The sequence below is a fragment of the Rutidosis leptorrhynchoides genome, chromosome 2 (assembly GCF_046630445.1).
Source record: "Rutidosis leptorrhynchoides isolate AG116_Rl617_1_P2 chromosome 2, CSIRO_AGI_Rlap_v1, whole genome shotgun sequence".
Classification (NCBI taxonomy): domain Eukaryota; kingdom Viridiplantae; phylum Streptophyta; class Magnoliopsida; order Asterales; family Asteraceae; genus Rutidosis; species Rutidosis leptorrhynchoides.
In genome coordinates this window covers 507414018-507486106 of record NC_092334.1, presented here as the reverse complement: position 1 = coordinate 507486106, position 72089 = coordinate 507414018, and the positions used below count along the sequence as shown (strand labels likewise).

General features: G+C 32.1%; 3 protein-coding genes across 3 annotated transcripts; 1 reads left to right on the top strand and 2 right to left on the bottom strand.

Annotated features, from left to right (window-relative positions):
* Positions 1-41434: 41434 nt before the first annotated feature.
* LOC139889525 (GDSL esterase/lipase At5g33370-like) lies at positions 41435-45422 on the bottom strand. The gene is made up of 5 exons (XM_071872472.1): positions 45101-45422; positions 44887-45014; positions 42575-42817; positions 41799-42051; positions 41435-41664 (listed from the first exon to the last, which is right to left on the bottom strand). The coding sequence occupies exons 1-5, from the start codon at positions 45420-45422 to the stop codon at positions 41435-41437; spliced, it is 1176 nt and encodes a 391-aa protein (XP_071728573.1).
* Positions 45423-46863: 1441 nt separating this feature from the next.
* On the top strand, positions 46864-49770 carry LOC139892796 (probable folate-biopterin transporter 7). Its single transcript, XM_071875923.1, has 2 exons — positions 46864-47299; positions 48150-49770. Exons 1-2 carry the CDS (start codon positions 46966-46968, stop codon positions 49181-49183), a joined length of 1368 nt encoding a protein of 455 aa, XP_071732024.1. The 5' UTR covers positions 46864-46965; the 3' UTR covers positions 49184-49770.
* Positions 49771-54732: 4962 nt separating this feature from the next.
* On the bottom strand, positions 54733-55742 carry LOC139892795 (uncharacterized). The gene is made up of 2 exons (XM_071875922.1): positions 55466-55742; positions 54733-55100 (listed from the first exon to the last, which is right to left on the bottom strand). The coding sequence occupies exons 1-2, from the start codon at positions 55635-55637 to the stop codon at positions 54904-54906; spliced, it is 369 nt and encodes a 122-aa protein (XP_071732023.1). The 5' UTR covers positions 55638-55742; the 3' UTR covers positions 54733-54903.
* Between the last annotated feature and the right edge of the window lie 16347 nt (positions 55743-72089).

The following is a 72089-nucleotide window of genomic DNA, read 5'->3' as shown; positions in this document are numbered from 1 at the left end:
TTCCCATTCATATTTTAAGCTTAGTAATTTCTCCAATATGGTAGTAGTGATACAAGTATACAACAGTTACAGTCTTACAATTTACAATTTTATCGATGCTTTACCATTCAGTATTGAATTGTTTAACATTTACCGCGTTTATTTGTACTCTCCGAAAAAGAAATATTGTTAAACGACAAACATTATTCATACTATTTTAACCATTGAGCGCCTAAATTTTAGGTTAATATTATCCATAAATTGTATCCATATATCAGACAATTATATTATTTTATTTATTAATGTAAAAGGTTAATATGATAGTTTTATATCTTTCAAATTGTTATTTTAGAAATAGGTTATTGCCATCTAAATTCAAGCTCAATCAGAATCAATTTTAATAAGATTTTAATTAAGTCGTTCATATTTAAAGCAGACGCTTGATTAATATATTTTATCAAGCTTATTTGGGTTAGAGTTTTGTACTATAATCTAACTTATATTCAGATTTATGAAATACCAAAGAATTATAACTTATATTCAGATTTATGTAGTATTGTGTGTCATAAAGTAAAACTTCCAACATACTTATAGTCAAGGTTGCAAAAATCGTAAAAATCGTCCGAGTTCTCGCCGAGAAATCGTTTTGGAGTTGTTGCCGAGTTCTCGTTTTGAAATCGCCAAAAAATCGGTCAACAGGCGATTTAATCGGTCAACGAACTATAAATTGAGTTTCTCGGCCAAAAATCGGTAAAATCTCGGTCAAAGTGGTCAAATCTCGGCCAAATCGGTCAAATCTCGGTTAAATTTCAGGTATCATAAAAGTTATCCCAAAAGTCAACGAAAATCAACCGCCGAGAACTCTCCGAGTTCTCCGAGAACTCCCAGAAATGAGCCTGCCGAGAACTCCCCGAGTTTCGATTTCTTCAACCTTGCTTATAGTTACAGATTTTATAATTGATTTGCTAAAAAGCAAGGCACACTACGAACTATTGTTATCTCGATATACACGGCTTTCATCTAAATATGTAAATGCTACCTATTTCCTAACTTTAGTATTGTAATAAAAAATGACTTTTATTTAGTCCACGGAATTCAATTTTTACACCGGTTTTCGAACAAATGAGATAGGCCAAGCGGTCTCGATTAACATATTTAACATTTGTGATAAATTCACCGACAAAATAAGTAATGACGCTTCGTTCATTTTAACCAACTATTTCCTTAGTATTTTAAATGCAATGTCATACTAACAAAACAAACACAAACAAGTAACTTGATAAGTATGTGAAGGGAAACTACATTGTAACCTACTATAGTTCTAACAACTCACTAAAATGCCAATAATGATACTCGGGATCACGTCCAACATATAACGTATTTGATTATCTTTCGACTTCTATGACGTGAAGGTTGTATTGATACGATCGTCAAATCGACTACAAGAGATGCACGAGCTGCGTGCCCGTCACAACCCGAGAGACAATCGCTCCTCACAAGTTAAAACAGTTGACTATCCATGTATCTTCAGATTTCAACTAAAAATCATGGTGGGAGATATTGTTTGCTATTACTTTAAGCTTATAAGAGACCATTCTTTTCTTTCACTAGCCTACGTGGGATGGAGTATTAAAAACTCTCCACTTCAATTCCTGACGTCCTCGTCAGGCCAAAACATGATAAATACCTGGGATCCATACCCCATGAGATGCACGAGCATTGTCCACGTCACACCTCGTGAGGATACCCCATGATATGCACGAATCGAGTGTCCGTCACACCCCGAGAGGCCTATGGCTCTGATACCAACTGAAACGACAGTCAAATCTGCCCCAAGAGATGCACGAGCCGCGCCATATGTAACATCCCGCCTTACCACGACCAAAATATAGTCCGCTTTGCCCACTGGTTCATGAGACGACCCGTCCTAATCCATAAGGACGAATACAATAACATATGATTACATTGCGAGATATTTGACCTCTATATGATACATTTTACAAATATTGAAATCATTTTAAAAGACAAACTTTCATTACATCGAAAGTTGATAGGCATGCATACCATTTCATAATATCCAACTATAAATGACCTAATCTGTCATTTACTTAATTATAATCTTTAATGAACTTAACTACTTGAATGTAACGTCTTTGAAATATGTCATGAATGACTCCAAGTAATATCTTTAAAATGAGCAAATGCACAGCGAAAAATTTCTTTCAATCCTGAGAATAAACATGCTTTAAAGTGTCAACCAAAAGGTTGGTGAGTTCATTAGTTTATCATCAATATTCATTTCCATCATTTTTAATAGACCACAAGATTTCATATTTTCATTTCTTATAAACATCATGCATGCATATAGCCATCTGCATAAAAATCATTCATATGGATTGAACACCTGGTAACCGACATTAACCATAATGCATAGAATATCCCTACAGACATCGACGTCTGTATAATAATAATCTCGAACTACTAAAGCCATCCATAGACATGAATGGGGGGTTGTTAGGCCCAATAGATCTATCTATAGGATTCGCGTCAATTAGGGGCCATTTCCCTAATTCTTAGGTTACCAGACTTGAAGGGAGATATTCGATTTCGATAATTCAACCATAGAATGTAATTACGATTACTTGTGTCTATTTCGTAAAACATTTATAAAAGCAGCGCATGTATTCTCAGTCCCAAAAATATATATTGCAAAAGCATTTAAAAAGTGAGCAAATAAAACTCACAATACTGTATTTCGTAGTAAAAATACTTATGACGTCATTGAACAAGTGCAAGGTTGGCCTCGGATTCACGAACCTATATTAATTATATATATTTTTATGTTGGTCAATAACTGTCTAACAATTTAGGTCAAACCGTAGTGTATCACAATCCTAATGCTCGAGACTAAAATGCAAAAGTCAACACAAGTTAACTTGACCAAAATGAATTCCAAAATCTATACATGATTATTACAGTATATAACTTAAATATAGTCGTTTTATATATTTAAAATTATTTAACAGATTTTATTAGAGTAAATAATACAAGTCATTTATTAATAAATAAAAATTTATATTAAAATCTATATATGATAGAAATATACTTTTATGTATCTTAAGTAGTAAAATTTATAAAGTTCACTTAATATCATATAATATAGTGGTATGTATTATTAATGTAATTATATTACGTGTGGTAAAAATATCTTTGTATCACATATTTATTTGATAAAATAATATTGATAATAATAATAATAATAATGAACAAAAGTTGCATTATTTTGTAATAATAATAATATTAATTATTTTAATAATAGTAATGATAATAATAATAACAATAATAATAATAACATTATTTATGTTTATTAATGATAATAATAATTTTTAATAATAAATAATATTATTATAAGCATATTAATGATAGTAATAGTGATAATAATATTATTGTTATTAATAATACTAATATTATTCATAAAACTATAATTTTAATTAATATATTTTCTAACAATGATAATCTTAATAATAACAACACTTTTTAATATTATCGATAATAATAATAATAATTATTTTATTAATAATACTAAAATGATAATAATAATAATAATAATGAAATTTTATAATAACAATTGATATTTCTATTAAAAATGATAATTTTAGTAAAAGTGATAGTTTTAATATAAGTGATACCTATAATCATAATGCTAATGATAAAAATAAAGAAAACGATATTTTTCTCTTAAATCAATATCTTACAATATTTTAAATTTCATCATGATACTCATACTCATTATTTCTTAATCGATTTATTTAATAGCTTTTAGTCATCTTTTATATTGCATTTATAATAATAATAACAATCATAAAAATTAGATGATATTAATATTATTATTTTTAATGATAATGATATTATTAATAATAAATATTATAATAATATTAATGATACTACTAATAGTTATTGTAATAATGATATAATAATAAAAATAATAATAATGATAATATTAAGAATAATAATAATTATTAAGTAGTAATAATAACGGTGATAATAACGACGATAGTACTAATAATAATCATTTTCAATAATAATACGAAAATTAGTGATAATTCAGTTGATGATATCTTTTAATCCGTTCATCGAAACCATACGCTTTCTAAATGAGAAGTTATTAATTTTTTGCCACCTTTCCAATGACATGCATATCATATACCTTATCCCAGTAGCATATGTATTAAATTCATGTTTCATCATAAACTATCTAACGACAATATTAAGCGTACAAGCATGCATAATCCTATATACTCGAGCACTAGTCAGGGATACACTATTAATATATAAAAGATAAGATATGAATGCTCACATATCAATATTGTGATACAATATTGCAGGAAAAGTACGTAGACGCAACGGAGATGATAAACACTAGTTTGACCTCACGAGCACACCCCCGAACCATACCCATAATTTCCTTAGCTCTGGCCCGCTCGTAAAAACCGTTTTGAAATAACTCACTCATGACCTCGCTGTAGTATTTTATGTATATTAATACTAATAATTATAATACTAATACTAAAAGTAATAATAATAATAATAAGATTGATAATAATAATAATCTTAATAATAATAATAATAATAATAATATATATATATATATATATATATATATATATATATATATATATATATATATATATATATATATATATATGTAGTGAGATCAAGAGATGGATAAAAAATGAATCAGAAATCGAAATTCGTTCGACCTTTAAAGGATGTAACCTCACCTAACCCCTCATGCGATTGCATGAGAAAGTGAGGGAGGACTCATGCGATCGCATGAGTTCCCTCTCCAGCGCATTATTCTTTAATCATACAGCCGACACAATTTTATGTATATATATATATATATATATATATATATATATATATATATATATTATTTAATATATAATATATTTAATCTTTAGAATTAATTAAATATTATTTTATATTCTCGTGCATAGTTGATTTGTAATTTTTACACCGATGTGTTGTATGTTGACCCTCGACTTAAGTACCGGTTCCGGTTTTTCGAACGCATTTTCGTATGCTTAGAAAACTGGTACTTTACGTTTCGTGTAATGTACATTTATCAATAACAAGACTCAAATCAATGAAAAATAATCCCACTCAAAGTGTAACTTATTCATTTGAGTGTTTTGGTCATTTGCTTCTATAAATCGACGTCTCGTTATTTACCAATATATATTATAATAATACTATTTTAAATCCAAAATGTTTTACGACCAAGTTAATATTATATTTTATCACTTTGTAAAATAATGATATTATCATTTAAAAATATAAACTTATATATTTTAGAAATATTTATTTGCTAATATAATATTTAGTTTTTTTCAAAAACTAATTATATTTCAAAGTTTAATATATTTAAAATCGTTTAAATGTTAGATATTATTATATCACCTTACGTTTTACGCTCTAGTACATAATTTGATATGATTCATTTATGCGCCAACGTTTAATTTAATTTCTCAAACGTTCTAATTAACATATCTATAAATCAATCGAATCAATAAACAAGTGTTACTATCGATTACTTAACTTATCGATATTCATTTTCTAAGTTATCTATATTCCCCAATTTTACTTTTACATTAAATAATATGAAAGTTAAGTAGTTTATCTTATCAAAAGTCACGAGGCAATTATTGTAAGGCATGTATTGGAAATCAACAGGAATTTCCACCAATCTGTCTAGCTCTCGCTACTTGACACTTTGTCCTTACTCGAAGATCACTTTACCATTTATTCCGAATACCGTTAAAAAGGAAAGGTTTCCTAAATCAAAGTGGACCTCTTAACAGAGACTCGTAATCATATCACAATGTATATGATAATTCAATCATTTGATATTATCTTTTAATTTCGTCGATAGATATATTAAACATATATTGAAACAAATACTTTCATGTAAAGTATTATACATCCAATACTTTGTTAACATTTTCAAGTTATAATATATACATATATATATACATATATATAATCATATCCATTTATATAATGGTTCGTGAATCGTCAGAATTTGGTCGAAGTTAAATGAATGTATGAACATAGTTTAAAATTTTTGAGATTTTAACATTACAGACTTTGCTTAGCGTGTCGGAAACATATAAAGATCAAGTTTAAATTTGGTCGGAAATTTCTGGGTTGTCACAGTACCTACCCGTTAAAGAAATTTCGTCCCGAAATTTGATTAGGATGGTCGTGGCTAACAATAAGTATGTTTTCATGACTCATACAAATTGAAAATTAGAGTTTTATCATTATTGAGTAATATGGATAAAACATTTCGTTTATATGAAGAGTACGAGTGAAGCTATCGCAAAAGAGTGAAATAAAATATAAAGTTTCGTCATATATTTTGACGTAGGTAGGGTTGATTTCCGGAGTTCAAGGGATTTAAAGAAAATCTTCGTAATAAGATTTGCTTCTTCGGTAATTAAGGAAGTTAAGATCTCTTTGAATTAAATGCGGTAATCTGTCTCGATTTCTATGTCTGATATTCCTCTATAAATCCACTCCCTTTGTTTCCTTAATTCCACAGCTCACACCTTCTATTCTTTCTTCCTCAGTTCATATTTCCAAAAGATTATGGAAATGCTTCATCCAGTTCTGATTCTTGATATACTCATAACTTTCATATCTGCCATTCTTCTTTTTCATCTACCACCGGAGGATTTTATTTAATTTTACTATTACCTTGGGGTTATAGTGTTTTTAATTCTCCCGTGTCTTTACGTTGCAATACGTATTGATATACACGGTTTGTAATTTATGTGTTGTTATCGGCTTTATATTTTCCTTTTAAGAGTTCCATGCTTTTGTCTCCTCTTCCCGACTTCGAGTCAAGCGAATAATGGTTCAGAATTCATAGATATGAAATTTGAAATGAACATAGCTAATGTTCTAAGAAAGAAATTGTGATAGCTCGATCTGACTTGTCAAATTACCAGAAGTCACGAGAAAAAGAAAGAACTATCAAGAAATTATATTCTTGATATGTTTGGAGATTAAGTAGAATGTAAGGGTCGTGTAACATGCCACATGATGATGTTATGGTCTGTGAATCATCACATTTCATTAGCAACTCAGCATGACTTACTGTAATATAATCACGTTGATCAAGTGTCATTATATTATACTAACTCATGCTTCAGTTCCCAACACTACTTCAAAAACATTCATACTTTAAACTTGAAAGTTTCAGGATTTAGAAACTATACAGTTTCTTTTATGATGTAATACAGATAACGTGAAGAGATAAATGATTTCAGATAAGAATAGTTATGAAAATATCTTCAGAAATATCGAAGATATTTATAATGAAAGATATGATGATATCTTAGAATTTCTAATATCGAAGAATGATGAAGAAGATTTGTCCGTAAAGGTTTAAAGTCGGGAGCAAGGTATTCGTTAATGACTTCAGCAGACACTGAATCATTTGGATTCTTTGAAGTCAGATTTAGTCTTTGTGATTTGTCCACAGCCTTCTTCATAGTTTGCTCAATCCGTTTTCCAGTTCCAAACCTTCTCTTTTTCTGAGCTTTGCCAACACACTATTCTTTATCATCAAACTTTTGGCTGTTAAGGTCGTTTATAGTTTTTGCTGCTTCATCAACATTTTCCATAATTCGGAGAACTAGTTCGCAGTTTAGGGTGTTTTTCAGAAACTTCACATTCGAACTATGTAAGTCTAGGAGATGGACGTTATATGTATATATATAACTGTTGATGTAGACATGCTGCGAGATTTCAAAATACTGATTGCTGATTCTCGATAATTGGTATGACAATTATTGTTACAAGATGTAGATGAGTAATTGATAGGGTTTCAATGAATGTAATGATTTTTCGGAAAGTCAAAGATCAATGAAGTTGTTGGTAAGTTTACTGCTATTGTGGTGGAACATAAACGGTTCCTCGGTAACAACGACGAAAAGGGCAATTGTATATATCAAGGTTGCAATGAGGTTAATCCGAATGAAAAGTCAAAGTTGCTTTGCTGGAGGTGTGACAAAATTGACTAATTTGGAGAGTGATTGTAAAGTTATTTTTGGTAATAAATGCCAAAGGATTTGACACGGATATGTGTTAAGCTATGGCTTTGGTTTCAAGAGTTTTTCAGGTGCATAACTGTGGGTAACATGTGGTTGGATCATCATCTCGATTGTTCATTATTTGAAGTGTCTTCAGGAATTTCGAAGGGTTTGAACGCAAATTATAATTGTCAATACACATATGTTGTTCTAGAATTTTGAATGATAAGAATATTTTCTGAATGTTATGAATAGAAGTGATGTTCTAACACAGTTTTGAAGTCAAAGTATAGTTTCGAAAGCTGTAGGGATCTAAGAGTGATGATATAAGTTATATCTCGAATTAAATTCTGAGATTTCAAAATCAGAATATGTATTCGAATTTGGATGAAAAATGGTTGTTCTGTTTTCTATGAAATAATGTATAACGTTGTGAAAGTAGTGAGTATAGTTGATAATTTGTTGAATCAGAATCGAAGAATGTACAGTGTAACATGTTAATTGTGAATTTATATATCTCTCGGTTATTACCTACCCGTTAAAAAAAATTTCACAAGTAATGTTTTCTACTAGAGAAATTTTTTTATTACAGTCTTCATGAAAATATATTTATATTTCCTTCAGGTGTAATACAGATTTAATGAGTTAATATTTAATTAAACTCATTTGATTTTCGGCTGGAACTAGAAATGAATAATCTCTAACATTAGAGATTACATAATCTTCACAGAGTATTTCACTATTGTGATCAATATTTCATTATTTATTCTTATTGATATTTCCTTAGTGAATCATGTTGATGCTCATAGAACTCTTGCTAACTTTACAAGGCACGAATGATGTTCTTTAGAAAGTTTCAAGTATATCGAAAGTGTAAAATCAAACATGTAATTGAATAATACCCTTAGTTTATTATGAAACGGAATTCATTGAGTTGAAATAGAGATCGTAGTTAACGATGGTTAAGTTGTTAAGGAAGGATGTACATCATAGCATATTAGAAATATGAATTAACCGAGTAGTACCTACCAGTTAAGATTCACACGTAATAGCTTTGTACAAAAAGATTTATTATGATCTCAAAAAAAAAAAAATATATATATATATATATATATATATATATATATATATATATATATATATATATATATGTATATGTATATATATATATATATATATATATATATATATATACACACATATAAATTCTTCAGAGGGAATGAGTTAATACTTCATAACTCGTTGATACAATATACTCGTTGTTGATTAGTAATGATGTTCTTGGTGATTATGGATCTGGCGGAGCTGGTGATGTTGTAGGTGCTGCTGGTGCTGACGATGCTGACGGCACTGGCGGTGCTGGTAATGCTGACGGTACCGTTGATGCTGCTTGTATAGCAAATCTAGCTTGTAAATCATACATCATTCCGGTCAGGGTTTCTACTCTTCCTTCTATCATTTCGGTCCACTCATCTGATTTGTGGTTAAGGCTAGAATGGATAATCTCTAAGACTTTAGAGATTACATAATCGCCGCAGATTGTTTCTCCAATAAAGTTATGAATTAATTCTTCATCAGTTATTGTTGTTGATACTCCTTAGTATCTATGGTGCGTATGACGTTGATGCTCGAGGTACAGATTATGATGTTGAAGTGTGGGATGCGGATGTTGGTGGTGGTAATGGTACCGTTGGTTTTGACGATGGTGGAACTACTGATGCCGGTGATGCTGCCGATGTTCGTGGTATTGAGGCTTGCGATGTAGATGTTATTGGTGGTGCTGCTGATGGTGATGGTGCTGATGTTGGTGGTGCTTGTGGTGCTTGTGATGCTTGCAAGTTGTGCATCATTTTCTATAAAGTCACCACTCTAGCACGAAGCTCGTTAACTTCTTCTATTACACCGGAATGATCGGTGATTTGGACGAGTGGATGAATAAGATCTAGAATTTGAAATAGTATATAATCGTGACGAGATACTCTGGAAATGAGAGAGAAAATGGTGCTTCGGACAGGTTCGCCGGTAAGTGCTTCAGGTTCTTCGCCAAGAGGGCAATGTGGTGGATGGAAGGGATCACCTTCTTCTTGCATCTAATGATTAAGTATGCTACAAACCCATCCCCAATTCATCCAGAATAGATGATGGCTAATTGGTTGATCCATTTCGGTTACACTGCTTTCGGAGCTCGAGTGGAAATCCATATCGGAATAGTTGTCGGAATTTAAGGAATTTGAACTAGATACGTGATCCATCTAGTATAATCAGGGAATGATTTTTGATATGAAATAGATTATAGAATTTAGATTGGTACTCTTCAATACATAATTTACATATGTATATATAATACCAAAATTTCATAAATCATGGAGGAATTTACGGAATATGTCAGACAAAGTTTACAGTAACAGATACGCTAAGATATGAATTAGCAGATACGCTAAGATATGAATTTTTGTCTATACACTATTCATGCAATCAATGCAGTAAGATGTGTCTAGACTAAGAATGATAAGCAGGTAATTTCCGACAAGAAATGTTAAGCAAAACTTTTTGATAAGCAGCTAAGGTCGAAGTCCAGACTTACTAATGCATTTTAATAACTATCCGTTAGACATACTAATGCAAGACCTAGTTCGCTAAGACCACTGCTCTGATACCACATGAGACAACCCGTCCTAATCCATAAGGACGAATACAATAACATATGATTACATTGCGAGGTATTTGACCTCTATATGATACATTTTACAAACATTGCATTCATTTTAAAAGACAAACTTTTATTACATCGAAAGTTGATAGGCATGCATACCATTTCATAATATCCAACTATAAATGACCTAATCTGTCATTTACTTAATCATAATCTTTAATGAACTTAACGACTTGAATGCAAAGTCTTTGAAATATGCCATGAATGACTCCTAGTAATATCTTTAAAATGAGCAAATGCACAGCGAAAGATTTCTTTCAATCCTGAGAATAAACATGCTTTAAAGTGTCAACCAAAAGGTTGGTGAGTTAATTAGTTTATCATCAATATTCATTTCCATCATTTTTAATAGACCACAAGATTTCATATTTTCATTTCTCATAAACATCATGCATGCATATAGCCATCTGCATAAAAATCATTCATATGGATTGAACACCTGGTAACCGACATTAACCATAATGCATAGAATATCCCCACAGACATCGACGTCTGTATAATAATAATCTCGAAGTACTAAAGTCATCCATAGACATGAATGGGGGTTGTTAGGCCCAAAAGATCTATCTTTAGGATTCACGTCAATTAGGGGCCATTTCCCTAATTCTTAGGTTACCAGACTTAAAGGGAGATATTCGATTTCGATAATCCAACCATAGAATGTAATTTCGATTACTTGTGTCTATTTCATAAATCCTTTATAAAAACAGCGCATGTATTCTCAGTGCCAAAAATATATATTGCAAAAGCATTTAAAAAGAGAGCAAATGAAACTCATAATACTGTATTTCGTAGTAAAAATACTTATGACCTCATTGAACAAGTGCAAGGTTGGCCTCGGATTCACGAACCTATATTAATTATATATATTTTTATGTTGGTCAATAAATGTCTAACAATTTAGGTCAAACCGTAGTGTATCATAATCCTAATGCTCGAGACTAAAATGCAAAAATCAACACAAGTTAACTTGACCCAAAATGACTTCCAAAATCTATACATGATTATTACAGTATATAACTTAAATATAGTCGTTTTATATATTTAAAATTATTTAACAGATTTTATTAGAGTAAATAATACAAGTTATTTATTAATAAATAAAAATTTATATTAAAATCTATATATGATAGAAATATACTTTTATGTATCTTAAGTAGTAAAATTTATAAAGTTCACTTAATATCATATAATATAGTGGTATGTATTATTAATGTAATTATATTACGTGTGGTAAAAATATCTTTGTATCACATATTTATTTGATAAAATAATATTGATAATAATAATAATAATAATGAACAAAAGTTGCATTATTTTGTAATAATAATAATATTAATTATTTTAATAATAGTAATGATAATAATAATAACAATAATAATAATAACATTATTTATGTTTATTAATGATAATTATAATTTTTAATAATAAATAATATTATTATAAGCATATTAACGATAATAATAGTGATAATAATATTATTGTTATTAATAATACTAATATTATTCATAAAACGATAATTTTAATTAATATATTTTCTAACCATGATAATCTTAATAATAACAACACTTTTAATATTATCGATAATAATAATTATTATTATTTTATTAATAATACTAAAATGATAATAATAATAAAATTTTATAATAACAATTGATATTTCTATTAAAATGATAATTTTATTAAAAGTGATAGTTTTAATATAAGTGATACTTTTAATCATAATGCTAATGATAAAAATAATGAAAACGATATTTTTCTCTTAAATCAATATCTTACAATATTTTAAATTTCATCATGATACTCATACTCATTATTTCTTAATCGATTTGTTTAATAGCTTTTAGTCCTCTTTTATATTGCATTTATAATAATAATAACAATCATAAAAATTAGATGATACTAATTTTTTTTAATGATAATGATATTATTAATAATAAATATTATAATAATATTAATGATACTACTGATAGTTATTATAATGATATAATAATAAAAATAATAATAATAATAATATTAAGAATGATAATAATAATAATTATTAAGTAGTAATAATAACGGTGATAATAACGACGATAGTACTAATAATAATCATTTTCAATAATAATACGAAAATTAGTGATAATTCAGTTGATGATATCTTTTAATCCGTTCATCGAAACCATACGCTTTCTAAATGAAAAGTTATTAATTTTTCGCCACCTTTCCAACGACATGCATATTATATACCTTATCCCAGTAGCATATGTATTAAATTCATGTTTCATCATAAACTATCTAACGACAATATTAAGCGTACAAGCATGCATAATCCTATATACTCGAGCACTAGTCAAGGATACACTATTAATATATAAAAGATAAGATATGAATGCTCACGTATCAATATTGTGATTCAATATTGCAGGAAAAGTACGTAGATGCAACGGAGATGATAAACACTAGTTTGACCTCACGAGCACACCCCGAACCATACCCATAATTTTCTTAGCTCTGGCCCGCTCGTAAAACCCGTTTTGAAATAACTCGCTCATGACCTCGTCGTAGTATTTTATGTATATTAATACTAATAATTATAATACTAATACTAATAATAATAATAATAATAAGATTGATAATAATAATAATAATAATCTTAATAATAATAATAATAATAATAATAATAATAATAATAATAATAATAATAATAATAATAATAATAATATATATATGTGTGTAGTGAGATCAAGAGATGGATAAAAAAATGCATCAGAAATCGAAATTCGTTCGACCTCTGAAGGATGTAACCTCACCTAACCCCTCATGCGATCGCATGAGAAAGTGAGGGAGGACTCATGCTGTGACGATCGCTCCAAATCCATATGGACGAACACGTCATTCATCGATTTCATTGCGAGGTATTTGACCTCTATATGATACGTTTTATAAACATTGCATTCTTTTGAAAAGGCAAACCATATATGAATATTTAAATCAAAGGTTTTCGACATCTGATGATTTCTACATATATACAATCACCGTAAATAATAGTTTACAACAGTACTTCCGTTGACAATGCAGTCAAAATAAGATACATGGTGATGATTTGGTGAATGCAACGTTTTCTTGAAAAATATGCCATGTAAGACTCCATGCACATAGCTTGTCTATCATATAAGCAAACAGCGGAAGACTTCTAGGAAACCTGAGAATAAACATGCTAACAAGTGTCAACACAAAGGTTGGTGAGTTCATAGTTTTAATGTTGCGCATAATCTGTATATAAAGGTGGATCACAAAATTTCAGTTGTTTCATCCAGAAACGTTTATCAAAATATTCTACGAAATTGAGCACCCTGGTAACTAAACTTAACGTATATATAATTTGTACCCTTTGTATAATCATCTTAATAATACACGCAAACCAACGTGTACGCTTCTCAAATAGCATACGTCCGTTAAAAGGCTAGTGCTCTAGCTCGGACGGGGATATCAAGCCCTATGGATCCATATATAACTACTCGCGCCCACCAGTTCTTATAAACGGCAGTTACTAGTTACCAAAGCTAAGGGATTTTCGGTTCAAACTCAGTGTAGAATTTAGTATGTACTTGTGTCCTTTGCGTTTAAAATAAAGTGCATGTATTCTCAGCCCAAAAATATATATTGCAAAAGCAATTAAAAAGGGAGCAAATGAAACTCACCTTAGCAGCACATAAAGTTGTTCATCATAATGTGACCGAAACTCGGATTACCAAATAATCGTAGATCTCAACCTAGAGAACATATGTTGGTCAATAAATGTCCATCAAGCTAGGTTAGGTCATAGTGTATCACAATCCTAATGCTCGAGATCGACATACAAAAGTTATCCAAAGTCGTTTCAAAAAGTCAATTTTGACAATAGTTTAACAAAACGAGACGTGCCTTATATAAGGATTCATTTACTCGGTTGGTAATATTCAAAAATCCAATTTATCAATCTTACAAACAAGTTATTTAAATATTAATTGCAGATTCGAAAGCAATTCCAATTAACGTTAATCATAATTCAGTTGACCATATCTTTTAATTCGTTCATCGAAATTACGCGATTTCTAAATGAAAAGTTATTGATTTTTCGCCAGCTTTCCAAAAACATGTATATCATATACCTTTTACCAGTAATATATGTATTTAATTCGTGATTCATTATAAACTGTTTAACGATGAAATTTAGCATACAAGCATGCATAAACATATATACTCGAGCACTAGACATGGATACATTATTAATATATAAAAGATAAGATATAAGTGCTTACGTATCAATATTGAGATTCAATATTGTAGGAAAGTACGTAGACGCAACATAGATGATAAACACTAGTTTGACTCACGAGCAAAACTCTCGAACAATACCCATATTTTCCTTAGCTCTATCCCGCTTGAAAACCCATTTTGAAAGTGACACGCTCATGACTTCGTCGTAGTATTTTATGTATAATACTACTAATAAAAATAATAAAACTAATAATAATAATATTAATCTTAATAATAATAATAATAATAATAATAATAATAATAATAATAATAATAATAATAATAATAATATAAATAATAATTATAAACGAAGTATAGATAAATATATGTGTGTGATTGAAATGAATTCGTTTGAATTTATAGAACTTTTTCTGAAAAAGTACCCCATGCGATCGCATGGGATTTGTGCTTCAAGGCCATAAGATCGCATGGCACCCTGGGACAGCTCACAATTTTTTAACTTCTTGTTTGTCGACATAATTTTATATTATATATATAATATATTTAATTTATATAATTAATTATATATTATATTAAATTCACATGCATAGTTGACTTGTAACTTTTGTTCTGATAAGTCGTACGTCATCACTCGACTTATGTCCCGGTTTCGGTTTTTCAAATGTCCTTTCGTACGCAGAGAAAACTTACATTTTACGTTTCGTGTCACGTACCTTTGTCAAAATATAGCCTTAAATTATCCCTAAACTATACCACTCAAAGTATATCTTAAACTTTCGAGTATTTTGGTCATTTACTTCTATAAATCATCGTCTCGCTATTTGTTAATATATATATAATAACAATTCGTTTTTATGACCAAGTTAATATTATATTTTATCGTATATATATATTTTCAATATTAATAAACACGTTTTAAAATACATATCGCAAGGTATTCATATATCTAATTCCAACAGTTAATATTCCTTATTATTGTATGTGTCCAAATTACGTTATTTAAACAAACACTTTACCATTTATTCCGAATACCGTTAAGAATGAATGATTTCCCAAATCAACGTGGACCTCACAACAGAGACTCGTAATAATATTATAATTCTTAAGGGATTCAATAAATATCTTTTAATTCAATCGTTTGGCATAATCTTTTAACTCCGTAGTTGAATATATCAATCAAATAATCAAACCAATAAGTTTAATGCACAGTATCGTTTGTAACGACCCTAACTTTTCCATCTTTGATTAATAATGATTATTATTAATGCTTGTGATTAAACGAATGTATGTGATTACATTTACTTGTTACCATGGTACACCATACCTGACTTTAAATGCCCGAAACGTCTTTGTGACACACGAAACTTTCACGAATAATATTTTTAGATATTATTTACATTCATGATTAAGTTTTTTTAATCATTTTAATTAACTATGATTATTAGTTAATTACTTGGGCTTTGTTGGATTAAATTACCACAAACTTGGAACTTGGACTTTATATTTGTACATGGACTTAAAGAGCCCATCCTACTTCTTAAATGGACTTATTAGCCCATAAGACTTGTAAGTATTACCTTAGGATTTAACTAAATGGATTAAGTTACTTAAAGGAATCTAGTTACCATAATCCCCATGCAAACACATATTTTATCCAACTTTTGAAGGCTTTTACATGCTCAAACTTGTGGTCACTCCCCTCCCCCCTTATTCCTTACAAACCGTCACTTTGGGTAGTAAAGGAGGGGTTTTGTTTTCAATTTTTCCTTACTACTCTTTCACTAGTTCATTCACTTTCTCACACACACAAATTACTTCTCATTTTCCTCTCAACTTTTACTCTCTTTTTCTCTCAAGTTTGTAAGTAACAAGCCTTGTTTTCTCTTCTTCTTTTCTCATTAAAACCATGACCAAGCACCCATATCATCATCATTCCTTGTTGTTTGTTGTTACTTGTTCTTTGAGTAATAGTTACTTACTTGTTGTTAGTTGTTCTTTACTAGTTACAAGAATCAACTCTCTAGTTTATTCTTCATTTTATCTTGTTATAACAAGAACAACAAGAACATAAACTTTCTAGTTATGTTCTACACTTGTTAATTTTAAAAGATTAAGGTTCATGTGTTGATAAACACATACTTGTAACTCATGTTAGTAAACTTTAAAGTTTACTTTCTTAAAGATCAAACTTTGGTTTGAATCTTTAAAGTATGAACAAACCATGAACTAATTACTTGTTTACTTAGTTTACTTCTTCATTCTTACACTTTAATTTCATGTAATTAGTTTAAATGGTCAAGTACTACAAGTTAGTCTTGATCTCATTAATCTTGAACTAAAAGTTAACTTTGAAAGTTCAAGAACACACAAATAAGTTTTCTTTAAATATAACTTTGTATACTTATGCTTGATCTAGACTTTTGAGTCTTGGATCTTCAAGATCTAACTAAGAACCATGTTCTACACCTTAAGATCTTGATTAGTTAGCTTACTTTCAAGTTTATAGTTCAATATTACCTTTTATATTTCATGTATGTGTTAAACCTAAGACTTTGATGTAACTTTGGTTCATCAAAACACTTACAACTCTTAAGTGAAGTTGTGCTACATGTCTTAGACTTGCACAAGGGTTATGATGGCCAAAACTTGGTAAAGATGATGTAAACACATTAACGAGTTGTACACTTGAAGCTATATGCATCAAGGATGAGAACCATGATGAACATCAAGCACCAAGACCACCGAAACTCACTTTTAACTTCCTGTTTTCTGTTTACAGCCCTCTGTCCTACTGTTTCTGTAACAGACCAGTAGACCTGGGCTACTGAGACCTTGATTTTCAAATAGATCTTATCTAGTAGATAACTTTTCATATAAGACTCGTCTTAATCCGAGTTACGGTTTAGAATCTATGGTCCTCCGAGCGTCACTATGTCCATTTATTTTTCTGTTTTCTGTTTATAGTTTCAGTTTTTCTGGTTTCTGTAACAGACCAGTACACCTGGGCTACTGTAACCGTGATTTTCAGATAGCTCAGTTCGTGTATATAACTTTTCATATAGGACTCGTCTTAATCCGAGTTACGGTTTAGGATTTATGGCCCTCCGATCGTCACTATGTCCTTTTAACGTTGTGCAGAAATTTCTGACCTACTCTCACTTAGACCGTCGCCACGGTCAAAAAAAGACGAGTTTGCTTCTGTAAATTTTACCACACTTAAAGGACTCGTATACGGAGCCATGGCCACTGGTCTCACCTTATTTCAGTAGGTGTAGAGGCCGTGGTGACTGACCGAACTCAGCCTTTGTTTTAAACTACTTTCATGAACGAAACTTACTTTACGCCTTTTGTTTGATGATGAATGATGATGACCCTTAAGACCTTATTTACATACTTTTAAACCTATTCGGACGATTTACTGACTTAGTACTATTTGACTTAGGTTGAGGACCTTCGTACCGATTACTTGCACACCTTTTCCGAACCGACTTTACGACTACATTATCATTGTGAGTTATAGCATTCCCTTTTTACTTTAACTTATTTTGGGAACTGAGAATACATGCGGATTTTATGTTTTACATACTAGGCATGAGTACTTAAACTTATATATGTGTGGGTTATACAACGACAGAAACATTCCCTTTAGCTCGGTAACGTTTAGTCATTGGTTTTTGAACCGGTGAACGCGAATCTTAGATATGGATCCATAGGGTTTGACATCCCCACTCGGGCTAGTAGCGCTAGCATTTAACGAGTGTTTAATACTTCGTAAACATACGCACTTGCCAAGTGTACTTTCAGGGGGTGATATATTATTAAACGTTAAGTTAGTTACCGAGTGCCCACGGTTGAGCATATACTTAAACATACTGATTTGGATTACTGTTTGAAACGCTCTTTGTAGCACTGAAATCTCGTGGCCTACTTACATTACTGTTATACTTAAACTATAGCTCACCAACCTTTGTGTTGACATTTTTAAGCATGTTTTTCTCAGGTGCTTAAGGTTAGCTTCCGCTGTGTACTAGTCTTGCTGTAGACACCCGCTGCTCTAGAGTTATCTCGTCATGAATTACTTTATATTGCATTCAAACTTAATTACTTTTGAACTATGAATTGTAACGACCTAAGGGTCACGTGCTATTACCTTTGCTTTTGTTCATTGAAGCATACTTTTGATGTAAAACAATTGACGTTAGTTATGACGTCACCTTTTGATACGAATGCAAACTTGTTTTGAAAACGCATATAGTGTTTGACCTTGTAATGATCTTGTTGTTGATGGTCCATACATGATGATTTAGTACGGGGCGTCACATCCTTTACTTAACACTTTGTTACGTTTTCAAGTTATAGTATATGTATCTATTTACATATAATTGTTCGCAAATCGTTGAGAACAATCGAAGGGTAACAGAATAGTTCAAGAATTTTAGGATTCAACTTCATAGACTTTGCTTATCGTGTCGGAAACATTAAAGATTAAGTTTAAATTTGGTCAGAAATTTTCGGGTCATCACAGTACCTCCCCGTTAAAGAAATTTCGTCCCGAAATTTGAGTGAGGTCATCATGGCTAACAATAAAAATGTTTTCATGATGAATATGAGTTGATAAATAGAATTTTTATCCCCGTTGAATAATATGGATAAAACAATTCGATTACTCGAATCGTATGAGGGAAGTTATCGTAAAATAGTGAATTGAAGGAATAGAGATTCGCCTTAACTGTTGACGTAGTAACGATTGATTTCCGGAATTTAAGGAATAGAAAATCTTCATTATCTAAATAAGATTTGATTCTTTAGAATTTGCGGAAATTAGGATTTTCTTTGATTAAATGCGTAATCTGCCTCGATTTCTATGTCTGATATTTCGCTATAAATTGACCTCTTCCGTTTCATTTGTTTTCATCACTCCTATAATCTTCTTCCTTATTTAATACTTCTTAATAGATTGTGAAAATGCTTCATCCAGTTCTGATTCTTGATATACTCCTAACTTTCATATCTATCATTCTTCTTTTTCATCTGCCACCAGAGGATGTTATTTTCTTCTACTATTACCTTGGGGTTATATTGTTTTTCATTCTCCCGTGCCTTTATATTGCTATACGCATTGATATACATGGTTTGTAATTTCGGAGTTGTTTTCGGGCTTTATATTTTCCATTATATTTCGGAGCTTCATGCTTTCGTTTTCTCTTCCCGACTTTAAGTCAAGTGAATAATAGTCCAGAATTCGTAGGTATGAATTTCGGAATGAACATAATTAATATTCTAAGAAAGAAACGGTAATGGTACAATCTGACTTGTCAAATTACCAGAATACCTCGAAAAAAACCGAATCATCAAGAAAAATATTTTCTTGATATGTTTAGAGGTTAAATAGAATGAAAGAGTTATGTAACATGGTTCATGATGAGGGTATGATTTGTGAACCTTTATCACGTTCCATTAAAAACTCAGCATGACTTACTGTAATATAATCACGTTGATCAAGTGTCATTATATTATACTAACTCATGCTTCAGCTCCCAACACCACTTCAAAAATATTCATATTTTAAACTCGAAGGTTTCAGAATTTAGAAACTAAAATAGTTTCTTTTATGGTGTTACACAGATATCGCAAGGAGAAAATTGATTTCCGATAAGAATGATTATGGAATTATCTCCAGAAATATGGAGGATATTTATAATGAAAGATACGATGATATCTTAGAATTTCTAATATCAGATGATGATGAAGAATATTGTCCGCAAGGGTTTAGATTCGGAAGCAAGGTATTCGTTAATGGCTTCAGCAGATACTGAATAATTTGGATTCTTTGAAGGCAGGTTTAGTCTTTGTGATTTATCCACAGCCTCCTTCATACTTTGCTCAATCCGTTTTCCAGTTCCAAACCTTCTCTTTTTCTTAGCTTTGCCAACACACTATTCTTTATCATCAAAAGTTTTAGCTGTTAAGGTCGTTTACAGTTTTTGTTGCTTCATCAGCATTCAAAGTTATCATAACCGAATCGTTGGTTATCAATTCGAGGTGTTTTCAAAAGTTTGAAGGGTTTGCATGAAGATTGTAATTGTCAAGATACATATGATGTTCTAGAATTTTGAACGATACAAATTTTTTTTTCTGGGTTTATAAATAGAAGTGATGTTCTAGCACAGTTTTGAAGTCAAAGTATAGCATTTGAAAGATGTAAGAATCTAAGAGTGATGTTTTCTGTTAAATCTTGGCTTGGATTCTGATTTTTCAAAATCAGAATATGTAATTGAATTTGTATGGAAACGATTGTATATCGCTGTGAGCATAGTTAATAATTTTTGAATCAAAGTTGAAGAATGTACAGTATAACATATTAATTGTGAACTTATATATTTCCCGAGTATTACCTACCCATTAAAGATTTCACAATTAATACTTTGTACAAAAGAATTTTTTTTTATTACTGTCTTTATGAAAATATATGTATGTATATTTTCTTCAGATGTAATACAGATTTGATGAGTTAATATCATATTAAGCTCATTTGATTTTTGAATTGAATGAATAATCTCTAAAACATTAAGGATTACATAATCTTCGCGAAGTATTTCACTAATGAAATCAATACTTCATTATTTATTCTTATTCCTCGGTGAAGGATGTTGATGCTCGTGGAATTTTTATGAACTTCATAAGATATAAATGATGTTTTCTAGAAAGTTTCGAGTACATCGAAGATAAAAGGGTAAAATCAAACATGTAATTGATTAATACACTAAGTTCATTATGAAATGGAATTCATTGAGTTGAAACGGATATTTGTAGTTAACGATGGTTAAGTTGTTAACGAAGGATGTACATCATAGCATATTAGTAATATGAATTAACCGAGTAGTATCTACCCCTTAAAATTCACACGTAATAGCTTAGTATGAAAAGATTCATGATGGTTTTAAAATTTATATATATAAGATATACATAGAAATTCTTTAGATGAATTGAGTTATTACTTCATAACTCATTGATACAATATACTAGTTGTTGACTCGTAATGATGTCAACAGTGCTTTCTTGAACTGACGGAGCTTGTGATGTTAGAGGTGCTGTTGATTCTGACGATGTTGACAGCACTGACTGTGCTGGTGAGGCTAAGGGTACTGTTGATGCTGTTGGTAAAACAAGTCTAGCTTATATCTTACACCATTCGGATAAGGGTTTCTACTCTATCTGATTTAGGGTTAAGGCTAGAATAGATAATCTCTAAACTTTAGAAATTACATAATTGCCGTAGAATGTTTCTCCGATGAAGTTATGAATCCATACTTCATCGTTTGTCGTTGCTGGTACTTCTTGGTACCTATGGTGCGTATGATGTTGATATTCGAGGTACAGATTGTGATGTTGAGGTGTGTGATGCGGATGTGGTTGTTGGTGGTGGTAATGATCATGTTGGTGTGGATGATGGTGGTACCGGTTATGCTGCGGGTGCTGTTGCTGGTGTTTGTAACCCTTGCACCATATTCTCCAAAGCCACTACCCGAGCACGAAGCTCGTTGACTTCTTCTATTATACCGGGATGATCGGTGGTTCGGACGATCGAATAAATAAGATTTATAATATGGGATAGTATATAATCATGATGAGATACTCTAGAAATGAGAGAGAAAATAGTATTACGAATAGGTTCGCCGGTAAATGCTTCAGGTTCTTCGCCAAGAGGTGAATGTGGTGGATGGAAGGGATCACCTTCTTCTTGTCTCCAATGATTAAGTAGGTTACGAACCCATCCCCAATTCATCCAGAATAGGTGATGGTTGATTGGTTGATCCATTCCGGTTACACTTTCTTCAGATTTCAGGTGAATATCCATATCGGAATAGCTGTCGGAATTTAAGGAATTTGAACTAGATACGGGATCCATCTTGTATAATTAGAGAGATAATTTTTTATATGAAATAGATTATAGAATTTAGATTGGTACTCTTCAATACATAATTTACATATGTATATATAATACCAAAATCCCGTAAATTACGGAGAAATTTTCAGAAGATGGCAGTCAAAGTTTACTGTAATAGATATGCCAAGATATAAATTTTGTCTATACAATATCTATGCAATCAATGCAATAAGACACGTTTAGACTTAAGATGATAGACACGTAATTTCTGACAAGAAATGATAAGCAAAACTTTTGACATGCAGACACAGTCGAAGTCCAGACTTACTAATGCATCCTAACAACTATCAGTTAGACACACTTATGCAAGACCTGGTTCACTAGGACCAATGCTCTGATACCAACTGTGACGATCGCTCCAAATCCATATGGACGAACACGTCATTCATCGATTTCATTGCGAGGTATTTGACCTCTATATGATACGTTTTATAAATATTGCATTCTTTTGAAAAGGCAAACCATATATGAATATTTAAATCAAAGGTTTTCGACATCTGATGATTTCTACATATAGACAATCACCGTAAATAATAGTTTATAACAGTACTTCCGTTGATAATGCAGTCAAAATAAGATACATGGTGATGATTTGGTGAATGCAACGTTTTCTTGAAAAATATGTCATGTAAGACTCCATGCACATAGCTTGTCTATCATATAAGCAAACAGAGGAAGACTTCTAGGGAACCTGAGAATAAACATGCTAACAAGTGTCAACACAAAGGTTGGTGAGTTCATAGTTTTAATGTTGCGCATAATCTGTATATAAAGGTGGATCACAAAATTTCAGTTGTTTCATCCAGAAACGTTTATCAAAATATTCTACGAAATTGAGCACCCTGGTAACTAAACTTAACGTATATATAATTTGTACCCTTTGTATAATCATCTTAATAATACACGCAAACTAACGTGTACGCTTCTCAAATAGCATATGTCCGTTATTTAAACAAACACTTTACCATTTATTCCGAATACCGTTAAGAATGAATGATTTCCCAAATCAACGTGGACCTCACAACAGAGACTCGTAATAATATTATAATTCTTAAGGGATTCAATAAATATCTTTTAATTCAATCGTTTGGCATAATCTTTTAACTCCGTAGTTGAATATATCAATCAAATAATCAAACCAATAAGTTTAATGCACAGTATCGTTTGTAACGACCCTAACTTTTCCATCTTTGATTAATAATGATTATTATTAATGCTTGTGATTAAACGAATGTATGTGATTACATTTACTTGTTACCATGGTACACCATACCTGACTTTAAATGCCCGAAACGTCTTTGTGACACACGAAACTTTCACGAATAATATTTTTAGATATTATTTACATTCATGATTAAGTTTTTTTAATCATTTTAATTAACTATGATTATTAGTTAATTACTTGGGCTTTGTTGGATTAAATTACCACAAACTTAGAACTTGGACTTTATATTTGTACATGGACTTAAAGAGCCCATCCTACTTCTTAAATGGACTTATTAGCCCATAAGACTTGTAAGTATTACCTTAGGATTTAACTAAATGGATTAAGTTACTTAAAGGAATCTAGTTACCATAATCCCCATGCAAACACATATTTTATCCAACTTTTGAAGGCTTTTACATGCTCAAACTTATGGTCACTCCCCTCCCCCCTTATTCCTTACAAACCGTCACTTTGGGTAGTAAAGGAGGGGTTTTGTTTTCAATTTTTCCTTACTACTCTTTCACTAGTTCATTCACTTTCTCACACACACAAATTACTTCTCATTTTCCTCTCAACTTTTACTCTCTTTTTCTCTCAAGTTTGTAAGTAACAAGCCTTGTTTTCTCTTCTTCTTTTCTCATTAAAACCATGACCAAGCACCCATATCATCATCATTCCTTGTTGTTTGTTGTTACTTGTTCTTTGAGTAATAGTTACTTACTTGTTGTTAGTTGTTCTTTACTAGTTACAAGAATCAACTCTCTAGTTTATTCTTCATTTTATCTTGTTATAACAAGAACAACAAGAACATAAACTTTCTAGTTATGTTCTACACTTGTTAATTTTAAAAGATTAAGGTTCATGTGTTGATAAACACATACTTGTAACTCATGTTAGTAAACTTTAAAGTTTACTTTCTTAAAGATCAAACTTTGGTTTGAATCTTTAAAGTATGAACAAACCATGAACTAATTACTTGTTTACTTAGTTTACTTCTTCATTCTTACACTTTAATTTCATGTAATTAGTTTAAATGGTCAAGTACTACAAGTTAGTCTTGATCTCATTAATCTTGAACTAAAAGTTAACTTTGAAAGTTCAAGAACACACAAATAAGTTTTCTTTAAATATAACTTTGTATACTTATGCTTGATCTAGACTTTTGAGTCTTGGATCTTCAAGATCTAACTAAGAACCATGTTCTACACCTTAAGATCTTGATTAGTTAGCTTACTTTCAAGTTTATAGTTCAATATTACCTTTTATATTTCATGTATGTGTTAAACCTAAGACTTTGATGTAACTTTGGTTCATCAAAACACTTACAACTCTTAAGTGAAGTTGTGCTACATGTCTTAGACTTGCACAAGGGTTATGATGGCCAAAACTTGGTAAAGATGATGTAAACACATTAACGAGTTGTACACTTGAAGCTATATGCATCAAGGATGAGAACCATGATGAACCTCAAGCACCAAGACCACCGGAACTCACTTTTAACTTCCTGTTTTCTGTTTACAGCCCTCTGTCCTACTGTTTCTGTAACAGACCAGTAGACCTGGGCTACTGAGACCTTGATTTTCAAATAGATCTTATCTAGTAGATAACTTTTCATATAAGACTCGTCTTAATCCGAGTTACGGTTTAGAATCTATGGTCCTCCGAGCGTCACTATGTCCATTTATTTTTCTGTTTTCTGTTTATAGTTTCAGTTTTTCTGGTTTCTGTAACAGACCAGTACACCTGGGCTACTGTAACCGTGATTTTCAGATAGCTCAGTTCGTGTATATAACTTTTCATATAGGACTCGTCTTAATCCGAGTTACGGTTTAGGATTTATGGCCCTCCGATCGTCACTATGTCCTTTTAACGTTGTGCAGAAATTTCTGACCTACTCTCACTTAGACCGTCGCCACGGTCAAACAAAGACGAGTTTGCTTCTGTAAATTTTACCACACTTAAAGGACTCGTATACGGAGCCATGGCCACTGGTCTCACCTTATTTCAGTAGGTGTAGAGGCCGTGGTGACTGACCGAACTCAGCCTTTGTTTTAAACTACTTTCATGAACGAAACTTACTTTACGCCTTTTGTTTGATGATGAATGATGATGACCCTTAAGACCTTATTTACATACTTTTAAACCTATTCGGACGATTTACTGACTTAGTACTATTTGACTTAGGTTGAGGACCTTCGTACCGATTACTTGCACACCTTTTCCGAACCGACTTTACGACTACATTATCATTGTGAGTTATAGCATTCCCTTTTTACTTTAACTTATTTTGGGAACTGAGAATACATGCGGATTTTATGTTTTACATACTAGGCATGAGTACTTAAACTTATATATGTGTGGGTTATACAACGACAGAAACATTCCCTTTAGCTCGGTAACGTTTAGTCATTGGTTTTTGAACCGGTGAACGCGAATCTTAGATATGGATCCATAGGGTTTGACATCCCCACTCGGGCTAGTAGCGCTAGCATTTAACGAGTGTTTAATACTTCGTAAACATACGCACTTGCCAAGTGTACTTTCAGGGGGTGATATATTATTAAACGTTAAGTTAGTTACCGAGTGCCCACGGTTGAGCATATACTTAAACATACTGATTTGGATTACTGTTTGAAACGCTCTTTGTAGCACTGAAATCTCGTGGCCTACTTACATTACTGTTATACTTAAACTATAGCTCACCAACCTTTGTGTTGACATTTTTAAGCATGTTTTTCTCAGGTGCTTAAGGTTAGCTTCCGCTGTGTACTAGTCTTGCTGTAGACACCCGCTGCTCTAGAGTTATCTCGTCATGAATTACTTTATATTGCATTCAAACTTAATTACTTTTGAACTATGAATTGTAACGACCTAAGGGTCACGTGCTATTACCTTTGCTTTTGTTCATTGAAGCATACTTTTGATGTAAAACAATTGACGTTAGTTATGACGTCACCTTTTGATACGAATGCAAACATGTTTTGAAAACGCATATAGTGTTTGACCTTGTAATGATCTTGTTGTTGATGGTCCATACATGATGATTTAGTACGGGGCGTCACATCCTTTACTTAACACTTTGTTACGTTTTCAAGTTATAGTATATGTATCTATTTACATATAATTGTTCGCAAATCGTTGAGAACAATCGAAGGGTAACTGAATAGTTCAAGAATTTTAGGATTCAACTTCATAGACTTTGCTTATCGTGTCGGAAACATTAAAGATTAAGTTTAAATTTGGTCAGAAATTTTCGGGTCATCACAGTACCTCCCCGTTAAAGAAATTTCGTCCCGAAATTTGAGTGAGGTCATCATGGCTAACAATAAAAATGTTTTCATGATGAATATGAGTTGATAAATAGAATTTTTATCCCCGTTGAATAATATGGATAAAACAATTCGATTACTCGAATCGTATGAGGGAAGTTATCGTAAAATAGTGAATTGAAGGAATAGAGATTCGCCTTAACTGTTGACGTAGTAACGATTGATTTCCGGAATTTAAGGAATAGAAAATCTTCATTATCTAAATAAGATTTGATTCTTCAGAATTTGCGGAAATTAGGATTTTCTTTGATTAAATGCGTAATCTGCCTCGATTTCTATGTCTGATATTTCGCTATAAATTGACCTCTTCCGTTTCATTTGTTTTCATCACTCCTATAATCTTCTTCCTTATTTAATACTTCTTAATAGATTGTGAAAATGCTTCATCCAGTTCTGATTCTTGATATACTCCTAACTTTCATATCTATCATTCTTCTTTTTCATCTGCCACCAGAGGATGTTATTTTCTTCTACTATTACCTTGGGGTTATATTGTTTTTCATTCTCCCGTGCCTTTATATTGCTATACGCATTGATATACATGGTTTGTAATTTCGGAGTTGTTTTCGGGCTTTATATTTTCCATTATATTTCGGAGCTTCATGCTTTCGTTTTCTCTTCCCGACTTTAAGTCAAGTGAATAATAGTCCAGAATTCGTAGGTATGAATTTCGGAATGAACATAATTAATATTCTAAGAAAGAAACGGTAATGGTACAATCTGACTTGTCAAATTACCAGAATACCTCGAAAAAAACCGAATCATCAAGAAAAATATTTTCTTGATATGTTTAGAGGTTAAATAGAATGAAAGAGTTATGTAACATGGTTCATGATGAGGGTATGATTTGTGAACCTTTATCACGTTCCATTAAAAACTCAGCATGACTTACTGTAATATAATCACGTTGATCAAGTGTCATTATATTATACTAACTCATGCTTCAGCTCCCAACACCACTTCAAAAATATTCATATTTTAAACTCGAAGGTTTCAGAATTTAGAAACTAAAATAGTTTCTTTTATGGTGTTACACAGATATCGCAAGGAGAAAATTGATTTTCGATAAGAATGATTATGGAATTATCTCCAGAAATATGGAGGATATTTATAATGAAAGATACGATGATATCTTAGAATTTCTAATATCAGATGATGATGAAGAATATTGTCCGCAAGGGTTTAGATTCGGAAGCAAGGTATTCGTTAATGGCTTCAGCAGATACTGAATAATTTGGATTCTTTGAAGGCAGGTTTAGTCTTTGTGATTTATCCACAGCCTCCTTCATACTTTGCTCAATCCGTTTTCCAGTTCCAAACCTTCTCTTTTTCTTAGCTTTGCCAACACACTATTCTTTATCATCAAAAGTTTTAGCTGTTAAGGTCGTTTACAGTTTTTGTTGCTTCATCAGCATTCAAAGTTATCATAACCGAATCGTTGGTTATCAATTCGAGGTGTTTTCAAAAGTTTGAAGGGTTTGCATGAAGATTGTAATTGTCAAGATACATATGATGTTCTAGAATTTTGAACGATACAAATTTTTTTTTTCTGGGTTTATAAATAGAAGTGATGTTCTAGCACAGTTTTGAAGTCAAAGTATAGCATTTGAAAGATGTAAGAATCTAAGAGTGATGTTTTCTGTTAAATCTTGGCTTGGATTCTAATTTTTCAAAATCAGAATATGTAATTGAATTTGTATGGAAACGATTGTATATCGCTGTGAGCATAGTTAATAATTTTTGAATCAAAGTTGAAGAATGTACAGTATAACATATTAATTGTGAACTTATATATTTCCCGAGTATTACCTACCCATTAAAGATTTCACAATTAATACTTTGTACAAAAGAATTTTTTTTTATTACTGTCTTTATGAAAATATATGTATGTATATTTTCTTCAGATGTAATACAGATTTGATGAGTTAATATCATATTAAGCTCATTTGATTTTTGAATTGAATGAATAATCTCTAAAACATTAAGGATTACATAATCTTCGCGAAGTATTTCACTAATGAAATCAATACTTCATTATTTATTCTTATTCCTCGGTGAAGGATGTTGATGCTCGTGGAATTTTTATGAACTTCATAAGATATAAATGATGTTTTCTAGAAAGTTTCGAGTACATCGAAGATAAAAGGGTAAAATCAAACATGTAATTGATTAATACACTAAGTTCATTATGAAATGGAATTCATTGAGTTGAAACGGATATTTGTAGTTAACGATGGTTAAGTTGTTAACGAAGGATGTACATCATAGCATATTAGTAATATGAATTAACCGAGTAGTATCTACCCCTTAAAATTCACACGTAATAGCTTAGTATGAAAAGATTCATGATGGTTTTAAAATTTATATATATAAGATATACATAGAAATTCTTTAGATGAATTGAGTTATTACTTCATAACTCATTGATACAATATACTAGTTGTTGACTCGTAATGATGTCAACAGTGCTTTCTTGAACTGACGGAGCTTGTGATGTTAGAGGTGCTGTTGATTCTGACGATGTTGACAGCACTGACTGTGCTGGTGAGGCTAAGGGTACTGTTGATGCTGTTGGTAAAACAAGTCTAGCTTATATCTTACACCATTCGGATAAGGGTTTCTACTCTATCTGATTTAGGGTTAAGGCTAGAATAGATAATCTCTAAACTTTAGAAATTACATAATTGCCGTAGAATGTTTCTCCGATGAAGTTATGAATCCATACTTCATCGTTTGTCGTTGCTGGTACTTCTTGGTACCTATGGTGCGTATGATGTTGATATTCGAGGTACAGATTGTGATGTTGAGGTGTGTGATGCGGATGTGGTTGTTGGTGGTGGTAATGATCATGTTGGTGTGGATGATGGTGGTACCGGTTATGCTGCGGGTGCTGTTGCTGGTGTTTGTAACCCTTGCACCATATTCTCCAAAGCCACTACCCGAGCACGAAGCTCGTTGACTTCTTCTATTATACCGGGATGATCGGTGGTTCGGACGATCGAATAAATAAGATTTATAATATGGGATAGTATATAATCATGATGAGATACTCTAGAAATGAGAGAGAAAATAGTATTACGAATAGGTTCGCCGGTAAATGCTTCAGGTTCTTCGCCAAGAGGTGAATGTGGTGGATGGAAGGGATCACCTTCTTCTTGTCTCCAATGATTAAGTAGGTTACGAACTCATCCCCAATTCATCCAGAATAGGTGATGGTTGATTGGTTGATCCATTCCGGTTACACTTTCTTCAGATTTCAGGTGAATATCCATATCGGAATAGCTGTCGGAATTTAAGGAATTTGAACTAGATACGGGATCCATCTTGTATAATTAGAGAGATAATTTTTTATATGAAATAGATTATAGAATTTAGATTGGTACTCTTCAATACATAATTTACATATGTATATATAATACCAAAATCCCGTAAATTACGGAGAAATTTTCAGAAGATGGCAGTCAAAGTTTACTGTAATAGATATGCCAAGATATAAATTTTGTCTATACAATATCTATGCAATCAATGCAATAAGACACGTTTAGACTTAAGATGATAGACACGTAATTTCTGACAAGAAATGATAAGCAAAACTTTTGACATGCAGACACAGTCGAAGTCCAGACTTACTAATGCATCCTAACAACTATCAGTTAGACACACTTATGCAAGACCTGCTTCACTAGGACCAATGCTCTGATACCAACTGTGACGATCGCTCCAAATCCATATGGACGAACACGTCATTCATCGATTTCATTGCGAGGTATTTGACCTCTATATGATACGTTTTATAAATATTGCATTCTTTTGAAAAGGCAAACCATATATGAATATTTAAATCAAAGGTTTTCGACATCTGATGATTTCTACATATAGACAATCACCGTAAATAATAGTTTATAACAGTACTTCCGTTGATAATGCAGTCAAAATAAGATACATGGTGATGATTTGGTGAATGCAACGTTTTCTTGAAAAATATGTCATGTAAGACTCCATGCACATAGCTTGTCTATCATATAAGCAAACAGAGGAAGACTTCTAGGGAACCTGAGAATAAACATGCTAACAAGTGTCAACACAAAGGTTGGTGAGTTCATAGTTTTAATGTTGCGCATAATCTGTATATAAAGGTGGATCACAAAATTTCAGTTGTTTCATCCAGAAACGTTTATCAAAATATTCTACGAAATTGAGCACCCTGGTAACTAAACTTAACGTATATATAATTTGTACCCTTTGTATAATCATCTTAATAATACACGCAAACTAACGTGTACGCTTCTCAAATAGCATATGTCCGTTAAAAGGCTAGTGCTCTAGCTCGGACGGGGATATCAAGCCCTATGGATCCATATATAATTACTCGCGCCCACCAGTTCTTATAACCGGCAGTTACTAGTTACCAAAGCTAAGGGATTTTCGGTTCAAACTCGGTGTAGAATTTAGTATGTACTTGTGTCCTTTGCGTTTAAAATAAAGTGCATGTATTCTCAGCCCAAAAATATATATTGCAAAAGCAATTAAAAAGGGAGCAAATGAAACTCACCTTAGCAGCACATAAAGTTGTTCATCATAATGTGACCGAAACTCGGATTACCAAATAATCGTAGATCTCAACCTAGAGAACATATGTTGGTCAATAAATGTCTATCAAGCTAGGTCAGGTCATAGTGTATCATAATCCTAATGCTCGAGATCGACATACAAAAGTTATCTAAAGTCGTTTCAAAAAGTCAATTTTGACAATAGTTTAACAAAACGAGACGTGCCTTATATAAGGATTCATTTACTCGGTTGGTAATATTCAAAAATTCAATTTATCAATCTTACAAACAAGTTATTTAAATATTAATTGCAGATTCGAAAGCAATTCCAATTAACGTCAATCATAATTCAGTTGACCATATCTTTTAATTCGTTCATCGAAATTACGCGATTTCTAAATGAAAAGTTATTGATTTTTCGCCAGCTTTCCAAAAACATGTATATCATATACCTTTTACCAGTAATATATGTATTTAATTCGTGATTCATTATAAACTGTTTAACGACGAAATTTAGCATACAAGCATGCATAAACATATATACTCGAGCACTAGACATGGATACATTATTAATATATAAAAGATAAGATATAAGTGCTTACGTATCAATATTGAGATTCAATATTGTAGGAAAGTACGTAGACGCAACAGAGATGATAAACACTAGTTTGACTCAAGAGCAAAACCCTCGAACAATACCCATATTTTCCTTAGCTCTATCCCGCTTGAAAACCCATTTTGAAAGTGACACGCTCATGACTTCGTCGTAGTATTTTATGTATAATACTACTAATAAAAATAATAAAACTAATAATAATAATATTAATTAATCTTAATAATTATAATAATAATAATAATAATAATAATAATAATAATAATATAAATAATAATTATAAACGAAGTATAGATAAATATATGTGTGTGATTGAAATGAATTCGTTTGAATTTATAGAACCTTTTCTGAAAAAGTACCCCATGCGATCGCATGGGATTTGTGCTTCAAGGCCATGCGATCGCATGGCACCTTGGGATAGCTCACAATTTTTTAACTTCTTGTTTGTCGACATAATTTTATATTATATATATAATATATTTAATTTATATAATTAATTATATATTATATTAAATTCACATGCATAGTTGACTTGTAACTTTTGTTCTGATAAGTCTTACGTCATCACTCGACTTATGTCCCGGTTTCGGTTTTTCAAATGTCCTTTCGTACGCTGAGAAAACTTACATTTTACGTTTCGTGTCACGTACCTTTGTCAAAATATAGCCTTAAATTATCCCTAAACTATACCACTCAAAGTATATCTTAAACTTTCGAGTATTTTGGTCATTTATGTAGTGACCCGAACTTTTCCATGTTTATATATATTAATTGAGATTGATATTTACATGATTAAATGTTTCCAACATGTTAAGCAATCAAACTTGTTAAGACTTGATTAATTGAAATATGTTTCATATAGACAATTGACCACCCAAGTTGAACGGTGATTCACGAACGTTAAAACTTGTAAAAACTATATGATGACATATATATGGATATATATATAGTTAACATGATACTATGATAAGTAAACATATCATTAAGTATATTAACAATGAACTACATATGTAAAAACAAGACTACTAACTTAATGATTTTTAAACGAGACATATATGTAACGATTATCGTTGTAAAGACATTTAATGTATATATCATATTAAGAGATATTCATACATGATAATATCATGATAATATAATAATTTAAAATCTCATTTGATATTATAAACATTGGGTTAACAACATTTAACAAGATCGTTAACCTAAAGGTTTCAAAACAACACTTACATGTAACGACTAACGATGACTTAACGACTCAGTTAAAATGTATATACATGTAGTGTTTTAATATGTATTTATACACTTTTGAAAGACTTCAATACACTTATCAAAATACTTCTACTTACCAAAAATGCTTACAATTACATCCTCGTTCATTTTCATCAACAATTCTACTCGTATGCAACCGTATTCGTACTCGTACAATACACAGCTTTTAGATGTATGTACTATTGGTATATACACTCCAATGATCAGCTCTTAGCAGCCCATGTGAGTCACCTAACACATGTGGGAACCATCATTTGGCAACTAGCATGAAATATCTCATAAAATTACAAAAATATGAGTAATCATTCATGACTTATTTACATGAAAACAAAATTACATATCCTTTATATCTAATCCATACACCAACGACCAAAAACACCTACAAACACTTTAATTCTTCAATTTTCTTCATCTAATTGATCTCTCTCAAGTTCTATCTTCAAGTTCTAAGTGTTCTTCATAAATTCTACAAGTTCTAGTTACATAAAATCAAGAATACTTTCAAGTTTGCTAGCTCACTTCCAATCTTGTAAGGTGATCATCCAACCTCAAGAAATCTTTGTTTCTTACAGTAGGTTATCATTCTAATACAAGGTAATAATCATATTCAAACTTTGGTTCAATTTCTATAACTATAACAATCTTATTTCAAGTGATGATCTTACTTGAACTTGTTTTCGTGTCATGATTCTGCTTCAAGAACTTCGAGCCATCCAAGGATCCGTTGAAGCTAGATCCATTTTTCTATTTTCCAGTAGGTTTATCCAAGGAACTTAAGGTAGTAATGATGTTCATAACATCATTCGATTCATACATATAAAGCTATCTTATTCGAAGGTTTAAACTTGTAATCACTAGAACATAGTTTAGTTAATTCTAAACTTGTTCGCAAACAAAAGTTAATCCTTCTAACTTGACTTTTAAAATCAACTAAACACATGTTCTATATCTATATGATATGCTAACTTAATGATTTAAAACCTGGAAACAAGAAAAACACCGTAAAACCTGATTTACGCCGTCGTAGTAACACCGCGGGCTGTTTTGGGTTAGTTAATTAAAAACTATGATAAACTTTGATTTAAAAGTTGTTATTCTGAGAAAGTGATTTTTATTATGAACATGAAACTATATCCAAAAATTATGGTTAAACTCAAAGTGGAAGTATGTTTTCTAAAATGGTCATCTAGACGTCGTTCTTTCGACTGAAATGACTACCTTTACAAAAATGACTTGTAACTTATTTTTCTGACTATAAACCTATACTTTTTCTGTTTAGATTCATAAAATACAGTTCAATATGAAACCATAGCAATTTGATTCACTCAAAACGGATTTAAAATGAAGAAGTTATGGGTAAAACAAGATTGGATAATTTTTCTCATTTTAGCTACGTGAAAATTTGTAACAAATCTATTCCAACCATAACTTAATCAACTTGTATTGTATATTATGTAATCTTGAGATACCATAGACACGTATGCAATGTTTCGACCTATCATGTCGACACAACTATATATATTTCGGAACAACTATAGACACTCTATATGTGAATGTTGGAGTTAGCTATACAGGGTTGAGGTTGATTCCAAAATATATATAGTTTGAGTTGTGATCAATACTGAGATACGTATACACTGGGTCGTGGATTGATTCAAGATAATATTTATCGATTTATTTCTGTACATCTAACTGTGGACAACTAGTTGTAGGTTACTAACGAGGACATCTGACTTAATAAACTTAAAACATCAAAATATATTAAAAGTGTTGTAAATATATTTTGAACATACTTTGATATATATGTATATATTGTTATAGGTTCGTGAATCAACCAGTGGCCAAGTCTTACTTCCCGACGAAGTAAAAATCTGTGAAAGTGAGTTATAGTCCCACTTTTAAAATCTAATATTTTTGGGATGAGAATACATGCAGGTTTTATAAATGATTTACAAAATAGACACAAGTACGTGAAACTACATTCTATGGTTGAATTATCGAAATCGAATATGCCCCTTTTTATTAAGTCTGGTAATCTAAGAATTAGGGAACAGACACCCTAATTGACGCGAATCCTAAAGATAGATATATTGGGCCTAACAAACCCCATCCAAAGTACCGGATGCTTTAGTACTTCGAAATTTATATCATATCCGAAGGGTGTCCCGGAATGATGGGGATATTCTTACATATGCATCTTGTTAATGTCGGTTACCAGGTGTTCACCATATGAATGATTTTTATCTCTATGTATGGGATGTGTATTGAAATATGAAATCTTGTGGTCTATTATTATGATTTGATATATATAGGTTAAACCTATAACTCACCAACATTTTTGTTGACGTTTTAAGCATGTTTATTCTCAGGTGATTATTAAGAGCTTCCGCTGTCGCATACTTAAATAAGGACGAGATTTGGAGTCCATGCTTGTATGATATTGTGTAAAAACTGCATTCAAGAAACTTATTTTGTTGTAACATATTTGTATTGTAAACCATTATGTAATGGTCGTGTGTAAACTGGATATTTTAGATTATCATTATTTGATAATCTACGTAAAGCTTTTTAAACCTTTATTGATGAAATAAAGGTTATGGTTTGTTTTAAAATGAATGCAGTCTTTGAAAAACGTCTCATATAGAGGTCAAAACCTCGCAACGAAATCAATTAATATGAAACGTTTTTAATCAATAAGAACGGGACATTTCAATTTACTTCTATAAATCATCGTCTCGCTATTTGTTAATATATATATAATAACAATTCGTTTTTATGACCAAGTTAATATTATATTTTATCGTATATATATATTTTCAATATTAATAAACACGTTTTAAAATACATATCGCAAGTTATTCATATATCTAATTCCAACAGTTAATATTCCTTATTATTGTATGTGTCCAAATTACGTTATTTAAACAAACACTTTACCATTTATTCCGAATACCGTTAAGAATGAATGATTTCCCAAATCAACGTGGACCTCACAACAGAGACTCGTAATAATATTATAATTCTTAAGGGATTCAATAAATATCTTTTAATTCAATCGTTTGGCACAATCTTTTAACTCCGTAGTTGAATATATCAATCAAATAATCAGTTGAATATATCAATCAAATAATCAGTTGAATATATCAATCAAATAATCAAACCAATAATTTTAATGCACAGTATCGTTTACTTAACACTTTGTTACGTTTTCAAGTTATAGTATATGTATCTATTTACATATAATTGTTCTCAAATCGTTGAGAACAATCGAAGGGTAACTGAATAGTTCAAGAATTTTAGGATTCAACTTCATAGACTTTGTTTATCGTGTCGGAAACGTTAAAGATTAAGTTTAAATTTGGTCAGAAATTTTCGGGTCATCACACATGCGATCGCATGAGTTCCCTTTCCAGCGCATTATTCTTCAATCATACAGCCGACACAATTTTATGTATATGTATGTATATATATATATATATATATATATATATATATATATATATATATATATATATATATATATATATATATATATTATTTAATATATAATATATTTAATCTTTAAAATTAATTAAATATTATATTATATTCTCGTGCATAGTTGATTTGTAATTTTTACACCGATGTGTTGTACGTTGACCCTCGACTTAAGTACCGGTTTCGATTTTTCGAACGCATTTTCGTATGCTTAGAAAACTGGTACTTTACGTTTCGTGTAATGTACCTTTATCAATAACAAGACTCAAATCAATGAAAAATTATCCCACTCAAAGTGTAACTTATTTATTTGAGTGTTTTGGTCATTTACTTCTATAATCGACGTCTCGTTATTTACCAATATATATTATAATAATACTATTTTAAATCCAAAACGTTTTACGACCAAGTTAATATTATATTTTATCACTTTGTAAAATAATGATATTATCATTTAAAAATATAAACTTATATATTTTAGAAATATTTATTTGCTAATATAATATTTAGTTTTTTTCAAAAACTAATTATATTTCAAAGTTTAATATATTTAAAATCGTTTAAATGTTAGATATTATTATATCACCTTACGTTTTACGCTCTAGTACATAATTTGATATGATTCATTTATGCGCCAACGTTTAATTTAACTTCTCAAACGTTCTAATTAACATATCTATAAATCAATCGAATCAATAAACAAGTGTTACTATCGATTACTTAACTTATCGATATTCATTTTCTAAGTTATCTATATTCCCCAATTTTACTTTTACATTAAATAATATGAAAGTTAAGTAGTTTATCTTATCAAAAGTCACGAGGCAATTATTGTAAGGCATGTATTGGAAATCAACAGGAATTTCCACCAATCTGTCTAGCTCTCGCTACTTGACACTTTGTCCTTACTCGAAGATCACTTTACCATTTATTCCGAATACCGTTAAAAAGGAAATGTTTCCTAAATCAAAGTGGACCTCTCAACAGAGACTCGTAATAATATCACAATGTATCTGATAATTCAATCATTTGATATTATCTTTTAATTTCATCGATAGATATATTAAACATATATTGAAACAAATACGTTCATGTAAAGTATTATACATCCAATACTTTGTTAACATTTTCAAGTTATAATATATATATATATATATATATATATATATATATATATATATATATATATATATATATATATATATATATATATATACATACATATATAATCATATCCATTTATATAATGGTTCGTGAATCATCAGAATTTGGTCGAGGTTAAATGAATGTATGAACATAGTTTAAATTTTTTGAGATTTTAACATTACAGACTTTGCTTATCGTGTCGGAAACATATAAAGATCAAGTTTAAATTTGGTCGGAAATTTCCGGGTTGTCACAGTTCACGACTTTTTTTTGGAGACCGCACGAGGCCTTCCTAGGAGGTCACTCATCCTAGTTCTACTTCCGCTCGAGCACGCTTAACTGCAAAGTTCTTACGGGATCTGTTGTGCATGTAGCCCCAAAACGCGTTGTGTTTGATAAGGATGAGAGTTACCTTACAAGGGACTCACACTTTATTATTTAAGCAGATGTGGGACGAGTTGTTACATGTATGAAAAATAACAAGTGTTCGGAATACGTCAAAATGTCTGTGATGGATTTGTATGACGGGATGCATGAAATACATGTTGGAAAAGCTTACCAGGTAAATGCTTCACATGTCATTATGAACTGATCGTCGATCAATTCGCCTGTCCGAAAAAGTTTTGATAGTGTCATACGTAACCCTTATAGATCGATCCCTTTAGGATCGACATTTCCAATGCAGTTCACTCACACGCCATATAAACCCCTTATTATTTGGCAGTACACGCACGTGGAACATATGTGCCACATAAGCCCTTATTCTTCTCCATCAATTTAACGAATGGTTCTTGGACAAAATGGGACCCACTCACTCACATGCTAGCACCTTTTTGTAATTAGTGAGGTCCACTAATACCTTTTTGTAAGAAATTACCCATTTCTTTAAACGTACAAACATTGATGCATATTGTACAACCTTTTTATATATAGACATTGTATAAACATTTATCCACATTGTACAAACATATCGTACAAAATTTAATTCATATTGTACAACATTTGTTTAAAAAACTATAAATTGATTTATTTATTTATTAAAAATTGATATCAATAATATAATGTATCATGTACACCCTTAAATACATGTTGTACAACACTTTGTGCTTATTAATAAGTGTTGTTTAGAAAATAATAATTTTTGTGTTAGTTAAATAAATAAAAAAAGAAATTAATTAATGACGTGACAGTTTAGAGGAAGTTGTTTTAAACCATGATCGGTAGTGTTTAGTTATGAGTTAGTTATATGATTTGGTGCTGATGACAGTTAAGAGGATCAAAACTTTAGTGATGATAGAGAGTGGTCTTAGTAAATATTGTCTATGTTAGGCCCGGTGTTACTTGTTCCGATCGAATAGGTATATTAAGGTTGAAAACGTCGTCACATACAGGCCAGAACCGATTACTAGAAAGAAGGAGTGACTTTTAGACCATTTTCAACGGCCCGTCACCCTCCATCCGTCAGTCTACTTGGAAAAAGTGACAGAAACTGACGAAATTTAACAAGGCGTCACAACTGGCGCTCAGTTGGACTCCTTGGACTCCTGACGTACGGACGGAGTCAGTTGGACTCTTGACGCAAAAAAAAAAAAAATTGTCACTTCCACGTGTCTGGTTTTGATTGGTCCGAGCTGGGTAACGGTCACATGACCGTTTGAATTTTTTTCCCAAAAAGTTTGAATTTTGAACTTTTATCCCTTTTATCTTTATTATATACACACATATACTTTCTTCATACACACATATACTTTCTTCATCTTCTTCATTCATCTTCTTCACAATACATACATAAAAAAATCTCTAAAAAAACATGTCTCCCCAAAATCAAAGACCATCAAATCCAAACGAATGGGTTCAATACGGAAGCTTTTTAGATAGTAGTTCATCAAACCCAATAATCAACAACAAATCCCAATCATTATGCCCGGTTATCGTCCTCTCATCCAAGAACAACAAAATCAACTTTTTTTGGAGCAACAAGTACTTTTGGAACAAGCTCAGCATCAATATCGTCCCTCACAAAGAGTATATTGAAAAGCTTCAAAAATTGTACCTCGATCAGTTCAAGCATTTGGTCGACAAACCACCGCAACAAACCGACTAATCATCTAAAGACGACAACTAGTTTACTAATTTAATCCTTTTTTTTATACGACGACTAGTATAAACGTGTTAATTTTATTAATAAAATGTAAAAAAAATAAAAACTGGTGGACCCTAGGGAAAACTGAAAAAAAAACTGACACAAGTGGTTAAAAAATGTCAGAAACTGACATTCTCTAGTAACACAGACAGACTTTCTAACCAAAAAGTGATCAAACTGCCTGTAATATCACAAGCAACATTAGAAATGGTCTTATAGCAACAAGTGTCACTCCTGTTTTCAAAGGCGTCATTTCTTTGCAATAGCGAGTGTGCGTTTCCTCGCAATTCGCAAATTAGAGGTAACAATATTAATAAAGAATAGGAAATGACGAAATTACCCCTTGCGATGAACAATACTTTGTCTTTTGGGATATAAGTATAATATAATGAGTTTGTAAATTTAAATTGAAAGATTGATTTGCATAAAATGAAACATGTCAAATTGGTTATAGGTCAACTTGGTCCGACCCATTTGGTTAAAACTAAAAAACCTGTATGCTTCACTGTTTAAAGTGTTATTATCCAATATGGCTCAACGATAAATTTATATCAACTTCATACTAATTTCCATTATAGGACTAGTGGTTATAGCTAAGAATTGAGTAAAAGAAACAAAATTAACTGTAAAGAACAAAACCAGCTGAATACGAATAAAGTATAAAATACTAAAAAATGACTTTTTATTGCACATTTTCAATATATATCAGCACAACCTCACATTTTGGAGTCAAGGGACATAATGACACTGAGGTTCATCGGTTTCATGTACTCGCGTGTACCATGCAACATTTGTTCCACAATAAATCTACTTGCTCGTTCAGTTGGGTGAAAAGGGTCCCAAAATACATACTCGTCTCTATTTTCGCACAAGTTTGAGGCCATCGTGCATGATAACCCGTTAAATGGTCCCGATCCACAACAAGCTGTAGTTGATGATATAAAACCTGCATATATATTGTAAACATTGTCTTGTAAAGCTAATAATAAAAATCCAAGTGAAATTGCATATGCGAAATTTAAATTTATTAAATAAATTTAAATTTACAGCATATAGTTAAGTTATTATTGCGTTTCTTACCAAATGATGTGGGATCAGAGATCATATCATGGTGCATGAGGTGAGTGTTTGCAGCGATAAAAACAACCTCACCATATTGGATATTAAGTTGTTGAAGCATTCTGGTGAGTCGTGGCTCGTAGAGGGCGGCTGCAATTTGTAATTCAACGGCACAATCACCATTTTCACTGTGTGCCATTCGTTCTGCTGGTGCACACCCCAATGGTCCTGAACCCATCACCAGCACCCTCCTTGCTCCCAAATCATATAATTTCTACAAAAATAAATAAAAATAAATAAACTAATGTCAACAACAGGCTTCATTTTAACTTCGGGTGCATTTTCTAACAAAATTGGTAAAATCATTAATATTAACTAAAATGAGATCCGAATCAAATATCAGCCGGAGTGTATTGATTACGCTCTAAACCAACTAATAAATTGCCTGAGCATTAAATTGTTCTAAAAAGGCATGTCTCTTAAGTATTGTGTAATATTTATTTAAAACACGAAAATTGCTAATAGTTTTTAGAAAAATAAATGTTTTAAGTTCACCGGACGGTTTTAATCAGCCCCAAATTACTCTGTTTGACCCTTACCCAATTAACACGCCCATTTATCCACCCCTACTGTATAACCATGAACACAAAGTTTTATTGCTTTTCTTGTAGACAACAACAAGACATAACATAAGTCTATAAATTAACCAAATTTTCTTTTCTTTTCTTTTGCTTTGTCATTGTTTTTATAGATTTTAAAAAACTCACAAGCAAATGAAAGACGTTCGTTACATTTACCTCCAATATTTTGCGGTATTCAGATAAGAGATATGTAACATAATCAGGCAGAGTGCTCTGTAAAGCTCTAGACGCGAAAGGGTTCAAGAAATAGTTGTTAATGAAATCGTTGCCACCTATCGAAATAAGGACCAACGCTTGGTTTACATGCTTTTTTGCTTGTTCTTCGCCGATTTCATCGCTCAGTTTCTCTTGGTACTGTTTGAAGTACTGAAGTTGTAATGGCATTCTCAATACATTCACCTGCACAATGAAACATTACCAATATAACTAATAGAATATAACTAATAGACAAAATTTGTCTTATTTGTTATGAATAGTACTATTCAATTTTTCATTTTATACAAATCAACCCCTAACTTTCATTAAAATACAAATCGAATTCCCTACTTTATACCTATATTATAAATTATTATTTATCTCATCACTAACACCAAAAACACCCACCACGCTTTACCGGCTTCTACACTGCGCTCAAACAGTAGGACTCACATAGGCCACTACTTAAAAGATGTCGAAAAATATTTTTTTTTACAAAATATATCAACTAACTTTAACGCTAAAAGAAGTAACTTTCACAAAAGGAACAACCCTTCAATGTTAGATGTCGAAAATTTTTTTTTTTTACAAAATAGATCCACAAAAGGAAAGATTTTTTTTTTTTAACTCGCATTCAAAACGGAGCCCCCGGCGCGAAGCGAGGGCTCCACAACTAGTTATTAAGTAATTATTTATTTTTATTAGATATACAAAACAAATCTCTTAATCACTTTCTTAATGTGAATTATAAGAAGACATAATTTCGTTCATCGTCCCTGAACTTTACATCATTTTTGACTCCCTGTCCTTTTTCTTTTTTTTGTGCACTCCTCATCCCTTAAGAATCATACCACTACATTCCTCGTCCTCCCGTATACTTTCTGTCTATTTCAACCGTTAAGTCAAGCATGTGCAAAACATGTGAGGGTACTTTAGTCTTTTTATTTTATTTCTTTTTATTAGTATTTAACTTATTCTTTCACCCTAGTCTTTATCATTATCCTCTCATGTTAATCATCCCCAAATTAAAAACCCTACATTTATACTTCTATTGTTCATCCCCAAATTAAAAACCCTCATCTTTTCTTTATTATAATTCTTTGATTTTTATGCTCACTTTAATCGAATTCAACGGTAGCGATGTTTCACCAGCATCTTTTCTTTATTCATCCTCAAATCAACTAAGCTTCGACATTCACTTAAGCTTCGTCAAATCAACTAGAAATTTAGCCTTTGTCAGATCTAACTGAGCAAATACGCAGGCTTCTAATCATTCACTTAAGCTTCGTAATTCATCAAATCAACTAGAAATTCCTCAAACGATTCGAGATCTTAAAGTCAAAGTTCATCATATTTTGGTCAACGAATTAATTGAAGTAATTATGTTATATAGAGGTGTTAACAGTCATCAACGAGTGTTAAGTGAAGCATTTGGAACAACTTTTATGTAGAAATCGAAGTAAAAAAACGATCTAGAAGGCGATTACAATTTTGGTGTTCATATGAGGTTTTTTCGTCACTGATCATGTATGATTATGCAATTTGATGTTATTTTGACGAAGAATCCCTCACAGAAGTTGATAATCGATGCCTTAGGATGTTGTTTCAATCGATTTTGAACCTTAATTCAATCTAATTGAAATTTTGATGTTCATCAGATTGAAGATGTTTTGACTTGAATAACAGATTTGCACATCTCAAGTACCGCATTTCTGTAATCAATTGAGTTTTCTTGCATCTGAGTTTTCTTTAAAACACCTCATTTTTAGATCTGCGAATCTGACAATTGTGAAGGATTTGAGGGGTTTATATTAATTGTTGTTTTGATTGTTAACAGATCTGAGCCTACCCATTTGTAATTTTGAAATTAGGTTGAAGATATAATTACGCTCCTCGTCTCTGTAGTTTAATGACCTTTTTACCCCCACATGCTTCACGTGATAGGAGGGTAACGGTAAAATAGACAGAAAGTAGACGGGAGGACGAGGGATGTATATTTCTGATACATTAGGGACGAGGGATGCACAAAAAAAAGAAAAAGGACGGGGAGTCAAAGTTGATGTAAAGTTCAGGGACGAGGAATGAAATTTTGTCTTATAAGAAATCAAACTGTACAATAGAATGGCAGAGATGAGAAATAATGTACATTCCATAAATACGTTACTAAATTATTTGAAAATAACACATTTTAATGGGTATTTATTTATTTATAATTATACCATACTAAAAAAGGAGATTTATATTATAGAAAAGAAACTGTGATTTGGTCTTACAAATTGATATCCTGTGTCGTTGAGTATTCCTACTCCAGCCGAAGCGAAATTTGCACCAACAAGAAGCTTTTCACCCGTGAGTTCAGGGCTCAAATACGGTAATGTTGGTTCAGACCCAATATGTTCACCTAATAACAAAACATGTAGATCAAATTTAAGTATATCTGTCGAATAAACTTAAAGATTAAACAAGAAGTAAAACCGAAAACTGAACTGATAATATCTGGGATGTTTAGTCCATTGGAGAAACGGCCTGTAGGACGATGTTCAGGTGAATCGATGCCATAAGGTGGCATATCAGCGCGTGCGATCGTATACAAATAGTTATTATTACCATTATCGACCAACGAGTCACCAAACACAAAAAGTGCTCTAACTTGTTTTCGATCAGGACTAGGACTAGCACTAGACCGTTGTGGTGTAGAATGACTCCCGTTTGTTGAGTGTTGATTCTTTTTGGGTGGTGTGACGCTAACTACTGTGGTTAGACATAGCCCGAAAATCAACCAAAGACTAGCGGTTCGAGGTCTAACCATGGTGACGATTGTAGTTAATTGAATTTGAAATTGTTGGGTGAATAGCTGGATGTGAAATGTTGGTTTATATAGATGATTAGAAGTATGAAAATATATGGAAGAATTGGCAAAACAGTTAATGTAGACATTAAAAAGGTAAGGATTTAATCGAGTGACAATCATTTTGAGAAAGTGTATAATTCATGTGATCAACCTTCTTAGCTTGTAACTAATTTAACTAAGCATGCAACTATACTATAGTATAAAGTATAAATATAAATTCATGTTCTTGGGGCATAATCACCAAGACACCCAACTCACACACATTGAAAATCAATTTAACTTGTGGCGATTAAAAAAAAAGCGTGATTCATTAAAACTTGGTAAATTAGTGCTCTAAGGACACAAGTTAAGCATTTAACAATGAACAAAAACTATCTAATCTAATTATAACATAAAATGCATTTGTTAAAGTTATTAATTTTCAATTATACATGATTATAAATCATAATCTGACATCTCGTTCAAAAAGGGAGCTCACCTGAGGATGCTTTACCTGGTAACCGTGAGGGTCGGCTTGCGGTTTACCCGGGGGTTTACCCTCTGCGTTGGGGCCAATGTGCCTGCTTCGTAGTTGAGGTTCCACCGTTACCACAAAAAAAAAAAAAAAAAAAAAATTTCATAATCTGAATTATTCAAGAAAAATTTAACATTATCAAATGTCCTTAACATATGCGGTTAGAATCAGTGGCGATTTCAGGATGCAAATACAATGGGGTCCTGAAATTTTTTTCTATACTAATTATATCTAAATCATATTTTAGTGGTTGTTTACCTTAAAAAAAATACAAGTTTCGGAAAATATATCGGGTCCGAGTAGTTAAATATAGTATTGTCATATACATTTTAAAGAAAAAAACATAATTCGAAAAAGATATGGGGTCCTCTAGTTAAATTTAGTGGTGTCCTATATAATTTACAGTGTATCTTCTATTAATAATTTCTAAAATAGCGGTGTCCCGTATACTCACGGGTCACTACGTAAACTCGCCCGTGGTTAGAATATTAGTTAGATTTTTTCTATTAAAAAAAAATTAATTAGTAGTTTCAAGTTTGTAGTTGAAATTGAAAGTTACCATTAAAGAATAGACGCAAAGGTAACATTAGAAAGATTAAATATGTAATTTAGTTACCCTTCTCAATGTGGGGAACTTTTTTACTTTTTTTCCTCTTCCGCACAGCACTCAAAGAGTTTCTAAACCGGAGATCACTAAGTATGCAATTTATGTGTTTAATATGAGATTCTCCGATTTTAAAAAAAAAAAAAAGTGGAAAATGACATCTACACAGGCCTTTTTTGCAAACTGTTGAAACCTCCGTGTGAATTACACATCATCTATTGTCTCACTCTCTAAACCATATCAAAATCAAACAAAATTCCATTTTCGTTTTTAGTATCTTTTGAATCTTTAATATTTAATCATTTAATTATTTATCTGGCAATCCGAAATCCAACATAAACCATAACAATTCCGTCCAATTTTTCGGTAACCAATAACCGGTAATGGAAACTTCAACCGATAACAAACTCGATTCAATCACAAAATCAAGTAACGATACTATCAAATATCACCGAAATCGTTCTAACTCTTCAACAGAAAAAGAAAATAAAGTTAAGTTGTTGTTAGGGTTAGGGTTTTGGATGCAAGGATTTCGATGCTTTCCATGGATGGCGGTTACATTCTTCTTAAAAGACGGCTTACGTGTGGATCCAGCAAGTTTGCAAATTTTACAGAACTCTGCAAATTTACCAATGGTTGCAAAACCTTTTTATGGGCTTGTGTCTGATTCGTTTTATGTGTTTGGACAACATCGAATACCTTATATTGCGTTTGGAGGTTCGATTCACGTCTTGTTACTAATAATTCCGTCCATTGTTGTTATTGTGTTTATGTATACATGTATTAGTGTAACCAATTGTGCATTATCAATATATGATTTTTAGTTACTCCGTATTAGTACTTTTTATTGTTAGAAGAACTGTTCCTAGTGTCTAGTGAACGATTTAGATTGTTATTTTAAAAAATTGGTCCCATGGAGTCTCTATGTTTTTTGTTTGACTTGGTGGTCACCGTGATTTAATGTTACGTCGATGGTCCCTGACGCTAACACACGTTAAAAAGTCCGTTAAGTGAATATTTTCGCGGTCCCTGACGCTAACAAACGTTAATTGTTTCGGTTTCGCGCTTCGGTTTTGCGTTTCGGTTTCACATTTCAGTTTCAAGTTTCGGTTTTCGCGTTTTCGTGAAACTGAAATGCGAAACTAAAACGCGAAACCGAAACGATTAACGTTTGTTAGTATCATGGACCAACAAAGTATTTACTTAACGGACTTTTTTAACGTCTATTATAGTGACCACCCACGTAAAATTGGTAAATCATAGTGACCACCCAAGTGGCCGTAAAAGAAACATAGGACTCTGCTTGAAATTTGGAGTAAAATATAGGGACCACCCAAATAATTTTTTCTTATTGTTTCGACAACTTTGTTTATGTAATCGTAATTATGACGATAATCATTTTTTAAATCTTTTAATACGGAGTAATGTGTAAAAAGAAGTGTTCTGCAGCTTTGTTATCAAATCTGTTCATACTGTCACTTTTACTCTCTGGTCTAGATACTAGAACAACCTAATATTTGCATGCTTTATCAGATATTGATGAACTGAATTGTATTATTGTTTGCAGCTTTGTTACAAGCTATATCATGGTTTGCTATAGCATCTTCATCCTCTTCAACCATTTCATTTTTCACAATCACTGTTTATCTCTTCCTTGGAAACTTTGGTGCTGCCATAGTTAAGGTTGTGAATGATGCTTTAATTGCAGAATTTGGAAAACAAACCACTTTCAAATCTGATCTCCAATCATTTGTGTGGGTGGCTGCATCGATTGGTGGTATCATGGGTAACCTTTTAGGTGGCGTATCTATTGATCAGTTTTCGGCAAGATCGATGTTCTTGTCGTTTGGAACACTGTTAACTATCCAGTTCTTTATCACTATTTCCGTAAGCGAAAGTTCACTAAACCTACCAAAAAACCAGTCTAACCATGGTATAAAACGTCAATTATCAGATCTTGTTACGGTGCTAAGAAAACCTGAGATGTATCGCCCAATCCTATGGTTTGCAGGATCTTGCGCAATAATTCCAGCATTAACTGGCTCAATTTTCTTCTATCAAACGCAACACTTAAAGATCGAGTCATCGGTTCTTGGGATTTCAAAGGTGGTTGGTCAGGTAGCTATGTTGTTATGGGGTGTTGTATATAATCGGTACCTGAAATCAATCACACCAAGAAAACTGATTTCATCGATTCAAATAACATTGGCTTTCTTGATGCTATCAGACGCGTTATTTGTGAAAGGTTTCTATCGAACGATGGGGATACAAGACCCGGTATACGTAGTAGTTGTTTCTGGATTGTTGGAGGTTTTATACTTATTCAAGATTCTACCTTTTAGTGTTCTAATGGCAAAACTATGTCCACCCGGTTGTGAAGGGTCTTTAATGGCGTTTGTTACGTCGTCTATTACATTGGCTTTAATTGTAAGTGGATACCTCGGGGTTGCACTTTCCTCATACGTTGAGGTCACAAAAACTGATTTTTCTGGTCTACCAAAAGGCCTACTAATTCAGGCTGCATTCACTGTTCTGCCTCTGTTTTGGTCTTCTTTTATCCCGGACGTACCAAAAGTCAAAGCCGTAAAGAAAGATTTGTAAAGAGGGAGACTTTGGTGCAAAACCAATCGTTCATGGCCCATTAGCTGTGCATATCGCATATACGTATTGTTGTATTTATATATATTATTTAGATCTCCTGCAGCTCTTCTTATTACCTCCTCCAAAACCCCATTTACTTTTAAACCCCAATTTCTCTCAAATTAGAGAGATCTAGACCAAGCCACCACCACCAATTTATTCTATTTCGTTTCCCGAACACACCGGTACCAGTTTTACCGCCGCTGGTCTGTCAATGCGCCGCCACGCGCTAATACCCAGCTCGGCGGTTTTGTGTTTTCCGGCATATTTTCAGCAACTGCCGGGCAACTCCGACCACCGCGAATAGACCCTACCACGACTGGTTTTGCGTTTCTTCCCCTTCGTATTTTCCTTTTTGGCTTTTATTTTCTTCTTTACGTTTAGCTTATATCTTAATTTTTACTACTACTTTTTAGGACCGTTTATTGATTTAGTATTTGTCCACGCTTCTGTTTTTGCTCCCTTTACTTACTTCTATCTTTGCTTCTTGTTTTAAGACTGTATATTGATTATTGATTCTGTATTATTCAGGGAGTCTTATATTGTTGCTTCTGCTTAGACCTTGTGTACTTTACCCACTAGTGTTGTTTTTAATTATTATTTGCTGCTGTTTTGATACCTATCTGTATCCATACTACAATTGTTATTATAACATCAACATATACGGCGTATTATTTATATTTATCTATTAATTAGTAAATATTAAATATATATAATTATTATTAGCTATATATATATATACCTATATATTTATATCTATATATTTATCTATTAATTAGTTATATAAATTTCTCTTTTCTTGCTTTTTTGCTATACGTTGTAGCCTACCGGATAATATAGACACCACACTTTCGTATGGTCACGTGAGGTCATGTCCTCCTAGTTTAGGGGCGGGTAGCTTTAGAGGGGTTGGAGGAGGGAGTAGAGTAGCAACCCCAGGTAAGATTAGAGTGGGAAGTTGGAATGTAGGAACTTTGATGGGCAAGAGGATTGAGCTTGTGGATATCTTTCTTAAGTGTAAGGTGGAAATAGTGTGCGTTCAAGAGACTAGATGGAAGGGACAGGAGGCGGTGGACTTTAATAACTACAGGTTGTGGTACTCGGGCTCTAGGACAGCTCGAAATGGAGTAGGAATCCTTTTAGGTCCAACACCCAAGGATCATGTTGTTGATGTGGGTAGGTTTAGCGATAGGATTATGTTGGTTACGTTTATAATTAATGAGGAGACGTTCACGGTCATTAGCGCTTACGCACCCCACGTAGGTTTAGGAGAAGCGGAGAAGAAGAGTTTCTGGGAATTGTTAGATGAGGTTGTAAGGGGATGTCCAGCGGACCATCGATTTATTATAGGGGGCGATCTTAATGGTCATATAGGAGCGGAGGTAGAGGGATATAGGGGAGCCCATGGGGGCTTTGGGTATGGGGTTAGAAATGAAGAAGGGCGCTCAATTCTCGAGTTCGCCATTGCCCATGATCTGGTTGTTGCAAACTCTTTCTTCAAGAAGAGGGATGCTCAGCTAGCCACCTTCCATAGTGGGGGTCATAGTACCCAAATTGACTTTTTCCTTCTTCGCAGGGGTGACCTTAGGAACTGTAAGGACTGTAAGGTCCTCCCAACCTGGACTTGTTCATCCCAGCATAGACTGTTGGTCATGGAGTTAGGTACCCAGGGACGGGTAAACAGGAGGGCGAGAGAGGTACAACAACCCAGAATCCTCTGGAAGAACTTAAATGGAGAGAAGGCGGAGACTTTTAGGGCTAATGTTGTTGAAAGAATGAGTGCTGAATTGGAAAATGCAGCCTTTATTGATGCAGATCAGATGTGGAACAACCTAGCGTCCACTATTAGAGGGGTGGCAAAAGAATCCTTGGGAGTGGCAGTTGGGACGTCGAGAGCCCAAAATGGTTGTAGAGAATCATGGTGGCTTAACGACGAGGTCCAAACTAAAGTCGCGCTTAAACAAGCGAGGTTTCGGGAGCTCACCTCCTTTAGAGGGGGTACACTAGCAGACAGAACTAGCATAGAAAATAGCTATAAAGAAACCAAGAGAGAAGCAAAGATCGCCGTTACACGTGCAAAAGATAAAGCTTACGAAGACTTATATAAGAGACTAGACTCTAAAGAAGGGGCAAACGACATCTACAGGATAGCCAAAGCTAGGGAGCGTCGGCAAAGGGATCTGGATAACATCAAATATACCAAGGATGAAGCAGGTCAAAGCATAGTGAAGGAAGACAAAATTAGGAAACGATGGGAAGAATACTTCTCATCCCTTTTCGATGGGGGAAGGACTAGGAATGGAGAACCTCATGTCTATGATATGGCTCCACAATATCAAAACAACTGTTTCTGCACGAGGATCAACCATGGGGAAGTTAGAGTGGCCCTACGCAAGATGGGGAGAAACAAAGCAGTAGGACCGGACCAAATTCCCATAGAGGCGTGGCGGTGCTTAGGCAATGATGGGGTTAAGTGGTTGACAAACCTTTTCAACATGACGTTTAGAAGCGCAAAAATGCCAATGGAGTGGAGACTGAGCGAGGTTATTCCCATTTACAAGAACAAAGGGGATGCACAGACGTGTAGTAACTATAGAGGTATAAAGTTACTTAGCCATACCATGAAACTATGGGAGAGAGTGATTGAGACTAGGCTTAGACGTGAGACAAAGGTGTCAGAGAATCAATTTGGGTTCATGCCAGGACGCTCCTCGATGGAGGCAATTCACATTATTAGAAGTCTTATGGAGAAGTATAGAGAGAAACAAAAGAACCTACACATGGCTTTCTTAGACTTGGAAAAAGCTTATGATAGTGTCCCACGAGAGTTGATTTGGAAGATCCTTAATGGTAGAGGTATCCCAAGTAGGTATATAAGAGCTATTATGGACATGTACCAGGGGGCGAAAACTCGCGTTCGGACGACAGTAGGATACACAGAGTATTTCCCAGTAGAAGTAGGTTTACATCAAGGATCTGCTCTTAGCCCTTTTCTTTTCGCTTTAGTCTTAGACGACCTGTCCCAAAGGATACAAGGGAGTATCCCTTGGTGCTTGATTTTTGCCGAAAAATATTGTCTTAGTATCGGAATCCCAGGATGAGCTAAACAGAAGGCTGGAGCAATGGAGGAATGCCCTGGAACAAAATGGACTTTGGATTAGTAGACTTAAATCAGAGTATCTTAGATGCGACTACGGGAGGATCGAAGATCACAATGATACTGTGGATATTCGTATTGGGGATCAGGTCTTACATCCACAGGATTCCTTTAGATACTTAGGATCAATGCTACACAAATCGGGAAGGATAGATGAGGATGTGTCTCACCGTATAAGAGTAGGATGGCTGAAGTGGAGAGCTGCGAAAGGGGTTTTGTGCGACAAGAAGATACCTCTTAAATTGAAGGGGAAATTCTTTAAGGTAGCGATTAGACCGGCCATGTTGTACGGATCGGAGTGTTGGCCAATGACGAAGGCCCAAGAGAGGAGGATGGAGGTGGCAGAAATGAGGATGCTTAGGTGGACGTGTGGTAAGACCATGTTAGACATGATACCTAATGGAATTTTTAGAAAGAACTTAAAAGTTGGGAATATCGTCAACAAGATGAGAGAAGGACGACTTAGATGGTTTGGCCATGTAAGGAGGCGGCCACCCACAGCACCGGTCAGGAGAGTTGAAGCCCTCACGGTTGGCGGCGTAAGGAGAAGAGGTAGACCTACACGTAGGTTGGAGGATAGACTGAAGCTTGACATGAAGGAGTTTTTATTGACCGAGGACATGACTTCTGATAGAAATTTGTGGAGGAGTAGAATTAGGATTGATGATTAGGTTGTATATATATTTTATTTTATATTCTTATTTTTTTTAATTTTCTATTTAGTTTTATATATTTTTATCGTATGCCTTTTTGCCTACTTGCTTTTTTGCTTCATATATGTTTGTATTACCATTTTTTTTTTTTTTTCGCATACTAATACTTATTGTAGCATATCCCAACATGTTGTGTGCATTACATTATACTTATTTACATGCCTTATAGCACTATACCGTTACATGTTGCATTACATTATATCGCATTAAATTACACGTATTTACATTTACATGCTACATGTCTTTATGCTTACATAGTATACTTATATGTTTTATACTGCATATTATAACTACATGATTTATACCTACATGCTTACATACACATTTTATACTTACATGGCTTGTTATACTTGCATACTTGACACTTACATTTTTCACTTATATGTTCTTTTACTTTACTTTGTTACATGTCATATTTACCTTTACATTTTTCACGGTAAGGTTCCTTTTATCTACTTTACTTTACTTACATTTAGTTACTTCACTTAACGGATTTCATGGTTCTTCTGGCCGGAGGTCCTTGGGAAGCAGTCTCTCTGCCCTATAGTATAGGGAGGGACGACTTCTTTTACCCGCGGACCGATAGGTATCCGTGGGGGGAGAAATGACTTCCCGTTTACTCTAGGGTAGAGGAAAGACTGTCTACATCTAACATCTCCCATACTCCATTTTAGTGGAATTGGGTATTGTTGTTGTTGTTGTTGTTGTTGTTGTTGTTGTTGTATTGTTGTATTTATGTGTAAGCATCGCCTAGATTTCAGAACACGCATTTGAGGCTGCTATCTACATATGTTTGGTGTTTATGTGAATGCTAAAATAAAAGATGCACACATAGTATTTAATGTCCAGGAACCCGTATCAGGATCGACGTTACTAGGGACCAGTTAGAGCCGTTCAACTTGAAGACGTTATACATATCTATTTATTGAATGTGTTTTAGACTTTGAAATCGTTTGTTTGATCCTCTTGTGATTAGAATTATGGAATATTAGTATAATTCTTTCATATAATCATGTATCATATCTTCAGAATTTAAGTTAGAGGAGTGAATGATACAAGATGGCGGCTCTTCGGCAATCGGGAGAGGAAATATGTCCATGCAGGCTTTCGCGGCATTCGATGATATGATGACAGGTTTGGTCGGGGAGAGCGTGCCGGGTGATGGATCCGCTAATGTGTTATCATACAAGATTGAGAATCGGTCAAGGACGCATTCTCTGAAAGAGACGGTTAATGAAAAATTGAAAATGGCGGGTCCTTGAGGTTGATTGGTGTGGTCCATCCTATGTTTATCGCTTGGTTTCATTCCTTGTGTTTTCATGTTTTTCTCAGTTTTTGTTTGATTAGTATGTTTTTAGTTTTTTCGGGATGTTAGGAGGCTCGTTTATAGATAGTTTTTGTTTGGATGGTTGCGTTCTAGGTGCGAGCTTTCCCGTTTTTCTCTTGTCCTTTTGTATTCCATGTTGAGGGCGTTTTCGTTTGAAAAACGACCACGTTTTTTTGCAGAAAAAATATATATTTGCAAAAATTTGAACCACAATGACTTTTTCAGTGTAATTGGTGCAGTTACGCATTGTATTTCCAGAAACCAAACTCAATAGAAAAACTGATTCTATTATACCAAAGTTAAGCAGACAATAGAACCCAAACCATCAATCCTTAACTTCAAGCATAATTATAACAACCTCAAGCATAAGTTTAACAATGTCAAAGATAAACATGACAAGAACAAAGCCCAAGTCAGCTAGACACTGTACAGGGCAACAAACACAACAAAGCCTACCTTGACGCACAAATTTCCGCGTTATTATTCAAACACGACCATCCCACAATGAGTCTGCACAAACCTTGGAATCAGATGTTAAGAGACGATGAACATCTTTAGGAGGGTTCATCCCTAGTTTCACGGCCCTATTCCAACGATCGATTCTCTTCATTCCAACACATGGCCCATACGACATGTTCATGTCAAATTGCCTCAATACTTCTTCATTTGCATCATGATTCTCTGTCAATACAAGTAAATCAATAAAATATACTCAGTATCATGTAAAAACATTTCAAATAAAATAAAACTATTTTCAACTTCAAATACAGTTTAAACTCTGAATACCAGTTTGATGAATTCCAAACATCAAACTGGTTATTTTCCAGCTTTTTAGAAAAAGATGTAAGCTCTAAAAATTCTGTTGAAAGCCTGATTGAGTAAACTAAAGTCTTCGAAACCAATAGGCACGTAAACTAGCGTATTAACCTTATCGTCATAATATTTGCCCTAATTCAAAAGTTATCAGACCTAACCCTAACCCTAACTATACATACGTACTCCTATATGTAATTAAATTCTTGATTCCTTACGGTTATTCTAATTACCTTGGAGATCAGGAGAACCATGGGCGATTAGAGCAGGAGGTTGTGCAGTATTAGATCCGAAACTCGCAGAAGTTTTGGATTTTGGCTTAGATTTGGTTGCTGAAGGTTTACTGATTCCAGCATTCTTCTTCCGTTGTTTGAAAAATCCTTTCATGTCTGCTGATGAAGCCATTTTGGATCGTTAATTTCTGGAGTATGAAACCCTAACGTAATTCTTTGACTGCTTTTGAATTTGAAATTGAAAATACCCACACTGGTCTTGCTATTCGCACCTCCACTGAGTTCTACTCCGTAAATAAATACGGAGTAATTAGTTTTATTTATATTTTTATTATTTATTATTGATTATTGATGAAAATAGTCATTAAACTAAGTTCAATTAAATTACTTAAATCTTAAGATTACATGTCAAAACAGCCAAAGTTATGTAAGGAAATGTAATCTCAGTAGTTTGATTATTCAAAATGATAATTTCATCATCAATTTTGATGTTACCATATTTATCTCTCACTCTCTCTCATATTTTTTAACCAATTATTTAAATTTTAACTATCGACTATTGTTTTAAATTTTAATTATTTATTCAGTAATATAAATAAAAATTACCGTACTTTTTTATTCTCATCAAAATAAATATTAATATGTTAATTAATAATATTAATTTCACAAATCTATCTATCTATTCTATCTATAAAATGGGAGTTTTTGATGAGGTCATGAGCTGCTTCTATGAGTTGTAACATATGTTTCTATAGTTGTAACATGCAACGTGTCACTCTTACATATTAATCACATGATGTCATGCTTTTAATAATACTTAATTAAAATTTAAAATAACTCTTGGAAACTTACACGATTCTTTTTTTTTTTTTTTTCTGAATTGTTTCTTGGAACTGTAATTATTTCTTGACAAACTAAATATTTGCACGCTCTAAACCAATATCTCATCTCATCTCATATTATTTTAGTGTATTTAATACTCCACTAGCTTAATGCCCGCGAATTCGCTGGACTTATTTATTGGACTAATCAAGAATAAATTATGATTTATAAATAATTTGATTAATGCATCATCAATTATCAATACAAAACGTTTTATATAGTAATGCACACTCCATAAAGCTACAATGTATGATGCATACAACCATATCATGAAAAGTAAACAACTTACATTATTAATTGTGCTAATTCCACTTGATAAAAGTCCACTTACACTATATCATTTATGCAATTCCCTAAAACAGTAAAATATAACCACACAAACAGAAAAAATACTACACACTCATATTCCATTTATCAAACTGAAATCACAAACTGATCAGGTAAACGTGAATATCATCACTTGATAATTTAATTTAACAAAATTTGAATTACTTAAACACATAGATTTTGCTAGAATTTTATATACATAAGAATTATCTATGGAGTACATCTATTTCATGAAACACTTCCCTTATTTACTCATAACCATAGCTACTATATTGCCTGTTTAGACCCACTCAGTTAGAACTCACTAACTTTGGGTCATTCACCCATATATCCCACCATAAAACCACCGATTTAATATGCACTTTCTTTCGTTCAAAGCTTCAAATCTACACCACTTGAGACTATCCAACACTTCTTAATATTTTACCTTCAATAGGTGTAACACCCTAGGCAAATCCCACATCGCCCACGAACATGAGTGATCATGGGATTATAAAGTAATACTCACGCTTAAATGACACAACGCGTTTTGGGACCACGGGCAGAGCAGATGTGTGAGTACGCTGCAGTTAAGCGTGCTCAGGCGAGAGCACTACTAGGATGGGTGACCTCCTGGGAAAGTGCTTCTCGTGTGTGGTCGCCAAGAAAAAGCCGTGCGCCTGCGGGCAAAGCGGACAATATTGTAGTCATGTTAAGCTGGGGTGTTACAGAATGGTATCAGAGCCACTCATGTGCCGTTGGGGGTGGTGGGGCAAACCTCATCGAGGACGATGAGTCCCTAAGGGGGGGGGGGGGTGAATGTAACACCCTAGGCAAATCTCACATCGCCCACGAACATGAGTGATCATGGGATTATAAAGTAATACTCACGCTTAAATGACACAACGCGTTTTGGGACCACGGGCAGAGCAGATGTGTGAGTACGCTGCAGTTAAGCGTGCTCAGGCGAGAGCACTACTAGGATGGGTGACCTCCTGGGAAAGTGCTTCTCGTGTGTGGTAGCCAAGAAAAAGCCGTGCGCCTGCGGGCAAAGCGGACAATATTGTAGTCATGTTAAGCTGGGGTGTTACAGAACTGTGACGACCCGGAAATTTCCGACCAAATTTAAACTTTAATCTTTATATTATTCCGACACGATAAGCAAAGTTTGTTAAGTTAAATCTCAAGAATTTTAAACTGTGTTCATACATTCATTATAACCTCGACCAAATTCCGACGATTCACGAACCGTTATATATAAATAGATATGTATATGAATATATATATATTATAACTTGAGAATATTAATAAAGTATTAAACGTATAATACTTTACACGAACGTATTTGTTTCAATATGATTTTCGACGAAATTAAAAAAAATATATTAAATGATTGAATTATCAGAAACATTGAATTATGATTACAAGTCTCTGCTGAGAGGTCCACTATGATTTGAGAAAATCTATTCTTCTTAACGATATTCAGAATAATTTGTAAAGCTATTTATAAATAAAAACAAAAAGTGTCATTTACGAAAGTTAGACAAAAGTTAGTGGAGAATTGGTTTCCATAATATTCTATTAATCTATTTTCAAACGTACAAAGACGTTTTCAGTTTAAAAAGAACTTTATTATTAAAACGTATATAACTTTTATAAATATCTACAATCACTTTTGACAACTCATTACTTAACTAGTATAATAAATATAACGATATTTATATTTTATTTAATTAAATATATATAACGATTTAAATTAATATTATATATACTTATACGCGTATTATACATACATAGTTTTTATACTTTTACTATACTTTAACTTTACCTTTACTTTACTTTTACTTTACTTTAACTTTAATAAATTATACTTTAATAATTCACTTTAATAATTCATACTTTAATAATTCATACTTTAATAATTCACTTTAATAATTCATACTTTAATAATTCACTTTAATAATTCATACTTTAATAATTCACTTTAATAATTCAAAAATCTATTATAAATAGAATTCAATAGGTTTCATTATTTCATAGAAACTTGAAAATATATTTCTCTAAACTCTCTCAATCGATTTATATATATATATATATATATATATATATATATATATATATATATATATATATATATATATATATATATATATATATATATATATATATATATATATATATATATTTGCTCTGTATTATTTCAAGATATTATTAGTATATATAAAATATTACGACGGAGTGTTGTCCGAGTGATTTCAAAATAGTTTTTTTTGAATGAGTCGAAGCTAAGGAAATTATGGGTTATAGCTATGGAAGTGATGAGTATGGTTCATGGGTATGCTCGTGAGGTCAATCTAGTGTTTATCATCTCCGTTGCGTCTACGTACTTTCCTGCAATATTGAATCTCAATATTGATACGTTCGTGAATCCGAGGCCAACCTTGCACATGTTAAATGACGTTATATGTATTTTTACTACGAAATACAGTATGGTGAGTTTCATTTGCTTCCTTTTATATATATTTTTGGGACTGAGAATACATGCGCTGTTTTTATAAATGTTTTACGAAATAGGCACAAGTACTAAAACTAATTCTACGTGGGTTTAAACCAGAAATATACCCTTAGCTTGGTAACATTAAACTACTTGTCTATGTACGGTAGGCGCGAATCCTAAAGATAGATCTATTGGGCCTGACAAACCCCATCCTGACTATGGGATGCTTTAGTACTTCGAGGTTATTTTAAACACACCTGATTTGGTGTACTTCAGAGGGTAAAACATGAACGTTAAGGCTTGTTACCGGGTGCCTACAACTTATAGAATACTTTTATACACTTGCGAGTGTACATATATTTATAAACGGAAATCTTGTGGTCTATTAATATATTGAAATGATTGTTATGATAAACCTATGAACTCACCAACCTTTGGGTTGACACTTTAAAGCATGTTTATTCTCAGGTATTAAAGAAATCTTCCGCTGTGCATTAGCTCATTTTAAGGATATTACTTGGAGTCATTCATGACATATTTTGAAAGACATTGCATTCGAGTCATTGAGTTCATCAAGATTATTATTAAGCCAATTATAGTTGGATGTATTATGAAATGGTGTGCATGCCGTCAACTTTCGTTGTAAAGAAAGTTTGTCTTTTAAAAACGAATGCAATGTTTGTAAAATGTATCATATAGAGGTCAAATACCTCGCCATGTAATCAACTATTGTGAATCGTTTATAATGTATATGAACGGGTCCTTTCAATAGGCAAATGTCATGTGTTTAAAATTGTTCAAATTCAGCTTCTTCTACTATCTTCAATTCATCTTGTGTTATCCACTTTCCATATTAAGAATTTTTTTAAAATAAAATCAACTTTTTACAATGAAACGCCAAAGTTAATAGACAGTGAATTGAAAACATAGTAGAATTGTGTTATAAAGTTATTTCATTATTAAACGTTTATATCACATGTGTTGTGGAGAAAGGACTCTTAATGGAGAAATTATATGGAGAAAGAGGTGACAACCTCAACCCATATACTAATAAATGGGCTAATTAGAGATATGCTTCAAAGATGATATAATAGGTAAAACGAAAAGAATTGTGGTTATATGTTATAACCAATAGGCTATAGGTCAAAAGGTTTAAAAGGGCTAAAATACTGATTTTACTGTGTAATATATGGGCTGAAAAGTAATAGAAATAAAGCCATGAAAGCCATTGTTTACGACGATTACTCATAATTGTGAAAAAATGAACGCGCGCCTTTAAAATCATAATGCCTCAAACTAAATACACATTAAACCAATCATAAGCAAGGTTAGCTCAAACTGATGCTTATTGCAGTCATATTAAGTTGCATAATAGTTACATATAAAGACTACAACCAATTACTTAAGTACTTATGTTTTAAGATATAAAGATAAGGTTTTTAAGATTATAAACACCCAATGATAATATGAACTATACTTTAAATTTATCTAGAAACATTTACGAAACACATACTCATAACCAATTAATTAAACCAAAGTAAAATCAGTATTAAAGTAATGTTACGTACATTTGATTGTTTACGTAATTATCAAACACAATAGCACCTGCAAGTATTACTCTAATCTGCAACTATAACAACAATGGTTATATCAAAACCCGTATCGTATATTAAAACCCGTATCATATAAGAAGTAATTGCACTAATGGCTTCTTCTTTTCAGTTCTTAGTCTCTTCAAATAATGGATTTTATTAACAATAACTTTCTTGAAATGATTCGAGTTATATTCAATAAGTAGATAATAATAGTGTAGTTTTAGTATAAGACATAAAACAGACCCTATTAGCAAGACTGAACTTGACCCACTTACATATAATGGGGTTACACTACCAACTACATGATCATACGGTTCTATATCAACGATTACGAACTGTGTCGTATCCGTATGAAGACATAACCTGCAAGCAAGATCAACCAAAAAGATGTCAGAGCGACGCTCAATATAATAAAATACAACACAAAATCAGAAAATTATACAAACGCATAATGTTACAAATAACCTAAGACATGATGTTATATCACCTTTAGAAATCGGTGGTGATCATCGCCTTTAGAATAGAACTGTGAAATGACAGCACTTTAAATAGCCAACACATATGATCTATTTAACAAAAAAATATAGGCTAATTGATATTGTCACTATCATTAATGTTGATTGGTATATTTTTGAAATAGCTTAATTATAGGTAATTAGTTTTGAGTTACACATTAATTATATAAATTGCATTAATATTATTAAAGTGTTTCCGACTAATTATTTGAACTATAAATTCGTTAATTTGATTGGTTTATTTTAGTCACCCATCTTATTTATTGATATTGATCTTGTGCAGAATAACGAATAGGGGAAGTTGGGCAGGAGATATCATAACAGGATATGAGCTTGAATTAAGCCTATAATAGTGGAAAGTAGATAATGGACTCTAAAATTGGTTGAGGATTAAATTGAACGTAAAATAACTTCTAATAATGCATATTGAGTATTAATTTTAATTTGCTCAAATTAAACACTTTAAATAAGTTACTACAAATTTACATCTATTCTTAAAATAAATATATTAATTAGAAGGGTGTTTTGGTAATCATACAATTCAAGGTGATAATTATGATGTCATTAGAAAGTTTTTTGAAAATGAATGGTTGAGATTATTTAGAATTAAGTTAATTGAAGGCTATGATTAGATGTTGTTATTTAAGATGATCTATTTTTATCTTTGTTATTATATATAGTATAGAAGTATAGATATAGATATAGATATTCATTCAAAATTCATTTTCACCATTGTTGATATCCCCAACTCTTCTAAATCACTTGTAAATCTCCAGGTTTTTCCATTTTTCTTCATTTTTTCATGTTATATTTACATTTTTACATTATGAAAATCGGTCATATTTCTTAGTTTTTTAGTGTTTAATTATTATACTGAAACTCTTTTTGATATTTGGTTCCAAAATTCTAGGATCTTTGAAGTAAAATCAATTTATCGATTTGTTGTATTGAATGAGTATTTGAAGGTGAAAGTTGATAAGAGTACAATAAAAAAATGAGAAAATGCGAGAAAAAAATTTGGGGGCTCCGAAGCAACCACCATGTGTGTTTTTCGTCTTCTGGAAGGTACGATTAATCTCACCCTTTGTAATGTTTTTGTGCGATTAATTTCTTCGTCTTCAAACAGGGAGGTTTTCATGAAGCATTTCTAGGAGAATCTGCGACTACATACATTTGTAATCTTCTTGTCCTAGATCTATTTAAATATCTTAATGTAGTTGCAATTTATGTATGATTTGTTGCATTATAGTATGTATGATTTCTACTTTGTTTTGTTTTTTGCTATAAGAGAAGCATATCTGTAATGTGATGAACTTCAAAAGTCAAATTGGCCAGGTTGTGAAATGATGCACTTGAAGAATATGCTTGAAATGTTTGAAAGACGTATGTACCAGTGGCGGTATTAAGGCCGCAAATGCTAGATTTTATTGCATCGTGGATGCTACATCAATATAACAAAGGTTACTAGCACTTCAAATTAGGATTATGGGGATTTGTTAGTAAGAAAGTCAAGGTTTATATGGCTGCAAGTCAAGGTCTATATGGCTGCAAGTCTGTGTTTGAAAAGGTCATGGGTGAAATATATTCATGGAATTAGGAAGAATATTCGACTGATAATATATCAAAAGTAACACTGAAGTTAATACATACAAATTATGTAGTAGATATTATTTTATTTTTAATACTTTGTCTAACAAATGTACAATTGTTCTTTGATTCAATGCTTAGCGTTGATCATTGATTTAAGTACTATTTAGTGAGCAGCAACAAATACATGAGAATGAACTCTCTTTTCAGTAGTTACGTGTGCATCTCCTATAAAACTAAACCATCTTTGATCTTTTAAGAAGGTGGAGAAATCGATGGGTCATTTCCATAATTCTTAAGGGTAATCATTTAATTAAATTATATGGGTTCGACTTCCAATGTCTATAAAGTTGTTGGCATACCTAGAAATGAAATATGGTCCAGTAATCATAGTTATTGTTCTTGATATTCATCTAATTACATAATTCGATTGTTTGACATGTTGTCTTTGTGATTGTTTGAATAACAAATGCTAATCTATCTTTTATGTTTTTTCAATATCCAACGAGATTGAATAGTGGCATGATACTAAGACCATAGATAACACGGCGGCATCCGCCTCTATGCCACCACAAACGCCGGAAATGGGCGTTTGTGGGCGTTTGTACGGCGGCGTTTGTCGCCGAATCACGCAGAGAAAGAGGGGCGGTTTGCGGAGGTGGCGAATGGGGATTGGCTACTCAAAAGAGAGGTTTGAGGATGCTGTGAAGAAGTTAAATATAAATAATTAAAAACAAAAAAAATGAAAAAAAAAACTGCAACGATGGTATGATGAAGAAGAAGATTGAGGGCACTCCAAGCATAAATTAGGGCGAGGTTTATTTCCTTTTTTCTGTTTTATTGTATTATTTTATTGAGGTTAAATTTAAAAATGAGGTAGGTAGGTAGATTTTTTCTTTTTCTCTGTTTGGTGAGTTCACATAAATAATAAATAAATAATAGTAAAATCATAAGTTAGAAAATCATTTTACTTTGTTTATAGTATATTTTTTTAATTAAGTCTTTTTTATTTTTTGTATTTTATTATTTTACCTTAATAAAAACTAACTAAAACAACCAAACAAAAAATCAAAAATAAAATACCACTCTCACTGTCATCCTTTAACAAAAGCCCCCCATAACAACTCTCCCCTTCCCTGGCATGGTCCAGTCACTGACTTGCCTCAAAAAATGCACCTCTTTCGCTTCACGTAGGCGTCACCATTATCCGTGGTCTAACTACTAAGTGGCTCATATGTAAATGTTGCAGCCCCAAACTACTCTTGGCCTAGCTGCTAATTTTTTCTTCATGTGCTTTAAGTGTGAGCGTGTAAGAAGAATCGTTTTGAAGACAATTTTTAAGTATAGTAAGGTAAACTTTGAAGATGTAAATGCCTTTTGTAATACTAAATTTGCTTAATATTGAATTATTTAAAAGTGACAATATTGACCCGTTAGTATTGGGCTTTTTTTAAGTATACAAGATCATATTACTTAGTGATAGCTTTTTTTTTCAAATGTACATCTATGAATGTTATTCCTACTATTATTGGAATGATTATTGCATAACAATATTATACTGTAATATTTTAACGTAGATTGCTTCGTCCAACCCGTGAATTCACGGGTCACTAAACTAGTTCGTAAGTTATAAACGAGTTAATGTTAAATGGAAGGTAAAATACTTTTTGATTAGATGGTTCAAAAGTGAAAGCAGGTTTAGTGTTGGAAAATGTAGTTCTTGTGTTATACGGAGTACGGAGTACATAATAAATTAAAACAATAATTTCTTTAAATTCATATTAGACGACGAATAATGGTGATTGTGCGACAACCCGGAAATTTTCGACGAAATTTAAACTTAATCTTTATATGATTCCGACAAGATAAGCAAAGTTTGTAATGTTGAGTCTAGAAAATTTTGGAACTATGTTCATACATTCAATTACCCTTTTGACTATGCTCGACGATTCACGAACGAATATATAAATGGATATGAATATATATATATATATATATATATATATATATATATATATATATATATATATATATATATATATATATATATATATATATATATATATATATATATATATATATATATATATATATATATATATATATATTATAATTTGAAAATGTTAACAAAGTATTAAATGTATAATATTTTAGATTAAACGTATTTGTCTCAATATATGCTTAATATATTCATCTACGGAATTAGAAGATAATACCAACGATTGGATTAGCAGATATTTCAACAATTATAAATCCCGTAAGTATTGTGATAATTCTTTGTTGAGAGGTCCACCTTGATTTAAGAAATATTTCCTTTTTGATTGTATTTGATATATAAATAACTTGCAACGTGTATAGAAAAAGTATATATATATATATATATATATATATATATATATATATATATATATATATATATATATATATATATATATACATATTAAGGTTCAAAATTATTTTTGTAAACAATAGTAACACCCATTTATTGTTCCGTTTGATAAACAAATATTATATACAAATTTATATTTTTCTAAACGAAAATATATATTTTACAATGTGATAATGCATAGAATTGAATTAGATATAAAACGTTTCGATATTATTAAATATATTTTAATAAACAACGAGGAGTTGATTTATAGAAGCAAATGACCAAATTACTCAAATGTATAAGTTATACTTTGAGTAATATAGTTTATTGATAATTTAAGATTATATTTTGACAAAGGTACGAATCACGAAACGTAAAGTACAAGTTTTCTAAATGTACGAAAGGACGTTCAAAAATCCAGAACCGAGACATAAACCGAGTATCAACGTACGAGTCAACGGACCTAAAATTACAAGTCAACTATGTACATGAATATAATATAATATATATATAATTAATATAAATTATATATATATATATATATATTATATATATATATATAATAATAATATATCGACAAACAAGAAAACAAAAAAATTGTGAGCTGGATTTTGGGGCCATGCGATCGCATGAGAAATAGGCATAAAACCCATGCGATCGCATGGGGTTCAGTTTCAGCAAATGTACTATAAATGCTCCAGTTTTTCTGCCGAATGTTTTACACCCTTTCTCAATATCTCTTTCACTCTCTGTAATATATATAAACATATATTATTATTATTATTATTATTATTATTATTATTATTATTATTATTATTATTATTATTATTATTATTATTATTATTATTATTATTATTATTATTATTTATTATTATTATTATTATTATTATTATTAATTAACAAGTAAGTATTATTATTATTATTTATACATAAAATACTACGACGAGGTCATGAGCGAGCTATTTCAAAACGAGTTTTATGAGAGGAATAGAGCTAAGGAAATTATGGGTTATAGCTATGGAAGTTATGGGTAATGTTCATGGGTATTGTTCGCAAGTCAAACCTAGTGTTTATCATCTCCGTTGCGTCTACGTACTTTCCTACGATATTGAATCACAATATTGATACGTGAGCATTCATATCTTATCTTTTATATATTAATAGTGTATCCATGTCTAGTGCTCGAGTATATATGTTTATGCATGCTTGTATGCTTTAATTTTGTCGTTAGATTGTTTATGATGAATCACGAATTTGATACATATGTTATTGATATAAGGTATATGATATGCATGTCGTTGGAAAGCTATCCAAAAATTAATAACTTTTCATTTAGAAATCGTGTGATTTCGATGAACGGATTAAAAGATATGGTCAACTGAATTATGTTTGCCGTTAATTGAAATTATGTTTGACACTGTAAATTAATATTTAAACAACTTGTTTATAAGATTGATAAATTAGATTTTCAAATATTACTAATCGAGTAAATGAATTTCTATATAAGGCACGTCTCATCTTGTTGAACAATTGTCAACGTTGACTGTCTTATCATGTTTTAAAACTTTATAAATACTAAATCTGGTTTTACAAGTATTGGGAAACTATATGAAATGTTAAAATATATCCAATTGCCATGATCATTCAAATACAATATAACTCTTGAAACAAATAATGTTTTGAGTTTGATAAACTATAAATTTGTTCAATTATCAAGACTTATACTATGTTAATAAACATGTTTAGATTTAAAGATCATATTGGGTCAGGTTAACTTTTGAGATGACTTTTGTTAACTTTTACATGCCGGTCTCGAGCATTAGGATTGTGATACACTATGACCAAACCTAACTTATTAGACATGTATTGACCAACATATGTTCTCTAGGTTGAGATCTATGATTAATTTGCATTCCGAGTTTCGGTCACATTTCGATGAATGACCTTATGTGCTGCTAAGGTGAGTTTCATATGATCCCTTTTACTCAATACATTTTGGGCTGAGAATACATGCGACTGTTTTTACATACTGCAAATACTAGATTTATATGCGTGAGTTTTATTTGCTCACTTTTTAATTGCTTTTGCAATCTATATTTTTGGGCTGAGAATACATGCACTTTATTTTAAACGCAATGGACACAAGTACATACTAAATTCTACACTGAGTTTGAATCGAAAATCCCTTAGCTTTGGTAACTAGTAACTACCGGTTATAAGAACTAGTGGGCGCGAGTAGTCATATATGGATCCATAGGGCTTGACATCCCCGTCTGTTCCAGGTTTAGAAACCCTAGCCTGAACTATAAAACAGGCGTATGCTATTTGAGTTTAGTACACGTTGGTTTGCGTGTATTGTACATGTTGGTTGCATGTATGTTAAAACAGGGGTACTTATTATATAGACGTTAAAGTTTAGTTACCAGGGTGCTCAATCTTGTAGAATAATTTGATAAACGTTTCGGATGAAACAACTGAAATCTTGTGATCCACCTTTATATACAGATTATGCGCAACAATAAAACTATGAACTCACCAACCTTTGTGTTGACACTTTAAAGCATGTTTATTCTCAGGTTTCTAAAAGTCTTCCGCTGTTTGCTTATATGTGATACAAGCTATGTGCACGGAGTCATACATGCTTTATTCGAGAAAACGTTGCATTCACAAAATCATCACCATGTATCTTATTTCAACTGCATTATCAACGGATGTAGTATTATAAACTATTAATTACGGAGATTGTCTATATGTGGAAATCATCAAACATCAAAAACCTTGGAATTTAATATTCAATTATGGTGTGTCTTTTCAAAAGAATGCAATGTTTACAAAATGTATCATATAGAGGTCAAAACCTCACTATGAAATCAATGAATGATGTATTCGTCCAAGTGGTTTTGGATGGGATCATCACAGTTGGTATCAGAGCTCGAGGTCATAGGGAACCATAATTTTCATTAGTGTGTTTAACTTGTAATTGTTAGGATGAATTAGTGAGTCTGGACTATGACTGTATCTGTTTTTACCGAGTTTTGCTTATCATTTCTTGTCAGAAATTACATGCTTATCTAGACACGTTTTCCTGCATTTATTGCATAGATAGTGTATGGAAAAATTTCGTATCTTAAGCCTATCCATTATAGTAAACTCTGTCTTACACTTTCCGAAAATTTCTCCATAACTTATGGGATTTTGGTATTATATATACATATGTAAATTATGTATCGGAGAATACTAAACTAAATCCTATAATCTATCTCAAATCAAGATCAATTCCCTGATTATACAAGATGGATCACGTATCTAGTTCAAATTCCTTAAACTCCGATAGCTATTCCGATATGGATATTCACCTGAACTCCGAAGACAGTGTAACCGGAATGGATCAACCAATCAGCCATCACCTATTCTGGATGAATTGGGGATGGGTTCGTAGCCTACTTAATCATTGGAGACAAGAAGAAGGCGATCCCTTCCATCCACCACATTGCTCTCTTGGCGAAGGACCTGAAGCAATTACCGGCGAACCTGTTCGTAATACCATTTTCTCTCTCATTTCCAGAGTATCTTGTCATGATTATATACTATCTCACATTCTAGATCTCATTCACCCACTCGTCCGAACCAACAATCATCCCGGTGTAATAGAAGAAGTCAACGAGCTTCGCGCTCGGGTAGTGGCTTTGGAGAATATGATGCAAAGGTTACAAGCACCAGTAGCACCGACATCAACAGTACCACCATAAGCAACACCAACAGTACCATCACCACCACCAACAACAACATCCGCATCCCACACCTCAACATCACAATCTGTACCTCGAGCATCAACGTCATACGCACCATAGATACCAAGGAATACCAACAACAACAAACGATGAAGTATTGAATCATAACTTCATCGAAGAAATATTCTACAGAGAATATGTAGTTTCTAAAAGTTTTAGAGATTATATATTCTAGTCCTACTCGAAAACCAGATGAGATTAATATTATGTTAACTCATTAAATCCATGATTACATCTAAAGAATATATATATGTAGGTATATTTTCATAAAGATGGTAATTAAGAAAATTCTTTTGTACAAACTGTTAATGGTGAGAATATTTTAACGGGTAGGTAATACCCGAGAGATATATAAATGCACAATTAATATGTTACATTCTTCGATTCTAATTCAACAAATCATCAACTATACTCACTACTTTCACAACGAGATATATTCTTTCATATAAATCAAAACAACCATACTCATTCAAATTCAATTACATATTCTGATTTTAACATATCAGAATCCAAGGCGAGATATAACCGATATCATCACTCTTAGATTTCTACATCTTTCAAAGCTGTATTTTGATTTCAAAACTATGCTAGAACATCATATGTATATTAACGATTACGATCGGTGTTCAAACCCTTCGAAATTCCTGAAGACACTTCAAATAATAAACAATCGAGATGATGATCTAACCACATGTTACCCACAGTTATGTACCTAAAAAACTCTTGAAACCAAAGTCATAGTTTAACACGTATCCATATTAGACCCTTTGGCATTTATTAGCTAAAATAACTTTGCAATCCCTTTACAAAGTAGTCAGTTTTGTCACAGCTCCAACAAGTCAACTTCGATTCTTCAGTCGAAATAACCTTATTATAACCTTGATATATATACGTTGCCCCTTTCGCCATCATTACCGGGAAACCGTTTATGTTCCACCACATTAGCAATAAACTTACTAACAACTTCACTGATCTTTGACTTTCTGAAAAAATCATTATATTTATCGAAACCCCATCATTTACTCATCTGCATCTTGTAACAAGAATTGTCTTGCCAATTACTGGGAATCAACAATCAGTATTTTGAAATCTCGCAGCATGTCTACGCCAACAGTTATATGTGTACATATAACATCTATCTACTATACTTACGTACTTTGAATGTGAAGTTTCTAGAAAACACCCTAAACTGCGAACTAGTTCTTGAAATTTTTAAAGATGCTGATGAAACAGCAAAAACTGTAAATGACCTTAACAGTAAAAAGTTTGATGATAAAGAATAGTGTGTTGGCAAAGCTCAGAAAAAGAGAAGGTTTGGAACTGGAAAACGAATTGAGCAAAGTATGAAGGAGGCTGTGGATAAATCACAAAGACTAAACCTGCCTTCAAAGAATCCAAATGATTCAGTATCTGCTAAAGTCATTAACGAATACCTTGCTCCTGACTCTAAACCCTTGCGGACAATATTCTTCATCATCCTCTGATATTAGAAATTTTAAGATATCATCGTATCTTTCATTATAAATATCCTCCATATTTCTGAAGATATTTCCATAATTATTCTTATCTGAAATAATTTATCTCTTTGCACCATCTGTATTATATCATAAAAGAAACTATTTTAGTTTCTAAATTCTGAAACCTTCAAGTTTAAAATATGAATGTTTTTGAAGTAGTGTTGGGAATTGAAGCATGAGTTAGTATAATATAATGATACTTGATCAACGTGATTATATTACAGTAAGTCATGCTGAGTTTCTAAATGGGACATGACGATTCACAGACCATACCGTCATCATGTGCCATGTTACACGACTCTGGTATTCTATTTAACCTCTAAGAATATCAAGAAAATATTTTCTTGATAATTCGGCCTTTTCCGGATATTCTGGTAATTTGACAAATCAAAATCGTGCCATTACAATTTCCTTCTTAGAGCATTAACTATGTTCATTTCAAAATCCATACCTACGAATTCTGGACCATTATTCGCTTGACTTGAAGCCGGGAAGAGGAGACAAAAGTATGGAACTCTTGGATATAAAAGAAAGTATAAAGCTCGACAACAACACATAAATTACAAACCGTGCATATCAATACATATTGCCACGTAAAGGCACGGGAGAATTAAAATTACTATAACCTCAAGGTAATAATAAAAATAAATAAAATCCTCCGGTGGTAGATGAAAGAAAAGAATGACAGATATGAAAGTTAGGAGTATATCAAGGATCAGAACTGGATATAGCATATTGATGAATGATTCAAAGTATGAATTAAATGAGAAAGAATAGAGGGTGTGAGTTGTGGAAATAAGAAAACGAAGAGAATGGATTTATAGTGACATATCCGACAGAGCAATCAAAACATGTTATCGTATTTAATCAAAGAAGATCATAATTTCCTTAATTATCGAAGAATCAAATCTTATTACAAAATTTTCTCTAAATCCCTTGAAATCCGGAAATCAATCCTATCTACGTCAAAAGATATGACGAATCTACATTTATTCATTTCACTCTTTTGTGATAGCTTCACTCGTACTCTTCACAAAATCAAATTGTTTGTCTATATTGCTTGGTGATGATAAAACTCTAATTTTCAGCTCGTATGCGTCATGAAAACATACTTATTGTCAGCCATGACCATTCCAATCAAATTTCGGGACGAAATTTCTTTAACTGGTAGGTACTGTGACAACCCGAAAATTTTCGACGAAATTTAAACTTAATCTTTATATGATTCCGACACGATAAGCAAAGTTTGTAATGTTGAGTCTCGAAAATTTTGGAACTATGTTCATACATTCAATTACCCTTTTGACTATGCTCGACGATTCACGAACGAATATATAAATGGATATGAATATATATATATATATATATATATATATATATATATATATATATATATATATATATATATATATATATATATATATATATATATATATATATATATATATATATATATTATAACTTGAAAACGTTAACAAAGTATTAAATGTATAATATTTTAGATTAAACGTATTTGTCTCAATATATGCTTAATATATTCATCTACGAAATTAGAAGATAATA

What these genes read in the sequence shown, in the direction of transcription:
- LOC139892796 (XM_071875923.1), top strand. Translation starts at nt 46,966, where the DNA reads ATGGAAACTTCAACCGATAACAAACTCGATTCAATCACAAAATCAAGT. An exon ending in ACCTTATATTGCGTTTGGAG is followed by an intron (nt 47,300 to 48,149) that starts GTTCGATTCACG and finishes TATTGTTTGCAG; the next exon opens with CTTTGTTACAAGCTATATCA.
- LOC139892795 (XM_071875922.1), bottom strand. Translation starts at nt 55,637, where the DNA reads ATGGCTTCATCAGCAGACATGAAAGGATTTTTCAAACAACGGAAGAAG. An exon ending in TGGTTCTCCTGATCTCCAAG is followed by an intron (nt 55,101 to 55,465) that starts GTAATTAGAATA and finishes TTGTATTGACAG; the next exon opens with AGAATCATGATGCAAATGAA.
- LOC139889525 (XM_071872472.1), bottom strand. Translation starts at nt 45,422, where the DNA reads ATGGTTAGACCTCGAACCGCTAGTCTTTGGTTGATTTTCGGGCTATGT. An exon ending in AAACATCCCAGATATTATCA is followed by an intron (nt 45,015 to 45,100) that starts GTTCAGTTTTCG and finishes TTTTGTTATTAG; the next exon opens with GTGAACATATTGGGTCTGAA. An exon ending in AATACCGCAAAATATTGGAG is followed by an intron (nt 42,052 to 42,574) that starts GTAAATGTAACG and finishes TTATTTTTGTAG; the next exon opens with AAATTATATGATTTGGGAGC.